The 71,435-nt window shown below is 34.7% G+C and overlaps 7 protein-coding genes and 1 pseudogene across 8 annotated transcripts in view; 2 read left to right on the forward strand and 6 right to left on the reverse strand.

Moving 5' to 3' along the window:
• The window catches only part of LOC142644705 (uncharacterized), a 3,829-nt gene extending 319 nt beyond the window's left edge, over positions 1-3,510 (reverse strand). Inside the window, exons 1-6 of the mRNA XM_075819280.1 lie at positions 2,693-3,510; positions 2,411-2,508; positions 1,550-1,574; positions 863-983; positions 636-770; positions 1-363 (exon numbers count right to left, since the gene is read on the reverse strand). The exon at positions 1-363 is cut by the window's left edge and continues 319 nt beyond it. Coding sequence (XP_075675395.1) covers positions 159-363; positions 636-770; positions 863-983; positions 1,550-1,574; positions 2,411-2,508; positions 2,693-3,236 — 1,128 coding nt within the window. The 5' untranslated portion in view covers positions 3,237-3,510 and the 3' untranslated portion in view covers positions 1-158. The remainder of the gene's footprint in view (positions 364-635; positions 771-862; positions 984-1,549; positions 1,575-2,410; positions 2,509-2,692) is intronic.
• Positions 3,511-7,186: 3,676 nt separating this feature from the next.
• LOC142643233 (uncharacterized) lies at positions 7,187-9,614 on the reverse strand. Its single transcript, XM_075817770.1, has 3 exons — positions 8,696-9,614; positions 7,948-8,496; positions 7,187-7,527 (listed from the first exon to the last, which is right to left on the reverse strand). The coding sequence occupies exons 1-3, from the start codon at positions 9,612-9,614 to the stop codon at positions 7,187-7,189; spliced, it is 1,809 nt and encodes a 602-aa protein (XP_075673885.1).
• Positions 9,615-17,207: 7,593 nt separating this feature from the next.
• Positions 17,208-20,518, reverse strand: LOC142643639 (glucan endo-1,3-beta-glucosidase 6-like). Its single transcript, XM_075818340.1, has 2 exons — positions 20,160-20,518; positions 17,208-18,530 (listed from the first exon to the last, which is right to left on the reverse strand). The coding sequence occupies exons 1-2, from the start codon at positions 20,498-20,500 to the stop codon at positions 17,402-17,404; spliced, it is 1,470 nt and encodes a 489-aa protein (XP_075674455.1). The 5' UTR covers positions 20,501-20,518; the 3' UTR covers positions 17,208-17,401.
• A 5,028-nt stretch (positions 20,519-25,546) lies between these two features.
• Positions 25,547-27,177, forward strand: LOC142643234 (uncharacterized; annotated as a pseudogene).
• A 4,390-nt stretch (positions 27,178-31,567) lies between these two features.
• On the forward strand, positions 31,568-38,689 carry LOC142643835 (ABC transporter C family member 10-like). Its single transcript, XM_075818553.1, has 11 exons — positions 31,568-33,655; positions 33,871-34,191; positions 34,281-34,367; positions 34,573-35,160; positions 35,240-35,404; positions 35,827-36,121; positions 36,746-36,960; positions 37,070-37,375; positions 37,865-37,928; positions 37,999-38,238; positions 38,324-38,689. Exons 1-11 carry the CDS (start codon positions 31,589-31,591, stop codon positions 38,434-38,436), a joined length of 4,461 nt encoding a protein of 1,486 aa, XP_075674668.1. The 5' UTR covers positions 31,568-31,588; the 3' UTR covers positions 38,437-38,689.
• Positions 38,690-42,815: 4,126 nt separating this feature from the next.
• LOC142644746 (telomerase reverse transcriptase-like) lies at positions 42,816-54,363 on the reverse strand. 2 transcript variants are annotated; one of them, XM_075819319.1, is made up of 13 exons: positions 54,044-54,363; positions 53,693-53,770; positions 53,409-53,474; positions 53,159-53,330; positions 51,914-52,362; positions 50,839-50,959; positions 50,469-50,574; positions 49,682-49,814; positions 48,111-49,331; positions 45,877-46,424; positions 44,932-45,204; positions 44,376-44,662; positions 42,816-43,356 (listed from the first exon to the last, which is right to left on the reverse strand). In XM_075819319.1, exons 1-12 carry the CDS (start codon positions 54,344-54,346, stop codon positions 44,386-44,388), a joined length of 3,747 nt encoding a protein of 1,248 aa, XP_075675434.1. In that variant the 5' UTR covers positions 54,347-54,363; the 3' UTR covers positions 42,816-43,356; positions 44,376-44,385. The 2 variants fall into 2 exon arrangements, with proteins under 2 accessions (XP_075675434.1, XP_075675435.1); XM_075819320.1 differs by lacking the exon at positions 48,111-49,331.
• A 2,028-nt stretch (positions 54,364-56,391) lies between these two features.
• Positions 56,392-57,352, reverse strand: LOC142642728 (RING-H2 finger protein ATL1-like). Its single transcript, XM_075817146.1, has one exon. It carries the CDS (start codon positions 57,147-57,149, stop codon positions 56,631-56,633), a length of 519 nt encoding a protein of 172 aa, XP_075673261.1. The 5' UTR covers positions 57,150-57,352; the 3' UTR covers positions 56,392-56,630.
• A 9,215-nt stretch (positions 57,353-66,567) lies between these two features.
• Positions 66,568-71,435, reverse strand: part of LOC142641976 (uncharacterized) — a 7,553-nt gene continuing 2,685 nt past the window's right edge. The window contains exons 4-10 of the mRNA XM_075816306.1: positions 70,247-70,454; positions 70,071-70,168; positions 67,861-67,936; positions 67,697-67,756; positions 67,583-67,633; positions 67,396-67,474; positions 66,568-66,829 (exon numbers count right to left, since the gene is read on the reverse strand). Of these exons, the coding sequence (XP_075672421.1) occupies positions 66,732-66,829; positions 67,396-67,474; positions 67,583-67,633; positions 67,697-67,756; positions 67,861-67,936; positions 70,071-70,168; positions 70,247-70,454 (670 nt within the window). The 3' untranslated portion in view covers positions 66,568-66,731. The remainder of the gene's footprint in view (positions 66,830-67,395; positions 67,475-67,582; positions 67,634-67,696; positions 67,757-67,860; positions 67,937-70,070; positions 70,169-70,246; positions 70,455-71,435) is intronic.

Raw genomic sequence — 71,435 nt, forward strand, 5'->3', positions numbered from 1 at the left:
TAACAGCTCAGATCCCCCAACCGTTTGTTTCATCTGCTTTCTGCTCCTCCACCAAAGACTGTAATGTTTCTGAGCTTATTTTTCTAGAATCCATCAATCAGTACCATATCTTTATGAGGGGAAGATGTTTTGTGAATTTCGGTGATAGGATTATAAAACTAGGACACAATCCAAGAGATTAGCTGTTGCTCCACTTGTTCCCAATTATAAACTTTTGTCACCAGAGGATGTTGATTGACAGACTCTATCTTGCACCAAGGATACGAGTTCTCATAATCAAAAAGTAGAACCTTGATTCCAGCTTCAGCACACTCAATAGCGTATTTTGGATTATCATCAATCAGAACCTTAGCTCCTAAGGACCTGCCAAATACAAGTCAAGACAAAATGTTTCTGCAGTAAGTCTCTAAAAATCAAGAGGCATGCATGGACTGACAAGTGATGATCCACAAAGGAGCTAACAACCTGCTAGTATAGCATCATTACGAGACATTACATTATACTTGAACAGACTATTGAAATTGAAGGTTTAAAGAACGAGTTAAAATTTTTTTGAGAATGCATAAGATGGTTGAAAATTACAAATTACAGGCATTGAGATACTATACAGTAGTTCAAGTAGTTCGTGGACATACCTGCATATTTCTGACTTAGGCCTAGACTCTCCATCCAAAGCAAAGTGGTTGCCAAATTGAATCTCCTGAAACAGTCCCGGAAAATGCTTCTCAATCCAATAAATTGTGTGGTCCTTGATTGCATTCTGCCGAGACCTGGTAATGCATATGTACATGCCCAAAATTCTAGTTAATCATCAGTTTAAATAATCATGCATGCTGAAAGAAATTTGACTAATAATACAGACGTCACAACTGATAGGTTGCAATATCTTGATAACTTATGAAGCGCCCTCTGAGCACCTGGAAGAGGTTGGATTCCCATCTTGAAGTATGATGTTTTGAAGAACTCATGGACACGAATATCAGCTGTCACCATAAGTAGATTTTTAGCACAATTTCAATGAGTATAGCACAGATTCTGAATTTCTGAAGCAGAAATATCTCATACTTATAACAAGATGAAGTCAGTAAGCTAGACAATTCATCTCAAACCATTTTTTAAACATTAGTCGAATAAATATCCTGCAAAGCACACTGTGGACATCAAACCATTTTAAAAAAAAAACCCTTCTCATTTTATCTAAGTGGTCCATGCATTCCCATTTATATTTCTCAGTATGTCCATATAGAAAACCATAAAGAATCAACCAACAGTTTCAAAAGGTCATTATTAAAACTGATTAAAAAGTTTATAAGAATCCTTCATCCAGGATAAACGTACGTCACCCAAAACACACAAAACACTTCATTAAATGAACTTGAAAAGAGTCAAAAGAGCAAGACCAGTTCAACCAAATAATTTCATCATATAAATTGCTTAGAAGAACTTCATACTCAAGTTGCATATTTTAAAAATTAAGAAAGGCCAATGAAAGTTAAAAAATAGTCATATGATGCAAATCAGTCAATCCAACAGTCATATTTTGCAGTACCTTCATCACGCGAACAATTCCATATCTGTAACAGAAATGAAGGATGCATCAGAATACATAAAGAAAAATGCACACATTTTTCCAACCATAGAACTGACTGAAAGCAGAGGGGGGGGGGGGGGTTAATGTAAAATTATATTTAAGTCACGTTGCAGGTAACAACTGTGGAACACAGACTTAAGTATTCAGCATTTATAAGTTGTAATGCCAACGGGCTCTAGCTCAAGACCCTTCATTCTCCCTTAAGCGAGCTGAAGTATAAAGTCTTGGGTTCAAGACCCACATGTACACTGATAACTTAATAAAAAATAAATTTTTTGATGCCAACATTACTACGAAATCCATGACAAGTTCTCTTGTACAATTTAAGGGCATAACTTATAATACATATCTAATCCGAGCACATCCAGAGCCAGAGGGGTTCAACTGTCACAAGTAGTCCAGAACAAAATAAGTCCAGTTATATTACATCAATGATGTAAGTAGTTGTAAGGCATGACACAATCAAATCAAGAAGGTTATAAGCATTTTTACTTAAAATAAGCAAAATAATTCACAATTTCAGGAACTCAAAGAGGTACTCAACTATTCATGACACAAAAGGAAGCAAGTTATAACTAACAAGTAACAACTAATGTGTATAGCCCACATAATAGTTTATAGCTTTGTGTCAAGGGCATTAATATTATTGATGATAAAAATATCAAGTAAAAATTATGCAGCTAACATGCAGGAAGTGGTCAAAATGTTGAAAAATATATTATGGAGAATTCTTTAGAGGACAAAGCCATAACAGGAAATATCATATATTATTGTATCAATATAGCAATTGGAATGAAGATGACAATCAAACAGTAATACCTTGAAGAACTCATAGACATGATACTCGGAAACAGAATGATTTGAAGAGTAACGATCCGCTATAAATCTGTTCAGAGCCGACACAAAGTTTCCCAAAACTGCTTATCAACAAAGCAACAGCAAATACACAATTATAAACAAGTCATAAAATGAGAGAGCAAAAATATGCTATTGTGTTGGTAACTTAGCACCCAGATAAATGGTCAGCCAATACATTACAAATTTAATAAACACGGTTGCAAAAAATACTTACACAAAGAATAAAGAAAAAAAAGAACATACCCTCATCAACATCAACAGCAACAACAACCTTATCAGGCTGAGGACGATCAGGGAACCCAAGAGGGGATCCGCGGCGCGACGAGGATTCTTGTGGTGTTTGAATTTGAGTTTGGCTTAATGGGGCAGTGGCAGTGTCCAAATCAAAGACACTAAGCAACTGCAATGGCTGCGGAGGAGGTGGAATTGGAAGAGGAGCCAATGCTGGGTTTCCAATTATTGCATTAGGATTTCCTTTCACTTTTCTGATTCCTAATCCTACACCCTTGTGAAAACCATGATCAATGCTGTTGTGATCATCATCATCATCAGCATCATCAAACCTCAAAGAACATCTGAGTTTGAGATTGAAACAACCACCCGACAAAACCTTCCTAGACAAGAACAAATTCATGGGTTCATTTCGAAATATACTAGAATAATTACTACATCTACTGCTACTGCTTGTGCAAGTAGCCATGTGTGATTGTTGAGCACAAAACAACAGCAACCAATGCGTCTGCCTTTGCCTCTGCTGCTTCTGCCCTTTTATGATCCACCTTAACATACCGAACAAAACCCACCTCAAAATAATAATAAAAATTTAATCTTTCTAATGCTACTACTATTATTGTTTAGAAACCAAAAATACCCAATTGTGTTTGATAATTTGTTTATATATGAGAGATTGGAATCGATGAGGAAACTAAAGATGCAGTGCAAACCCGAAAAAATAGGAAAGAAAAAGAAAAACTTGAAAAAAAAAAAAAAAAAGGAAAAAAAAAAAGCATGAAATGCAAGGACCCTCCACTCCAATTTGTCACTGTCTTTCACTTTAACCCAAAAAAAAAAAAATTTAATTATTTAATTATTTATTTAATGGTTTAGGCGAATATCCTGGCTTGATTTGCGATTTTACCCCTGTTTCATCTAACTCTTTTCCCTCACTTTTCGGTCACCACAAATTTTTATTTATTTTTTAATATATTTTATTCATTTATTTTACCGACGACGTTTGGAGTTTATTTGGTGAAAGTCATGGTTTGAACGAGATTATGCCTAAATACAATGTAATTTTTTTTTTTTTTTGGACTTACTCTCCATCATGATCCAATGAGAATGGATAAAAGTCTAGACGGAATTGACTACCACAATTAAAAGTTGAGATTTGTTTTTAGTTTCTTTAATTTAACTAATCAAGTTAATCGTGTATGCATTGCATGTAATATGATACATGTCATTTTTATTGATGATTGGAGCTTCTTTTTTTTTATTAATTTTTTCCTTTTATGGCCACTTGTTAAAAAAAAAAAAAATCACTTTCCCAAAATAAAATATAAGGGATTGTTGGGGATTTGGACGTGGAGATACTGTGATAAGGCAAGGAATTGTTTTTTTCAAAAATAAATAAATAAAAAAGAAAGATAGGGAATGCAATTGGGCTTTGAGACGTTGTCCATTTTGGAAGCTTGCCTGTTCCTTTATTCTCACCCCAAAAACACAATAATCTAGGGGCTCTTTGGATTGAGGGAGGAAGAGTGGAGGGAAGTAAAGTAAAGTTGGTTAAAAATAAGTAAATTTTGATTCAATTTTACTCTATTCTACTTTACTTCTCTTCTCTCCCCTTCAATCCAAATAGACCCTTAGTTATTACTGTATCCTCTCTACCGACCACTGAGCTTTTAGTTACAAAGGGACAAAATTCAGTTACAAAATTGGTTGTAGCATAAGATTACAACTTTACTTAATAAAATAAATATTACTGTATATTCTTTACATTTTTAATATACATGTCAAATTTTGTCTTAATTGGATATTATTTATTATACGATCTATTAGTTTATATTTTATGCATAATTTTAAATTACAAAAACTTGCAATTTAAACAATTTATTGATGACAGAGCTATTGATGTTTAATTTTCTATAAATTTTGCAAGCAGGGAGGATATAAGATGAAGATGTATTCAATGGTAGATTTGTCAAAGTTCACTTCTAATAAAAAGATATTAAAGTTATAACTTAAGACTACAACCAATTTTATAACTAAATTTTATCATTTTAGAAAAATATATATATTTTCTTCCTGTTAATGTTTCAACTATCAAGGTTCATTATAAATATTTGTCTTTCACTTTTTTGTCTTAAAAAATAAAAAAGTATTTCACTTTTAGGCTCATTTGAAAGATTCATCATTAATTTTTTTTAATAGAGGTTTAACTTATGATGTCCATTTTTTATAATTGCATTTTTAATCATCAGACTAACACACTAATCAGCTTTTAGTGTAAGCGAGGATTGAATCCTAAATATCCCATTCATCATTAATTATAATTATAAACTAGTTTTTTTTTTTTTTTTATAAAGTATAATATAAACTAGTTTGTAGTTAACTAGGATGAGAAATTTTATAGACTTTAAAAATTAAACATTCAAGTATCACATGAAACTATATAATTATTATGACTCTTCAACCTATCAATTGATCTTAGACAATTGAAGATATGTTTTTGATTGATTTCAAGGATAGCCGGGCCTCCACAAGAAAAGGGGTGAAGATTAGGAATGGTTAAGAGCAAAAGAAGTATTACATTTCACATAAATCTTTGCCTCACCTTACAATCTTCTCTTATACCCTTATGCCAATCTCTAACTGCCAAGTAACAGACTAACTGCCTAACTACCTACCGCCAATGCATCAGCACATGCTTCCTACAATCAGCACATGCTTATTACAATCAAGTACACTTACAATCAATCACATGTCCAAATACAATCTCAGCATGTGTCATGATCTAATCCAAAGTACTTATACACTACAACTCAGCTATACAACATGACGTAGACTTGATGCAGCTAGCTTCTTAACAACACCCCCTCCTTAAAACACCTTGCCCACAAGGTGAAGGAACTGCTTTGAAAGAGAATGCAGGGGTTCCCAAGTGGCATCTTCTACAGAACCTCCTTGCCACTGAACCAACAATTCTATGATGACCCTTGAGCATAGATTGTGCTCCCTGCTATCCAAAATAGCCACCGGTTTAGGATTGAGAACTCCCACATCATTCACAGTTGGTAAGATAGGAATTGGAAGGATATGTTGCCCTAATTGCTTCTTAAGACAAGAAACATGGAAAACTAGGTGAATTTTTTACTCAGGAGGTAATTGCAACTTGTAAGCAGTAGCTCTAATCCTCTGAAGAACCTGAAATGGTTCATAGAACCTTAGGGATAGCTTGTGAGAAGCCCTGTGAACAAGTGATTGCTGCTTAAATGGTTGCAACCTCAAGTAAACCCAGTCACCAACTTCAAAAACTCTATATGATCTATGCTTGTCTGCTTATAGTTTCATGGCATTCTGAGCTTGCACCAAATTATGCCTCAAAACAGCAATCAACTCTTGCCTAGAATGCAGCTGCCTATCCACAGCCTTAACCTTAGTGGTACTAGGAATATAATCAAGGAGTTTAGGGGGAGGAATACCATATAAAGCTTCAAAGGGAGTACATTTAGTTGAAACATGGAAGTTAGTATTGAACCAATATTCACACAAAGGCAACCACTCAACCCATTCAGCTGGTTGGTCAATAGTGAAGGACTTAAGGTACTGCTCAAGACTCTTATTCACCACCTTAGTTTGGCCATCAGTCTGAGGGTGAGAAGAGGAAGACATGGCCAATTGAACACCCTGCAACCTCATCAGCTCAGACCAAAAAAAGGGATGTAAAGGCAGGATCCCTATCACTAACAATTGAACTAGGCATCCCATGCAATTTGAATTCATGCTGAACAAATAAGGCAGCAACCTTGGAGGCTGAATAAGGATGAGATAATGCAATAAAGTGGACAAACTTAGTAAGCCTATCCACTACCACAAAGGCAACATCCATCTGATGAGATTTTGGAAAACCTTCCACAAAGTCCATGCTAATATCAGACTAAGGTTTAGAGGGAATGGGAAGTGGTTGCAACAACCCAACTGGCCTACAGGTTTCATGCTTCATTTGTTGACAAACCACACATTCCTTGATATAAGTCTTCAAGTCAGACTTCATACCCTACCACCAAAAGTCTTGCCTCAACCTATAAAAAGACTTCAAGTACCCAAAATGGCCACCAAGGGGACTGTCATGAACATGAGACAACACCTTAGGTTTTAAACAACAAGATGGCCCAAAAATATCCTTCCTTTATATAGAATCAACCCATTATGCAAAGTCTAATGCTTAGGAGCAGTGCCTAACTTGAGAGTAGTCAAAAGCTGTTGTGACACCTCATCATTGACATAGCTTTGCTGTAATTCCTCAATTCAAGTAATGCTTGGAAAAGAAATGAGAAATAGGTGTGCATTAGGGTCTGCCACCTCCTCAAAAGAACATCTCAGCCTGGACAAGGCATCAACAATCTTGTTGTCTTGACCCTTTTTATACTCCACCACAAAAGCATAACCTAAAAGCTTAGAAATCCATTTTTGCTGGGCTGGAGTGTCTATTTTATGCTCTAACAAGAATTTCAAGCTCTAGTGATCAGTTCTAATGATGAATGGCTTGCCAAGAGGATAAGGCCTCCATCTTTTGACAGTTGTAACCAAGGCCAAGAACTCCTTTTCATAAGTAGAAATGTGCACACTTCTGCCCTTCAAAGCTTTGTTGTGAAAAGCTATAGGCCTCTGCTCCTGCATCAGAACAACACCTATCCCCACTCCTGAAGCATCACACTCAATAATAAATGGTTTAGAGAAATCAGGTAAAGCCAAAACAAGAGGGTTCATGACAGCAGCCTTGAGGTGTTGAAAGGCAGAATCAGCTTCAGCAATCCAGTTAAAACCATCCTTTTTTAGCAAATTAGTCAAAGGGGCAGCTATTAGACCAAATTTCTAATAAACTTCCTGTAGTAACCTGTGAGCCCTAAAAAGCCCCTCAAAGCTTTCACACAAGTAGGAGTTGGCCATTGCTACATAGCCAAAACTTTCTTAGGATCAGTCTTGACACCCTCACGTGACACAATGTGCACCAAATACTCCACTTCAGAGTAGCCAAAGGAACACCTTCTCTTTTTAGCATAAAGCTAATTTTGAAGCAAAATACTAAGTACAGCCCTTAATTGAGTCAAGTGGTCTATTAATGACTGACTATAGACCAAGATATCATAAATAAAAAAATAAAAAAAATACCAGAACAAACTTTCTTAAAAATGGTTTAAAGATGTCATTCATAAGAGCTTAGAAAGTGGAAGGAGCATTTGTGAGACCAAAGGGCATAACTTGAAATTTATAGTGACCCTCATGAGTCCTAAATGCAGTTTTAGGCACATCCTCAGCTTTCATTCTAATCTGATAGTAACCAGACCTTAAGTCAAGCTTAGAAAAGATCATTGAACCACATAATTCATCAAGTAGTTCATCCACTACAAGAATAGGAAACTTATCTTTAATAGTAACTTGATTTAGAGCTCTATAATCTATACACATTCGCCAAGAATCATCAGCTTTCCTAACTAACAGCATAGGTGATGAAAATGGGCTTTGGCTTGGTCTAATAGAGCCAACTTCTAAAAGTTCTTTAACAATCTTTTCAATTTCAGTTTTTAGTAAATAGGGATACCTGTAAGGCCTTCCACACATTGCTTGAGTGCCCTCTTTGAGTGGAATGCTTTGCTCATGACCCCGAGAAGGAGGCAAGCCTTGAGGAACCTCAAACCCAGTTGCAAACTCTTCCAATAAGGACTCCAGTTCAGGTACAGGTAGGGTGGGTTCAACAATGAAAAGTTGGGTTGTGATCTGCAACAAAAGGCCCTTCCTTGTAGGTTTCTTGAAGAATTGGTTAGCATCTTAAAGGGAGGAATGAGATGGCCTCAATCCCTTTAGAACCACTGTCTTGCCAAGCCACTAAAATGCCATAGTAAGCAAATTGAAATCCCATTGTATTAACCCCAATGTTCTGAGCTACTGAGTGCCTAAAACTAAATCACACCCTCTCAAATGAAGCACATTAAGATCCATACAAAAGTAATGACCCTGCACTTGAACTTGCAAATCTTGACAAGCACCAAGTGTCTTCACTGTAGGCCAATGGAGCTATCTTCACATCAAAAGCCAGAGCTGGATCAATGGCCAACTTCAAGCTTGAACACAACCCAGCATCCAAAAAATTATGGGTACTGCCTGTGTCAATAAGAATCACCAAGCAATGCCCTTGAAGTTTCCCTTCAATTCTCATTGTGCCTGGAGAAGGGCTACCCACTAATGCATATAGTGTAATCTCAGGTGTATCTTGCAGCAACTCTTGACCTTTTGGCAACACCACAAACCTATTTGCCTCCAACTCTACAAGTTGTGGACCAGAGGAAGGTAATTCTTGAGAAAAGGAAACTCCTTCTAGAAGAAAAATCCTTGCTCCTTTACATTGATGTCCACTCTGCCACTTCTCATCACAATGATAGCATAAACCCTTCTTCCTCCCCTCCTCCATTTGAGCAGCTGTCAATCCTTGCAAAGGCACCTTGGTCCTGGATTCAAATGTAAAGATGCTGTGCTCAGGCTTAGGAAGTCCAAGAATGGATGGTCTTGAACCATCATGAGAAATCTTGCTAGACTTCCTACAACTCCAAAGATATTCCTCTTGCATCTTAGCAAGGCCAAAAGCTTTATTAAGGTTCTTGGGACCCAACATCCTCACTGGAAGTCTTACTTCATCCTTAAGCCCACTGAGAAAGCAACTCAATTTATGAAGCTCAGACAAGCTACGAACCCTATTAGAAATAGCCTCAAATTGCCCTTTATAAGCAATAACAAAAGAGGTTTGCTTTAATCTTGTGAGTGACTCCATTGGATCATCATAAGAAGTAGCACCAAATCTTTCATGCACTACCTTAACAAATGCTTCCCAATCACTGAAAAAACCAGAATTCTCAGCATCTTGAAACCAAATTAAAGCTTCCCCTTCCATGTGATAAGATGCCATCAAAACCTTTTGAGGCTCAGGGGTGTTGTAGTTTCAAAGAATTGATTAGACTTGTAAATCCACGAAGCTAAATCAACCCTGAGAAATGAGGGAACTCCAATCTCAAAAGCTTGGCACTTAATACAACAATGGAGTTTTCCACATTCTGAATCCCTCACTGATTTTCATCTTGAACCCGTACCTCTGTATTACTCAATCTTTGATCCCCCTTTTGCATGAACTAAGCAATTACACCCAATTGTTGCTTCATCTCCAACAAGGTAAGATCATGCCCTTTGAACTTGGCAGCTAAAGCTACAATTTTCTCACTATTGGTCGTAGCTCTTGTTTCTACCATGGATCAATTACTGCTCTGATACCAATTATTATGACTCTTCAATCTATCAATTAATCTTAGACAATTGAAGATATGCTTCTGGTTGATTTCAAGGACAACCGGGCCTCCACAAGAAAAGGGGTGAAGATTAGGAATGGTTAAGAGCAAAAGAAGTATTACATTTCACATAAATCTTTGCCTCACCTTACAATCTTCTCTTAAACCCTTGTGCCAATCTTTAACTGCCAAGTAACAGACGAACTGTCTAACTACCTACTGCCAATGCATCAACACATGCTTCCTTCAATCAGCACATGCTTATTACAATCAAGTACACTTACAATCAATCACATGTCTAAATACAATCTCAACATGTGTCATGATCTAATCCAATGTACCTATACACTACAACTCAGCTATACAACCTGATGCAGACCTGATGCAACTAGCTTCTTAACAATAATCCCAAAGGCATGAAAAAATTTTAATGTTTAGATTATTAAATTAATATTTAAATAGCAATTTCTTCAATCAAAATTTGAATAGTTGACCTCTAGTTACTTGTTGTTTGAAAAAACCCTCCACTTCAATTGGTGTTTTTTCATGAAAAGCAAAGATGATAACCAATTTAGTCTTTAGCTGTCCCTAATTCAAGTTAATTATGTTTAACCTCTTCCACCCAATCATGGAGAAGCTTAATCACATTTCTATTCTTAAAACCCTTTGAGAGAGCTCATAAGATAGCCTACCATAAAAGATATAAAACACTCCAAATAAAACTAAAGAGCATTATAAAACACTTAGATTTGCAAACAATTTACCGGCTATAATGAAATGCATTCATTTTATGCATTAAATTTGGTTGTTGTAGCCAATGACTACAAAACCCACCTAGTAAATATTACTTCAAAATCTTACCAACCATAATGAAGACATTTCTTTTTAGATAGATAAAACCCTTTGAGATTTGTAATAACACATAAATGATCATAGGTTTTACCAACCATAATGAAGCACATTTCTTTTAAATAGATAAAACCTTTTGAGATTTGTAATAACACATAAATGACCATAGGTGATATTTGCTACATAAATCAAAACCTCAAATAGGTGGAACTTCATTTATGAAAATTGGAGGCTAATTAAAGCCTAAAGGAGAAATTAGTGTTTTTTTTAGCTTCAACGATAGAGAGAAATTAGTGTTATTTACCCAAAGAAAAAATTAATAATTATTATGACATTGACAAGTCAACTAACCAAAGTCAACTTGTAAGTCTCTCAACATTCTGGATTCGGAGTATCTTGGTATATGTCCCTTTGTGGGTCTTGTGTTGTGGGCCCTAGATTACACTAAAAAAAATAAAAAGGATTTTGCATAACCAAAACGTTACAAGGGAGATTTGAACACTAAATTACACTAGATATTTCCATTGAAAACATTAAAAAATATCAATAAATTGAGTTATAAAATTCTTGGCGTAACTGTATAATTAATTTAGTTTGCCAAATCTTATGAATAGTACAAGGGATGTAAAATATTATGGATGGTTTATTTGTACACAATAATATAGAAATGTAAGATTACAAAGAGTTTTAAAGTATCAAATATTTTTGTAATTCGATTACCTCATGAGATGGTGGAAATATTATATTTTCAATCTACTCATGAAAATATGATAATTTTTTTGAAAAAGAATAAATTTTCAAGGAATATTTTGATCATTTTGGAGAGGTTTTAGTGTTCTTTTTGTCATTATGGGGCACTTATTAGTCATTTTGGTTGTTTCAAGTCTATATTGACCAAGTTCAAGGTTTCGAGGGTGTTTTTTGCCATTTTGGAGGTTTAAGAGATATTGTGGTTATTTTGATGTTTTAGAAGTACTTTGTTGATTTTATATGTCTGCTGGGTATTTTAGTTGGTTTGGAGGTTTCAGAGATAATTTGATAATTTTATGTATTTGAGATTTCGTTCATTTGCTTTCATAAGAAATTATGAATAAGATTTTATTGAAGGAAATTATGGTTTATAATTATTCAATTGTTCAACTTACTTTTGTATTTCACTTTATACCTTTAGCTTTTAGAGCATTCTCATCCAATGCTCTAAATCTTGTGTTTAGCTATTTTTCATTTTACTATAACACAAATCACTTTTTTTTTATAAAAAAAAAAAACTGATATTTGGTGCTCTTGCTCTAATATTACTGAGATTTTTTCTTGTTTTAATGGTAACATCTTATTTTTTAGATGTTATTGTAGCAACATTTATTGTAATACCCCACATACTTTTATTTGAGGTTATTATTATATTTTTTCTTTTAAATATAATTTATGAGTCATAGGTATTCTTTTTATTAGTAACTGCAGCCTGCTACCCTACTAAGCCCACATCTTTAATATGAACTACAGGGTAGAGGAAGAGATAATCAGAGTTATTTTTTAGATGTTATTGTAGCAACATTTATTGTAATACCCCACATACTTTTATTTGAGGTTGTTATTATATTTTTTCTTTTAAATATAATTGATGGGTCATATGTATTCTTTTTATTAGTAACTGCAGCCCGCTACCCTGCTAAGCTCACATCTTTAATACGAACTACAAGGTAGAGGAATAGATAATCAGGGTTATCATAGAAAAGGTTTTATCAAAGAGGCTGAGAGGTGTTTTTCCTTGGAGTTTAGAGCACATACAAGTGAAGAGGCAATCAGATTGTTCAAGGTATGATTTCTCACCGTTGAAAACGAAGAATTAAGGAGTTAGAATTTTATCATGAAAAACTTTAGTGATGTGTAGATTGTTGAATTGGTAATTTCTTAGATTACGATTTTACAGTGTTTCAATAATTCTAGAATTCTAGGTTGCCACTATTCGGACCCTAGAACAAAAGCCGAAATTGTCAAATCTATGTATAAGGCTAGCGCCACTTTAGTAGGTCTATAGGAAGTTTTGGCTGCTAATTCATATACCGTAACATTAATTCTAAATTGTTGGACAATTGTAGCTGACCCCACCCATGTGCCACTAGTTCTCTCTTACGTTTTGTCAAAGTCCAGGTTCCCTGATGGTGTATTGATAGCTTCAATAGTCATTGCCTAGGTGTTGACTATTTCCTACACAATGAACCATTTAAGGGTTCAAGTGACACAGCTACAATTTCTTTAAAAAGGATAAGGACAAATGTGATATTTTCATACCAAAATTCTCATATTAAATCCGTAAGGTCAATGAATGTAAATCCATGAACAATATCATATTGGTTTTGGCCCACTGTTTGCATTGAGGATTATATATTAAATCCTAAAGTGTTAGCTATTGCATTCCTCTTGGAAAAATGAGTTTCGATTAATGCAAGGATGTATTATTGATTAGAATACCATTGATTAGAAAAACGTTAATTTAGTGCTGAAAGTGTTATTAGTTCAGCAAAGTATAATACTAGTGAGTCCATTTGTATAGTTCTATAAGCTTTATATTTTGTAGAAGATATTAAGTATATTTCCATGATTGATTATAGGTCCTATTTAAGAGTATTTTGAGACTATTTGGAGGGTGTTTCAGCTGGACTTTCAGAGTGATTCAAGTGCTGTAAGTAATTATGCATAATATGCACAAGTTTTGTCCCTTAGGTTCTTAGAAGTTAAAAGTTTCAAAAGTTTTGTATTTCATACTTATATTTTCTAAGTTTGTCCAAAGTATTTTTGTTTCATTGAAAGAGAAATTTCGACTATTAAATAATATTTTAAAGAGATACTTTGAATTTTAAATAACGTTTAAAATGTCCAAATCTCATTTAAAAGATTATTTTTAAATTAAATTATTTTCCGAAAATAATTGAGTTTCAAAGTAAGTTCTCTAAAAAGGTCCTTGTTCTTTAATTTGTTAAAACCAAGTGATTTCAAAACCATATTCCTATTTTCCAAATAGTATTTAAAATGTTTCTTTTAGTAAATTGAAATTTCAGATTTACTCAAGAATTGTATTATATTTGTATAAATTCCTCAATTCCTATTTGTTTCCTAAGGGAGTCAAGCATCTTTTGATTTATGTATCAATTTAATATTGAGATATTCGATATGCCTTTATTGTTGGAATAATTGTTAATATTATGAAAATTATTCTGTGATGTATAAACTTTGTTTTTTGTGATATGTGACTCAAATTGAGTATTTTTAGAATTGATAAGATATATGTGTAAATCCGCTCAAAGGATTTTATGTGAGAATATGTGTTGATCCCTCACCAACAGGGGTTAGTTGTTGGTATCCGCTCATAAGATTGTATGTGAGAATATGTGATGTGTATATGTGATACTGTGCTCTGATCAATTATATGTATCTGATTTCAAATGATTTTAAGATGTGATTACATGTGTATTAAGTGATTCATTATATGTTTTGTAGAATAATTATTTTTGATATCATTGAATGAGTTTCTGAAAAATCAAAATACTCGTGTTTTGCTTGACTCTATTCCGTTGTGTATTCTATATAATTACTTACTAGATGTGTGGCTCACCCCATTAATTACTGTTTTCAGATTAAAGCGTAGTTGGAAATATAGAATCTTTGAATCGCTTTGGAAGTTGTAGGCAACTTCAGTATTACTTGAAAACTTATAGAATTTTAGTTACCTTTATTTTGTAATGCATGTTTTATATAGTGGAGATTAATTTCAATTTGTGGACTTTAGATTTTGTAAGAGGTTCTTAAGATTACTTGTTTCTTTGGAGTTTTAATTTATTTTGGGTCAATTATGGTTAATGAGTTATATAAGTTCAGTAGGTTAGTCATGCATCTAAATTCATGTTCCATGGATTTGGGTCGTGACAGTGTTTGATTGCCTCTTCACTTGTATATGCTCTAAACTCTAAGGAAATACACCTCTTAGCCTCTTTGATAAAACATTTTCTATGAAAACCCTAATTATCTTTTCCTCTACCCTGTAGTTTATATTAAAGATGTGGGCTTAGTGGGGTAGCGAGCTGCAGTTACTAATAAAAAGAATACCTATGGCCCATCAATTATATTTAAAATAAAAAATATAATAATAACCTCAAATAAAAGTATGTGGGGTATTACACTCAATCAATCAAATTGGGGCATCACATTTATATCTTAAATATTATTATTTTATTCAACCCCAATCATTTTAATCTCTCAAAAAGAATAGAGTACAAGAATATGTAGGATGTATTATTAAAATGATAATGTAAAATAGAATAAAAATATTTAAATAGAGTGATAAGGTAATAGAAGTATTGAATGTAGGGTGTATTGATAAAGTGGTAATGTAAAATGGATAAACTTCCCCCTTGTAATTATTGAATTATAAAGCCAAAAAAAAAAAACTAATTATATAGTTACAATGGAATTAAAACTAGATATATTCAAATCACGTTTATTACTCAGCCTTCCCCTTGTAATTATTGAATTATAAAGCCAAAAAGAAAACTAATTATATAGTTACAATGAAATTAAAACTAGATATATTCAAATTGAAGGAAAAATTCTGGTTTTGCATCTCATGCAAAACCCACAGCGGAAGCGACGAATTAGGATCTATTTCATTCATGATTGATAACGTGCACTATCTAAATTTCAGAATTTAAGAACAAGATGGCGTACCTTGGTGTGAGGAAATTCAAAACAAAGATTAGAAGCACTTGGGAACACTCTTAATCTTCACTCCAATTCCACTTTACGCCCAAGATGTGTGGTCTCTCAATCAGTTTTTCAAAGGGAGAATGAAAGTGTGTCTCACACTCTCTCACACACCCTTTCTTATTTTTCTTTTCTTTCTCTTTTAATAAAAATTCTGGTTGTTTCTCCCTTTATAACTAACTGATTATCTAATTGGGCTGGCCTATTGGGCCTTTCCAATTGGGCTTTAGTGTGTGGCTTGGAGTGGGACCAAAAGGGACCAATAAGACACTAGCTCCAATGGGCCTTGGGCTTTTCCGTCAACTCTTGACAAGTCCAAAGTTACCATTAATTATATTTAATACCACTATATAAATATAATTGCACTCTAGGCCTTATTAATAAATTATATCCCAAGACTTTATTAAACACGTAACCCCTTCATAAAATATTCGTAGTAACACAAAGTCATAAATATAAACTGCCACTTTGTAAATTACTACATCTTATCCTTGAGTACCCGGTTTAATTCTTTAAAGTTATTCATTATATATTTATGAAATCCAATTTCATAAATATATACTTTAGTAATTTCTTACTAAAGTGGTTAGGCCTAACTCTCTGAATAACTGAAACCATTAAACTTATCTCAAGGGAATATTTTATATCTTTATCAAGAGACTATGAATTCCATCTTGAGAATATATGTTCCATCAACACTAAATATGGCTGCCCAACATACTGAGGTTTTGACCGTTATTTCGATCTCACTCCGATATATCAAAGCAACCTACACTTCATGATCGTCCATTATTCTCTCGGGATTAAGAGTTCATGCAAATAGAAGTCGTGAGATTTATTATTCATTTGACAATCGTTAGAAGAATAATAAATCTCACAACGGCCCCTGTTCAATATGTTTTAACTCTTAAAACATATCAACATATCAACTAGAAGCTTCCACTTCCATGATCAAGACAAATCATCTTAGTTGACACGTTATAGTCTTCGCAGATGAAATGCCCAATTTCATCACCGACTACGAACTATTAATTCTGAGTTTACAAAGAACTTGTGATTTACATCTTCTGTGACTTTTCACATAAATCACATACAATGCATCTCATGGACTATATGATAATGTCCCATATTCACGTAACCACTATTTTAGATAATAATAAAATAACTTTATCAAATACAATATTAAGTCATACATCATGTCATACATAATGTCATACATAATATCATACATAGCATCATACAATAGGATTTAAGGGCACTAATCCTAACACAAATCACGTTTATTACTCAGCATGCTGAGTAATAAACGTGATTTGAATATATCTAGTTTGGTGGCTACAGCTCTGGCTGATATGTTTGTCAAGATGTAATGAGTTACGACTTCCATATAATGATTAGAAAGCTTAGTAACTTTTGTGGTGCATGAGAGAGTTGAGAGCACAATACAATCGGCTCCAACTTACGCAGGAAATGGCGTCACAAATCACAATGTGAAATGAAGCACATGCTAAGCTATTTTTAAGAGATTAGTTAATTAATATTTTTACAAGTTTTGAGACATGCATGATGAAAGTAACTCTAGGAATTGTCTTTTATTATTTGGACAAGAAACAAAGAATATTCATATAATGAATAGGAATGAATTTGAGTCGATTTCTTCTAGATACAAATACCATCTCGAGTAAAAATTAAAAAAAGACATAAAAAAAAATTGAAAAAATTGATATATATGGTTTAGAAATCGGATGTGATATGCGCATGAAAATTCATCCAGTTGTGAAATCAATCCAAGTTATACATATGTAACCAATGTGATGAGCCCAAGAAGCGCCAAGAGTAGTGAGTTTTTGTTGCTTCCAACAGCCAATGAAGAAGAACGAGATGGCGGAAGCTCGTGCGTCCCAAGGTCGATCATTATCTCAAATCGACATGTACCCTGAGATGGATCCAATTTTGCAATGGTTGATAGATTATTAAATTTACATGCATCTTTTCGCTGATCCAAGGTCTGGTAGTACATATTAAAAGCATAAGAAGCATTGCTTCTAGCATCCAATGTACCGCAACTTGATCCATATCCAAGAGAGGTGCAATCAGCATAAGTGCATGCGTAGTTTACACTGTTTGTCAAATTGGGGTCCAAAAGATTTGCCTCAGGTGACATTACACACCATTCCCTAGCCAAATACTTTACTCCTTTAGCCGCAACTAGACCTCGTCCATTGCCCAAATCCAAAGCATATTTAACAGTTCCATCATAATAGAATATACCCCAATGCCTTTCAAAGTTACCTGGATCTATGCTCTTAGCATCTTCATCAATAAGGCCAAACAAATAGATATCTGGTGGAGTACGCCTCTTGGGTGTGCCTTGACCTTTAATTATTCGATCAAATAAGCCTTGATTGAATCTTTTTGCATACTCTATGTTAGCATTGATGTCACCATCAGTTGGCCATCCAACTTCACCAATGATGACAGGCATTGATCCAAAACCATTCTTTTCAAGAGCTGCAATAAGGGTGTCATAGTTTGCATCAAACACATTGGTGTAAGTGGTAGAGCCATCAACAATTGGGGTAGAATTGCCATTGAAAAAGGCATAATCTTTTGGAAAATGGGGGTCTGCGTAGAGGCTGAGAAATGGGTAGATGTTGATGGCGAGAGCAGAACCACTGTCACTGAGAAACTTGATCATGGAAATCATGAGAGGACGAATATCTGACCGAAAGTCACCTCCAGAAGGAAGATCAGTGTCGGTCTGGTAGACATCTGCATTTAGCGGGACTGTCACCTTCACTTGTCGGCCTAAGCCGGCTTTTATGAGGGCTGCTTGAACATTTTTGAGAGCTGGAAATGTGGTTTGCAGGAATTGGTCTTTGTATGTCTGAAGAAAAGGTTCATTGCCCACTGCTACATAGCTGTGTGTATATGTACATAACATATGTTAAACATAGTATAATTAATGCAATCAATTGCTATTAATATTTCCCTTCTAAAAAAATTGTTATTAATACATGAGCAATAAGTAATAAGGAACCTAAATGTGTATATATTGTTGAATTCAAATTGTAGCACTCACTCATTTATATTGGATCAATATGTTGTCATTCTCCATTGTTGGATTACATTTCTCAACAATGATTTTCATGTGTATATTCTCAACATGCTTCTCAATTTTCACATCAATCTTATGTTAAACATGATAAGAAATAAATTCAATAAAACACGTATAGCATAAATCAAATTTCTAGTCCTTACATTGAAGATGAACAAGACATATATAGAAAGGCCTATAAAATGTAGGAATGACAATGGGTAAGGGTTTAGTACTTTTCAAACCCAAACTCTTTAAATATTTCTACATATCAAAGTCTATATAATTTCAGAAATTCCATCACAAATTCATTCTTTTTATATTTAAAAAATACAAGACCACCCATTCATTTAATTAAGTTGAGTTAAACAAGTTAGATCAGGACGAGTTAACCGAAAGTTGAATATCTAAAATATTGTTTATTTAAATTTAAGCATATTAGTAAGCACTCTTACACTAAATTAGATAATAAGTAACTTTTTAAAATAAAGTGAAACACACTTACTGCTTTTGATATACAAACCCTCATTGTTTATGTAAATAAAAATAATAATACAGGTAATTTAGTTATTTAAATACATAATCAGGATGGGTTCAATGCCTAATGCGCAATACTTAAACCGTAGCACGCTTAAAAATTTAAATCCAAACTCACACCAAACGCATTTAAAAATTTCAACGCCAATACTATTAGCATCGGGATTGGGTCGGAAAATATATTAAACCCAAGGCATTGCCATTCGTAGCAATTAGACCAAATAAAAAGTACTAATATACATGATGACATCTACAAAATTTTATTATTATTATTATTTTGAAAATCTATCAATTAACAATTGTAAGTTATTTAATTTTAAAGTATAAAAATAAATAAATTAATTAAAAAAACAACTGCAACTTAAAATTAAAATATTTGGATAAATGACACTTTATAATAAATAAGTTGTTCTCAAACAGACTCTAAATGTGTAATAAACTAGTCTATAATAAATTCATTACACATTTAATATAAAGTGTCATAAGTTGTTCCTAAACAGACTCTAAATGTGTAATAAATAACTAAAAACTAGTTTATTTCTAAATATTTTTTTAAAAAAAAACCTTAAAAATTGTTATTTGCAACAAAAAAAAGGAAATGAAGGTTACCATAACTTTTGAGTGGAGTTGTGATGTGCCTTTATGTTAAAACTTTTTCTCCTCTCCCTCCACACGTGTGTGTGTGTTTGTTTTTTCCAAAAAAAAAGAAAAAGAAGAAGAAGAAGAAGAAGAAGAGCTCTGTGCCTTTACCCAAACGAAAACGTACAGGGTGACTTCTTGAAAACTAGTAATCAGTGTTCATCTATTCAGAATAAGTTCATGCATTAGCCATGCAGATGCTTGTCTTAGAAATGAAAATATTGAATTTTGAGAATCGTCAGGCTTGAGAAAAAAAGAAAAAAGAAAAGGGGTTTACCTTATATTGGTCCCATATTTGGATACGTAGTTGGAGACATTTTTAGCTACCCAGTCCTCGGCAACTCGGACACTGCTTGCAAGCGGTGCTAAGAACTCATTGGGTATCCCAAGCATAACCTCAATACCAGATCTCCCAAGAGCTTGGAGTGCCCCAGGATCTGCTTCAAACAGCTTCACTTTATTAAATCCATTGTCTTTCAATAGCCTGACCACTATTTTTGGTGGGAGAGGATGTGTTAAACGAGTTCCCCAGTTAACACCAAGGCCAAAGACCCCCTTTACTTGTCCTTCTCCTAACATGCAAAACAACAAGAACCATAAGAAATAGCGGAAACCCATGTTTATTTTCTCCCAACTTTTTTGTTTTCTTAGGTTTCTTGCTCCAACACAAGTATTTATGAAGTAATATTTAATTGAACCAATGTTCAAAGGTATACATTAATCTTCTTTTCCTTTTATGAAAAGAAAGGTAAGGAATTACATAAAGATTCAATAAGGAACTGGATTCCAAGGGAAAACCCATTTGGCTGATCAATCACCTTATTTGAGGAAAATCTATCAAGAAAGTTAGGAATTGAGTTAACTTGTTATGTGCTGGTATTCTTCGGACCCAAAAGCAGAAAACCTATTGAGAAGGGATGCACATTTCTCAATTTGGATATCTTTCTCAACTAAATAAATTAGTTTTGCATGAAAAGTCCCTTTCTTATTCTTCTCCCACTTTATTTTAGCTTTTCCAAATCCGATTCATCCCTCATGGCTTAGGAATATTGCCAGTAAGCCGTAGCTCTCGCACAAAACTTCGTCAAAATACTTAGCTATACTACCAATTTGACGCACTAAAACTTTATTTGAAAAATCTTATTTAGACCCCAATTTTTTTATGCAACGAATTTATTTATTTATTTTTGGGGAACGAATTTATTAATTAAGTTTCAATTTAAAAGGAAATTACGATACAATAAACTACAAAAACAGCAAGTCATCAAAGTTATAAAGCAAGTTGTCTAATGATTCAAGTCTTTCATTTCTAGTTTTGTCAAGGGGCCTTGTGTCCATCTTGTTTTCTAGTTTTGTTTGGAACTTAAATCTATATTTACCTTGTCTAGGGGAATTAAGTCTTTTTCCCCCCCCCCCCCCCCTTCATCTAGGGGGTTTTAGGCTCGTCTAGTTCTTTGTTTGGCCCTTAGGCCCATTCTTTCTTATCTTGGGGTATTAGACCTATCTTGTTTTGTTATAGGGCCTTAAGCCTATCTTTGTTTTTTTTAGGGGATTGGAATTAAGCTTATCATTGTTCTCAAATTGGGCCTTAGGCCCATCCTTGTCCTTTTTAGGGAATATGGCCCATCTTGTTTTGCTTTAGGCTCGTCTTTGTTTGTCTAGGGGCCGGCCTTTAGGCCCACCTTGTTCTCTATTTGCGCCTTAGGTCCATCCTAGTTTGTCTTGAGGTTTAACTTCGTCATGTCCTTTGGGTCTTAAGCCCATACTTATTTTGTCTAGAAGTCTTAAAGCATTAGTATCTAGGAATGCAAAAAAGTGTGTATCATACATCTACTTTGGCTATTTTATCATTTCATTTTACAACTCACCCAATATCCCGATTTCTATTTTTACATACAACTCATTAAAATAATATAAACTATACTAACAAATAATACCAACTTGTTTTTCAAGAGAGCAAATAAGGTGTCAAAAATGAATTTATCACAATCTAATTTAAATCTCAAATTTATTATTTGTTGAATAATGTATGCATATGAAATTTTTTTTATTAAAAAAAAAAATGCAACCCAATCAAAATTTAGACTGAATTAATTTTAAATTAATTTTTTGTTGAAACCAATCAAAATTAAGTGTTTAGATTCAAGCGTAATCTGGGCCCATTCTGTAGGTGTGTCATAATCATTGAATATTGTTTTAATGATAACTTTTGATCTAGTGGTCCAATCAAGGCCCATGACATACCATTGTGATCGTTAGAGTGTCAAGATTTGTTTTGTATAACAAAATTGAAGATCTAAATGTTGAAATTATGATTATGCCCTTAATGAAAAATTACTATTTTGCCATCAATATCGATTAAATGTAAGTTGTGAAATCAGGTGTCTACACCATCCTTATTTGTCTTAGGGTGTTAGGTCCATCTTGTTTTGTCATAGGGCCTTAGGCCTATCTTTGTTTTTTTCTAGGGGAATTAGGCCTATCATTTTTCTCTGATTGGACCTTAGGCCCATCCTCGTCTTTTTTAAGGGTTGATGCAGGGCAATTTCAAGTAGCTATATCCTAATCCTTTTATAACTAATTAGTTAGTTAGTTAGATGATTTCTTAAGCATTAGCTGATAGGATTTAGACACTTGTCAACCATCTAGAGGGTGTCAATGCCAAACAACTAGTATAAGTAGTAGAATGTAAGCTCTTTGCAAATCAATTTTGGTAATTGAATGAATTGTTAGCCTTTGTGTACTATTTGGAACTATTTGTTCTTGTAGAGGTACTTGTCCACCTATCATTTTGTTCTAAGCAACCCAACCCTTTCGTTGTTTCTAAACCATACACAAACAACCCATCATATTCCCTGCACCAGTTTGGTAGAGCTTGAGATTCTTAGGATTTAAGTTCCTTTACATTTTTTTTCTTTTCTTTTATTCATCCCAGTTCCAAGAACTCATCAAAATTGAATCTTGATTGTTAATTCTAATCCTAAACAACTTCCTTTAGTCAACCACAACCTTCTATTGCATTAACAATTAGTTTGCAACAACAATAAGTCATGATGAGTGAGAAGGCAAGAAAGGATAAAGGAAAGAAGCCTGCTATTTCTACAGCAGATAGGGAAGAAGTTGCAGCTAACGAAATGGGGGATCAAAGGGGTCAACCTAATTTGGCAACTGAGGTAGCATTGTTGAGGAGGCAATTACAAGACTTCACTAAACAATTGAAAAGAGATAGGAAACAACAACACAATCAACACGATGTTGTTGGAAGTGAAACTTCAAATGGGGGGGAGGGGGATTATGAGTTGTTCTTTGTTCATAGTCCTAAGAAAAATCAAGAGTGGCATAACTTTGGATCATGAGGAGTTTGTGGATTGGCTTAATGAAGTTGAAGAGATCTTTGCTCGTTATGATATTCAAGAATCCAAGAAAGTTAAATTGGCAACAGCAAATTTGAGAGGCAAGGCAAGATCTTGGTGGGAGAAGATGAAGATTGAAAGATTGAGGAAACGAAAAACCAAGATTCATACTTGGAAGAAGATGAATCAGAAGCTTAAAGAGCAATTCTTGGCTTACAACTACAGCCACACCCTTTACAGCAAAGTGTAAATCCAAGATGTCCATTTCCTCCACAATGACTGGACTGTTTTAGAAGCTTTCAGTAGGGCATTGCCAATTGAGAATCAGCAAGTCAAGGGGGCACAATTAGCTCCTTTCACTTCTAGAATCAGTGCTCGAAGTCGTGATGCAACATTCAATTTCACTAAGAATGTTGAAAATGGATCAAATTTTGTTAAATCAAGTAAGGCTTCCAAGGTACCAGCCAAGAACCATCCTATTTTGTCAAAGGGTAAAAAAACCATGGTGGTTTGAAAAGACAAAAGATCAAGACTTTCTAATTCAAGAGTTAGAAGATCATGGCGTAGGGCAACCTATTTTTGATAATTGCATTGAAGAACAAATTGGTGACGAAGGGAAAGAAATGAGTGATAGCATGAAATATGTGGCTGAACCTATTTATGATCAGTCTATGGAAGAAGCGTATGTTATTGTTGAGGAAGAAAAGGATTTATCATTAGGAACAAAAGCCTTGCAAGTTCCAAAGCAAGAAATTGAGGAAGACAAAAAACATAAAGGTAAAATTTTTCCAATTAATTTCTGCATTGAAGGAAGAATTTGTGACTTGTTGATTGAGAAAAGTAGTTATGAGAATATGGAGTCACAAGAGATTTTGAACAAGTAAGAATTGAAACATCAACACAAATTGTCTTGCTTAAATAAAAGAGATGAAATTAGAGTTTCAAGAGGTTGTTATTCCATTCTTTGTGATGAAGTAGACATACAATCATGTAACTACAATATGCATGTTATGTGGTTAACAGTTATGGCAATTAATAGTAATGTTATACACACACACACACACACACACACACACACACACACACACACACATATATGTGTGTGTGTGTGGGGGGGGGGGGGGGCAAGGACCAAAGATAGGGAGCACCGTTATGGCTTTTAGTTGTTCATCTAGAAGTAGCATCCATGGCCCGAGGAGTGAGGCAGTTCGAGAATGGAATGGGAAGTAACGAAGCGTCCTTAGGGGATATAAGGGGTGCAGACGGGAATCTTAAGGGTTGAATGGGATCTTTGTAGGAAGTTTCTTTTAAAAGTCTCACCTGTTCCTCCAGATTAAATGGTTAGCAACAGTTTTATCAGCTGCATTAATGAGAAAGTGACTTGAACAGTGGATCCACAGCTTAACAACTCCTTCCACCGCCTTCATCAGAAGTCTAATGGGACAAGTGTTCTTAGGGGGTTTAGGGAAATTGAAGATGGAGGGCCAGGATGCAAAAGGTCATAAAGTATATAAAAGAAAGAGATTCTCAGATAGAGAGGAGGCAGTGAGAATTAAAAGAGAAAGGTAAAAGAGAAAATAGTAGCTGAGAGAGAGTGAAGAGTATTTGTAAAAACCAAGAACTTTGTCCTCGGGCAAGCTTGTAAAGGCCCATTCATATATTAAAACCTTAGGCTTTTGGTCTTTCTTTCCCTATCTGTGTCCTTAGGTGAAGCCCACACTTGTTCATCACACTCTCTATACAAATATCTATTGTTTTAGGCCGGGTTTAGGAACTTTAATATCACTATTTTTTGTGGGCTTGGGTTGCCTAACCTTATGTTCTTACAATTGGCGCCATCTGTGGGAAACAAGATTTTGTTATGGCTTTGTTCTGGTAAGTCATGGCCAACCTGAAGCATAACAGGGAAGAATCTGTGGCTTCAAAGAGGGTAAACTTGTTTATTAATTTGGAATAGAGAAGAGATAGGTATCGTACACCTAGTGTGGTGGTAGATTCATACCATATTGAGCGCACTGGGCGGAGTCATTCAAGGTCAGGGAGCCAGGCGTCCCACGATCATGAGACGCGAAAGTTGCAACATGAGATAGACCACCTGCGTGAGAAGCTGAGGCGCAAGGAATGTGACAGAAGGAGCCCATCACCCTCGTTTAGTAATGGGTCAAGGGAGAGTAGGGACCACTCGTATTATCATAGGTTAAGAACTCTGTCCAGCGAATCTTTCTCGACCTCTTCCCGCTAGGATAGGCTGGAAAAGAGTAAGTATAGGTGTAGGCAGGGGCCATCTCATCAGGGCATGGGGAATGAAGTGATGAGCAAGGCACTTCAGCAGATCTCTAAGTCACCCTTTGTTAGGAGAATCAACAAAGCCAAGCCTCCCCATCGGTTTTCACAGCCAATTTTCACCGTTCACAACGAGAGGATTGGCCTTGTGGAGCATGTGACCTACTTCACTCAGAAGATGGCAGTTCATTCTGGAAATGAGGCCCTAATGTGCAAGGTTTTTCCTTCTAGCCTCGGGCTAGTAGCCATACGCTGGTTTGATGCTTTGGAAGAGGGGTCAATAAGATCCTTTGAAGAACTGACAAGAACATTTGGCGCTAGATTTATAACATGTAGTAGAGTCTCAAGCCATTAGATTACCTTCTGTTCATGACAATGAGGGAGGGAGAGACTCTCAAGACTTACTCGGACAGATATTGGGAAACATATAACGAAATAGATGGAGACTTTGAGGACGTGGCAATGAGAACTTTCAAGATGGGGCTCTCGATGGAGCATGAGCTGAGGAAGTCATTAACAATGAAACCTGCCCTCAGTATATGCCAGCTTATGGATCACATTGACAAGTATAAACGAGTGGAGGAGAATCAGATACAAGGAAAGGGTAAAGCTAAGATATTCCCGGAGAAGAGGGATCCTCAGGGAGGAGGATATAATAATAATCGTCCCAAGAGGGATTTCCTTAATCAAACGCCATCTATGAGGGCTCAAGTGGTTAACTCAGTGGTTAACTTATTGTTTAAGGAACCAGTATATCAAATACTGGATAAGATAAAAATGAGCCCTATTTTAGGTGGCCCAATAAGATGGGTAGGGATCCATCTAGGAGGAACCAGAACCTTTATTGCAACTATCATCAGGATAAATGGCACACAATGGAGGACTGTAGAACTCTACAGGATCACTTGAATCAATTAGTGAAGGCTGGAAAACTTGGTCAGTTCTTGTATTAGCCTGCGGGTTAGTATGGGCACTCAGGAGCTGGGTTTCAAAAGGATGGAGCTCCTTGGCCGGCATTGGGCACTATTAATGTGATCTTTGCTAGGCCAAGAAGTGATCTTGGGGCCTGTTCGGGGGTTATGTCATTGGTCGGGTGCCTTGGTTCAGAGAACAAGAATCGGGCTCCTAAGAAAGTAAAGATGGTGACAATCCCTACCTTAGGTTTTTCTAAAGAGGATAAAATTGGGAACACTCCAATCGCATGATGATGCTTTAGTGGTCACTATTAAGATTGGTGGGTATGATGTAAAGCGGGTGCTAGTTGACTAGGGAAGCGGGGTAGAGATCCTGTACCCTGACTTGTACAGAGGATTAAATCTAAAGCCTAAGGATCTAGAAAAATATGACTCGCCCTTGATGGGCTTTGATGGGAGGATGGTAGTCCCTCGTGGGATGATAAGGTTACCCGTGCAGGCAGGAAACGAGGAGGTGCAGGTCAGTTTCATTGTAGTTGAAGCCTACTCCCCTTACACCGCTATTTTGGCCAGACCATGGCTTCATGCTATGGATGTGGTGTCATCAACTCTGCATTTGAAAGTCAAGTATCCTACACAAGGAAGAGTAGGGGAACTGGTTGGTAGCCAAACAATGGCAAGGCAGTGTTTGGTGTCAGTCATCACACAGCATCCTGTGGATCCTGTCCTAGTGGGAGAAGAGTGAATCACGTAGCAGTTAAGGGGTCCTAAAGGGGGAATTGTGACTGAGGCACCTGAAGTCTTGTCTGAAGAGTTGGAAAAGGCTGTGATTGGACAGGACATTGAAAGATATTTTCAGGTGGGGTCCCAACTGTCGTAGGTGGAAAAGGCAGCATTGGTGAAGTTTCTAGAAGGTAATGCTGATCTATTTGCCTGAAGTACTTATGACGTACTCGGGATAGATCCTTTTATATATATATATATATATATAAAAGGATTTTATTTGTGATCCATTTAAAGCATAGTGTTTAAAGGTAAAATTGTCCAATTGTACTTTTCAGCTTGTTGGAGAGCATTCAATAAAACAATAAACGATGATAAACATGACATGAAATCCGCTATAGCACATTGGCAATTCTTAAAAAAAAGAATCCAGGTTCAAATCCTGTGGAAACTTTTTTTCTTTTTTTCTTTTTTTAGTGATTTTATTGGGCCCACTTAAATTAAAAATAATTAAAAAAAATAGTAAAAAAAAGGTTAATTATACTCTCCACTTAATTATTTTTTCTTTTTTTTAGTGATTTAATTGGGCCCACTTAAATTAAAAATAATTGAATAAATAGTATATAAAAAAAAAGGGTTAATTATACTCTCCACTTAATTATTGAGTCATTTGCAATTCTCCCTTTGACAAGAGATGGTATTTTAATCAATTCAGTATGGAATATAAAGGAAATAATTTTTGATTTTATAATTTTGGGGGGACATTATAATGACCCAATAAATGGAGAAAATTGTAATTAACCCTATTTTTAGTGATTTTATTGGGCCACTTAAATTAAAAATAATTAAATAAATAGTAAAAAAAAAGGTTAATTATACTCCCCACTTAATTATTGTCATTTGCAATTCTCCCTTTGACAAGAGAGGGTATTATTTTATAATATATGCTTATTATTAAATTTATATATATATATATATATATATATATATATATATATATATATATATATATATGTGTGTGTGTGTATATAAAAGGATATTATTTGTGATCCATTTAAAGCATAGTGTTTAAAGGTAAAATTTTCTAATTGTACTTTCAGCTTGTTGGAGAGCATTCAATAAAATAATAAAAGATGATGGATATGACATGAAATCCGCTGTAGCACATTGGCAATTCTCAAAAAAAAGAATCTAGGTTCAAAACCTGGCAGCGGAAACTTTTTTCCTTTTTATAGTGATTTTACTAGGCTCGCTTAAATTAAAAATAATTAAATAAATAGTAAAAAAAAAGGTTAATTATCTCTCCACTTAATTATTTTTTCTTTTTTATTAGTGATTTTTTTGGGCCCACTTAAGTTAAAAATAATTGAATAAATAGTAAAAAAAAAAGGTTAATTATACTCTCCACTTAATTATTGAGTCATTTGCAATTCTCCCTTTGACAAAAGACGGTATTTTAATCAATTCAATATGGAATATAAAGGAAATAATGGGTGATTTTATAATTTTGGGGGACATTATGATGACCCAATAAATAGAGAAAATTATAATTAACCCTATTTTTAGTGATTTTATTGGGCCGCTTAAATTAAAAATAATTAAATAAATAGTAAAAAAAAAGGTTAATTATACTCCCCACTTAATTATTGTCATTTGCAATTCTCCCTTTGACAAGAGAGGGTATTTTATTCAACTCAGTATGGAATATAAAGGGAATAATGGTTGATTTTATAATTTTGGGGGGACATTATGATGACCCAATAAATGGAGAAAATTGTTCTTAACCCTATTTTTGTATATTCTTTACCCGCCCTCATTTTTTCTTCAATTTTCCATTCATCTTGGGAAGTTGAATTTTGTATGGGCACGATGAAAAATAATATCCACCTGTTTTTCTTTTCTGCCTCGTTTTCCACACTGCGAAACAATTGAGAATATTGTTTGCTTTAGAAAAGACAATTGTGATTTCTCTAATCCAAAGAGTCGACTATTTATTAGGAGTTCAAAGTTCTACCGAGGAATGAATCCCACGAGACCAAAAAAAAATATCCCACAAGACAACCATGTCTAATAATTTATAATTTTTCCTAAAGCATTCCAAAAAAAATTGTTGATCTCGTAGATTTTTAGGTTCTTAAGAAAAAGAAAGAGAAAAACACGGAATGGAAGTCACATGGATTCACATTTACCAACGTTTTCAGATTTACAGCTAACAGGCACTGATCATGATCCTCCATATGGATCATATTATATACTTAACTCAAGATACAATATACAACAACTACTAATAGCATTCTCATTCAGAATTTTAAATAAATGCTAAATTTTAACATTAAATTTGTAAAAAGCATACTCTATCATGAATTGTAAATCTTATTAATTTTGCATGTGGCTACAGTGGGCACTGTAGCAAGATTGTAAAAAAAATGATTTGTTTAATAGTAATTGCTGGATACAGAAAACATAGTATGAATGGTAATTATTTGAAAACATAAAGAAAGAATAAATAAAACATAAAGAAAAGTTGATTGTCTTCCTCGTGATTCATAAAAAATTTCACACTTAAATGTATAAATTTTTGTTGGGTTCAGCACGTCTCTGTTACATTTTCTAATCACTAAAAGTGGTTTTTATTTATATATAATTAAGATGACAGGAGCTAGCCATAACACTTGTGCATTGCAAAACAAATGTATCAGCTTGAGCAAAACAGGACTCAAGTTTCTTGCATGACAAGAACCTTGATTCGCTAAAGCCTGAAGGTAAAGTGAGTTTCTGGTTTTCTTGTAACACAAGTATTAATCACTGTCTTCTTAGAGTTCCGTACTTACAAATCAAATATTCTATAACTTATACAATTTGTTTGCCTTTTAATTTCTTTTTTCTTGTCCTGCTTGGATTGTAATGAAAAGCACATGTATTTAGAATAGAGTGGTTCATAATTATACATTCGAACTTATTTTAGTTATATGTTTAGCTTCATCTTTTGGTTTCTAGGTGCATATTTGTTTATTACATACATTATTGGTAATAAGTTTCAATTTGTCTTCGTCTGAAAATTTACTTCCCCCTTCCCAACCCCCCCCCACAACTCTTCTTTAGTGTCTGCAATGTAATTTTTGTAGTGCAAAAAATGAAACACTGCAAGTCAAATAGTGACGGAAATGCAGTAGAGACTTAAGAAAAGGTAAAGAGGAGGATATGTGCGAGAGAGAATGTTGGAGATTTATGTGTTTGGCCTAGAGACTCAAGTCAAACAAAAAATCCCAAATGGCAACATCTTTACATTTGGTTCTATGTGTAACAATGAGCCCATTGAAGAGCATACATAGTGGATTATCTGTAGGCTAATCTTAGGCTGTGTTTGGTTGGGAGGATGGAAAAATGAGATGGTAGAAAATGTAGAGAATATAGAAATATGGGAAGATAGAAAGTATTTTAGTTTTCCACTCAACCAAACAGACCATTAGGCTTTATACTAGTTGCACTAAAAGCAGGATTAGATTAGCTAGTAAAATGAACATGCACCAGGATAACACAATAAAATGTACTGAGTCTTGACTAGGATACAATAGGCTTTGGCTTTGATATTGATGGGATGTATATGGAGCCATAGCTGTACATTGTCTTGGGATATTCTAGTGGCACTTGAGGGCATGTGTTGGCTATTCTAGTGGTGGTTCTTGCATAGTCTTGTAGATCGGATTCCTAGGGATAGAATCATGTGGTTTGGTAACAAAAATAATGTTTTAGAAGGGGAACATCTAAAGTGAGCAATACCAAAGAAAGCTGATATTGCCAACAGAAGGAAGCTTTGCTAATGCTATAGACAAAGGACGCAGGAGTGAAGATACGGAATTAGGAATTTTAGACATAAACCCTTGCGGTTTACTTTTAGAGATCATCTACATTCATAGTGGAAAGCTTCAAACAACTACATCTTAAATATTAAACTTTGCCCCATTTGAAAAGTATATATAATAGACTAACCATTGGATTACAATACTTGTAGTACAAATAAGAGCAGGATTTCTAGAACAACAAAACTGAAACTAGGATAATATGAATGAATTGGCTTTCGCCAGGATAATACAAGGGCTATAGGAGTTGATATCTTTAACACATTAAACTCTTGAGGACGGTTTGAAAGTGCAATTCCAGAAAGCGGTTAACTAAACTACAAATTCCATATTTGAGTGTCAGCTGGGATAAAAACAAAGGCTTTATTTCACACGAAATAAAAATAGATTTGTAGGATTAATGTTGGTGAAATTTATGATGAAAACCTATTTGTAATATATTAATATATGGTTGTTAACATGTTTAAATTATTTACTTGTTTAATTGTTCTTTCCTGTTAGGCTCTATATATTGGATTGCTTCTCAACAACATAAGGCTTCTTGTTTGAAGTTTCAGCTCTGAAAGAATAGGAATGGCAAAGGGTTTCTGGACTGTATTCTGTGGGAATTCAGAGTGTTCAAGTGAAGTTGGAAAGAGATGCAGTTATGGTTTTCTATCCATAATCGATCCAAATACATGCATCAACAATTGTTTGGTCATTTCTGTTAATTTCCTATTTCTGCTCATGTTTGTATATTTGGTCCTTTTTAGATCATTCTTAAGGAAGAAAATAGAGCCATTACAGTCTAAACGCTTCTCTCCAATTCTGATTTTCTCAGCCATTTTCAATGGTGGTCTGGGTTTGGCTTACTTGGGATCCGGGTTTTGGATATGTTATAAGGAACTCAGTGCAACAGGAACCATCTTACCTTTGCATGGATGGCTAGTAATGCTATTCCAAGGGTTCACATGGTTGATGCTGGATTTTACAGTAATTATTGACAGCGTACACCTTCAGCACACCACAACTGCAAAGCTTTTTTCAATTGTAGCCCTCATGTATGCTGGATTCCTCTTCTTTTCATCTCTTTGGGTCATTATTGTGGAAAATATGGCAACTATGGAGATGATATTGGATATTTTGTCCCTTCCCGGAGCAATCTTGCTTCTCTTGTGTGTTTTTCGGGGACACAAGCTTGTGGAAACTGATCCATACTTTAGTTATGATACTTCCTATGCACCTTTGCAAAGTGAAGACGACAATGCCAAAGGTGAAAATTATTTTCATGAAAATGTTACTCCTTTTGCAAAAGCCAGATTTCTTAGTACTATGACATTTTGGTGGTTGAATCCATTAATGAAGCAGGGTAAAGAGAAAATTCTCGAGGAAAGTGGTATTCCACAGTTAAGGCAGGAAGACCAAGCTCAAACATGCTACTTAATGTTTAAGGAGCAACTACACAAGCAGAAACAGAAGGCAACATATGAATCTCCTTCAATGTTCTCTGTAATATTTTCCTGCCATAAAAGAGAAATTATAATTTCTGGATTTTTTGCATTGATCAAGGTCCTCACAGTGTCCACTGGTCCATTGTTTCTTAAAGCCTTCATTGAGATTGCAGATGGCAAAGAAGCTTTTAAATATGAAGGTTATGCACTAGCCGGAGGACTCTTCATGGCAAAGTGTTTAGAGTCATTCTCTGAGAGGCAATGGTTCTTCCGAACCAGATTGATTGGTCTCCAGGTAAGATCCTCCTTGTCTGCAGCTATTTATCAAAAGCAACTGCAACTCTCAAATGCTGCTAAGGTTACTCATTCTCCTGGCCAGATAATGAATTATGTCACAGTAGATGCCTATAGAATAGGTGAATTCCCATACTGGTTCCATCAGATATGGTCAACAATCATTCAACTATGTATTGCTTTATCTATTGTTTACTATGCTATGGGGCTGGCAACTGTTGGAGCTTTAATTGTAATCATACTAACTGTGATTGCAACTTCTCCATTAGCCAAATTGCAGCATAAGTATCAGACCAAGCTTATGGTGGCACAAGATAAGAGGCTAAAGGCCATTACAGAAGCTCTTGCAAATATGAAGGTCTTGAAGTTGTATGCCTGGGAGAAACATTTTAAGAAAGTCATAGAAGTGTTAAGGAAAGAAGAATCCAAGTGGATACTCCCAGTTTTATCACAAAAGGGGCATTATGTGTCTTTATTTTGGTCATCTCAGATTTTAGTATCAACTGCCACCTTTTGGTCATGCTACTTCCTTGGAATTCCACTCTCTACTAGTAATGTATTCATGTTCCTATCAAGTCTACGCATTGTTCAGGAGCCTATTAGGATGATCCCTGATGTTGCAGGAGTTTTCATCGAAGCAAAGGTTTCATTAACCCGAATTGTGAAGTTTCTTGAGGCACCTGAGTTGGAGAACAGAAATACAAGGCAAAAGTGCAATGGGAAAGAGCAAGAGCACTCCATATTTATGAGGGCCAGTGAAATATCTTGGGAGACTGATACAGAAAATTTCATACTAAGAAACATTAACTTGTTTGTGAAACCAGGAGAAAATGTAGCTATTTGTGGAGAGGTTGGATCAGGTAAATCTACCCTTCTAGCTGCAATTCTTGGAGAGGTGCCAAACATCAAGGGCATGGTAAGTAATCATTTATTCCTTATCCATGGAGTAGACTAAGCACTCAACTAGATAATTGTATATTTTGAAATTTTCATGAGACTTAGGATTTCCCCCCACAAAATTTCTAGAGCATACGATATTTTCCTGATTAATTATATGCATCAATTACATGTAGATTTCAAAATTCATAAATGATAAAAGCATTAATAAAGCTTCTGGATCTATATTTTCAGGTTACTGCCTATGGAAAGATAGCATATGTTTCTCAGACATCCTGGATCCAGACAGGGTCTATACAAGAAAACATTTTGTTTGGGTCCCCCATGGATATACTTAGATATCAAGAAGTGCTTAGAAGATGTTCCCTAATAAAAGACCTTGAAATGCTTCCATATGGTGATCTCACAGAAATAGGAGAAAGAGGAGTTACTCTGAGCGGGGGACAGAAGCAGCGTGTTCAACTTGCACGTGCGCTCTATCAGGATGCAGATGTATATCTCTTGGATGATCCATTCAGCGCTGTTGATGCACATACTTCCACCACACTATTTCATGTAATTATTATTTCCATCCATTAGGATTTTTCTAGGAGTACTCTTTCTTTCTTTCAAGGAAAGAAATATCTAATATGCCTTGTGTCCAGGAATATGTGATGGGAGCTCTATCTAGGAAGACAGTCTTGCTGGTGACTCACCAAGTTGACTTCCTTCCTGCATTTGATTCTGTTTTGGTTGGTATACCAATGAAATTGTGTTGTTTTCTCAGTGTCTTTCATTTATTTATTAGTTTTAGTTGGGGTTACTTTCATCATTATGGTTCTGATACCTTAAAAATAACTGATAGATTTCATTTTCCAATTTTACTAAACATTTTCAATTATCTGCTGAAGTGTTGTGAAAAACTCTAGGACTAAATAAACTTCAATTTTTTTGCAGTTTATGACTAAAGGGGATATACTAAGAGCGTATAAATATGATGAGTTGGCTGCTTCTAGTCAAGAATTTCAAAATCTTGTCAGTGCACACCATGACACTGGTGGTTTTGAGAAACAAACCAAGTATGCTTCTTTTAGAAAATTTGAACCCTCCAAAAGTGAAATCAAGAAGAATTATAACAAGAAGCAATTAATGTCATCTCCAGGAGATCAATTGATTAATCAAGAAGAAAGAGAAACTGGAGACACTGGTTTTAAGCCTTACTTACAGTATCTGAATATGAACAAGGGCTTTTTGTACTTCTCCTTGACAACCATATGCCACATCATATTCATAGTTGTTCAAATTATTCAAAGCTACTGGTTAGCTGCTCACATCCAGGATTCTCATGTAAATAGAGTAGAACTTATCACAGTTTACTCATTGATTGCATGTATCCTAGTACTTTTTTTGTTTCTTAGATCCTTTTACGTAGTTACTTTAAGTTTTGGGGCATCGCGTTTGATCTTTTCTACACTGATGACCTCTCTTTTCCGGGCGCCAATGTCATTTTATGACTCAACACCTCTGGGAAGGATTCTCAACCGGGTAAGAGTTCAAAACTAAAAGTTGTATGCTTTCCTTAAGAAAAACACAGTTGGACTTACACTAATGGTTGCTTTTATAGGTATCGTCTGATTTGACTGTCATCGACCTTGATGTGGCTTTCAAATTAAGTTTCGCTCTTGGGGCATCTATGATTATGTACACTAGCTATGCAGTATTAGCTCTTCTAACCTGGCCAATCTTGTTTCTCATAATTCCCATGGTTTATCTTACTATACTGTTACAGGTAATACATGCACCAACAACAATTAACAGAATGATTCTTTCAAAAAAAATTTATATTTATTGAAAGGGAACATTCCCTTGTCCATGCCTCTGGTAACTATTTTGACATATTACATGACTTATGTATTTACTTGGGGTGTGGCATCAGTGCATTCTCAATTTTCCAATTGGTGGTTTAGTACTTGGTTTTCCTATAGCTTGACATTTAAGATGTTAGTATTTTCTAATACACTGTTTGTCAATTGACATAAGTTAAAACTCTGGATTTTCTATGTTTCTGAATGTTTACCACATTCTTGATGTCATAATGAAATACTTACAAGATAGAAATCTCCAACGACATCCAGAGGTGTCTTCCTTTCCCTATTATCTGCAGCCTTCTTAACAAATAAATACTGAACTTGTTTCTGTTTGGAAATATAGAGATACTACTTTGCTTCTGCAAAAGAATTGATGCGAACAAATGGTACAACCAAGTCTTTAATCGCCAGCCATCTTGCTGAATCCATTGCTGGAGCCATGACAATTAGAGCTTTTGGAGAGGAGGATCGGTTCTTTGTAAAGAACTTGAACCTTATTGACAGAAACGCAAGTCCATGCTTTCATAATTTTTCAGCAAACGAATGGCTGATCCAACGCGTGGAAATTCTATGTGCAATTGTTCTCTCATTCTCAGCACTTTCCATGACTTTGCTTCATCTTGGAGCTTCTGCCTCTGGTTAGTAATATCAACTTAACCCAATTGAATTCAAATAATCTTATATGTTTCAGTTAAATTCTTGCGGTGCTACTACATATCATGATTATCAATTCTCTAAGCTTCAGACTCAACATATGCATTTCTTATAAGCAACATGTAGATCCAACCCCTCCAACTAGTAATGCAACCCATGCCTTTACACTCGGACCAATTACAACCTAGGCTGCCACTAAAAATACCATTATTCCATTTTCTCTCTCCCAATAATAGAAGTGGTCTGCTTCTTCTGTGAGTATGTACAAACCATCTTAACTGAAGCTCCTTCATCTTTTTTATTTTATCATTTGGGCATTCCTTAGGATTCCTTGCATGAATTAGTCACTCCAAAATTTGACTTTTTTATGGTTCTACCCTCGCATCCTTTAGCTTAGTCAACCGAAGGCATCTGTTGGTTTTGCGTCAGCAACATGCCCTGACATGCTACAAAATTTGGGATTTATAGAATCATAGATGGGTAGTACAAGATACAATTTATTTTGCTTCTAAAATATAATTGAGCAAGCTATATTACTGATATTGGAGGCTAGTTTATAAATCTATCTATACTGTATTTTCTGACCAACATTTACCATGTGATGGCAGGATATGTTGGCATGGCATTGTCATATGGTCTTTCATTAAATGTATATGTTGTTTTTTTTGTCCTAAACTGGAGCTTGCTAGAAACTTCAATTACATCTGTAGAAAGGCTAGAACAATACATGCATATTCCTAGTGAAGCTGCAGAAGAAATAGAAGGACACCAACCCATGCACAATTGGCCTGCCGTTGGACAAGTGAAAATATGTGATTTGAAGGTAAACCAAAGAAAAGAAATTGCAAAGAGTATTACTCTATACATCAACAAGTTCTTGAATTATGGAAATGTAATTATTATTATTATTATTATTATATGGCATCAATCAGGTGAGGTATCGGCCCAATGCTCCACTAGTTCTTCAGGGGATAAGTTGCGTTTTTGAAGGAGGGCACAAAATTGGGATCGTTGGCCGGACTGGTAGTGGAAAGACAACTCTTATTAGTGCTTTGTTTCGTCTGGTGGAGCCAACTGAGGGAATGATCATTATAGATGGAATTGACATTTCTACAATTGGGCTTCATGATCTAAGATCACGTCTAGGAATCATACCGCAAGATCCAACACTCTTTAGTGGGTCAGTTAGATACAATCTAGACCCCCTATCAAATCATACTGATCAGGAAATATGGGAGGTAAGGCTTTATAACCTGTTTTAATTATTAGGATGGATTGAGAAATGTGCATTGCAATTTACCTTGTTTAGATGCTCTTTTGTATTATTACACTCTTTTAATAATAGCTGGATTCAATATTTCATACGGTAGGTTCTAAAAAATGTTATTCAGGGTCTATTTGAGATCCGTTTATTTTACTAAAATTGAAAACTTTTTGGTAAAAGTATTGTAGATAAAAGTAAAAGTTATCTGAAATAATACAGTGGAACTCATGAATAATACAAAAAAGTACAGTAGAGTCTATGAATAGTAGCAAAAATAAGCTGAATAATAAAATAAGCTAGCTTTTTAATTGGTAGCCAAGCGCACACTCAATTTCGATGTTCTGTCAACTTGTAGTGGTTAAAGGAAACTAATTGCCATCATATCAACATCCAAGAACTAATAACAGTTTGTACTTTGCTTACTCTTTCAAATTAGCTCAAAGTATTTATTATTGTGTTACAGGTTCTAGGAAAATGTAAGCTTCGAGAGGCAATTTGTGGAAAAGAGGAGGGCCTGGATTCCTTAGGTAAAAATTTGTGTATGTAAGTTGTCATTTCCTTTGGTTAGAAAATCACAACTAATAATCTACATTGCAGTAATGGAAGATGGATCAAATTGGAGCCTTGGACAGCGACAATTATTTTGTTTGGGACGTGCGTTACTTAAGAGAAGTCAGATACTAGTGCTTGATGAAGCCACCGCATCAATTGACAATGCCACAGACTCTCTTATTCAGAAAACTATACGAACAGAATTCACAAACTGCACTGTAATAACAGTGGCCCATCGGATACCAACTGTCATGGACTGCACTAAGGTGCTTGCTATCAGCGACGGTGAGTGATGTACCCGAGTTCTTGTTAAAGAACCATACCATATTATCAACTATAGTGGATTTGATATATTATTTTGCATTAACAGGGAATGTAGCAGAGTATGATGAGCCATTAAAGTTGATGAACAAGGAGGGGTCACTTTTTGGTCAGCTTGTCAAGGAATATTGGTCTCAGAAGATTTCTAACGAAGCTTACTAGATGCAACAACTGAGTATAATAGTTTTCTCAATGTCCTAGCAAGACTGTGCATCATGTAATCGGAAATACAAAATTAAGCTGCTGCTAGGAAATGACCATGTGCAGTTTCTTCAAGCCTTGTTAGTAATTGGGTTGAAATATACCTTTGGTTGCTAAACCCATCACCCAAATGTGTCCTGTTATGCATCAAGTTAGTCCTTGTATTTTTCAAAATGAGTCGTTTTATCATTTGGAATGAGTGAAATTATTGATATGTCCGTTTTTTAGTGAAAAATATTGTTTTAAGGCCAGTGTTTAACCTTGCAACGATCTTATACCCAACAGATATATAATTATCTTAAACCAAATCAACAGTCAAAGACTGAAAGCAATAAAGATACTGACACAAGGATTGGTAACGATGTGGAAAACAAGTGAAAACATTTCCAATGGAAAAACCATTATAGGATGCAATTACTCTTATAGAAAATTCACAAAAAAAAATATATACCATCAGCAACTTTCAAAACCTTTGCTAGCCTTGACTCTATGCAACCTCTGCAAATGACCCACTTGCCTTCAACAGTCCTAGAACATGTGTAATCTTTCTATATAGTGATTTCCTTTGATTTGGCTATGTGGTTTCAATCTCACAAACATTCAAACTGGGTCTGGGATTGACATAAGTGGGCTAATACATATTGTTTTTTTATTGTATTTTTGGAGCCTATATCTCTAATTTCTAATGTCTATTTTGTTTATTTTTAGTCCAAAATGAAAGAGTTTGGCCCAAGTATAATTAAATTTCATACTTTTCAACCCAAAAATTAAGGGGAAAAATGAATTTTTGAGCCCAAAACTGAAAAAGGGAATCTTTGGTCCAGAAATGTCTAAACTAGACTAAATGGACCAATGTGGACCGAAATGAATCGAAGTGAACCAAATCAGATTGAAGTAGATAGAAAGGGCTAACATGGACCAATGTGGATTGAAATGCTAGTTGATGTGGCTCTAAACGAGCATAACTTTTAAATATTATCAAGTCGCAAACCCACACAATGCATTAAAAAATGTAATATATTTATTTTACCCCCAAACATTTTCAAAAGGGTCCCAATGTCTCCCATTGAAAAAAAAAATCCCAAAATTTTATAACAAGTCTCAAAAGTAATAATAATTCATTTTTAAATGAAAATATATAAGTGAGTTTCTCTCTCCCATCCTAGAAGAGGCCACCAAAATATTGGGCTAATAGAAATCCTTAAATTGTTCAATAAAAAAAAAATAAAGCCCATTGAGTGGAATATTTATTAGTAATAGTAAAAGAGATGTTTAATAAAACTTAAATACAAAATTCTAATTAGTAAGTTTGCATTTAAACACAAGAAGAATATTTTCTTTCTAAGTTACAAAATAAAAAGTTGAATTAAATACTTTTTATGGAATAAATAAATGTTATTTAAATAAATTCTACTTAAAATTACCGCATTCCGACACTACGTATGATGATTTAGAAAAAGAAAGCATTCAAAGAGAGAGAAGCGTAATAGGGTCTTATTTTTCTAGTGTTTTTCCGAATAGAATGCGGAATAGTAATAATAAACCGACTAGCAGTAAGGTTCAAAATTTAAATTTCCCTACTTCTCCTAATTGTTGAAGGATAATATCAATGAATTGGGTCTATATATAATAGATTTCTGAATTGGACCCACAAAAAAAACTTGGTCATTGTCTTTGGTTTCCAAATTACATTGTTACATATAGAGCAGAGAAAACAATGGAAGACAAAGGCAGCAGCAACAATGGCAACCCTACTACTTCCCCTTTGTTTACCAACAAAGAGCTTGAGGTCTGTGAAATCTTACTTCAACTTCCTTCGGTAATCTTGCAACCTAATAAGTTTAGCCGATACACATTCAAAGTCACCTGGGGTTGCACCAAACCAAGGTCCACATTACCTTCATCAGTGCCAGCATGCATTGACAAGACTTCAAGAACTGAAAGAGAAAGTGAAACCCCAGTTTCTTGCTTGCCCCACAAGAAGCCAAAGAATTTGAAAAGGAAAAGAGATGACTTCTTGTTTGATATTATCAACCAGTTCACTATACGTATAGAGTCGTTTAAGAAGGAGATAGCCAATGTGAAGAGTCAGAATAATGAGAAGTTGAGAGAACAAAAAAAACAAGAAGAAGAATTGATGAGTTCTTGCATGGCTCCACTTGGTATCCCTGATCTCAATGTCCCTCTTGATCTCAATGTGGACAGTACTACTCTTGATGAGGATTGTGTAATTGTGAAGTCTGCCCCAGCGTTTGATCTCAATGAAACTCCTCTTGATGATGATCTTGATGTGGCTAAGAAGCTTTTGAGTGTTGACCAATGCAAAGGCTGCTGAAGCTATAAAGATAAGGATATGAGGATCAATCAATGGATGATTTTGTTTTGTTTTGTTTTGTTTTTTTTGTGTTTCTGGTTGTTTATTTCATTTTATATATACATTTTTTTTTTCTCCCCTATCCAGTGTGTCTTGTTCTTTCTTTATTCACCTTGTATATTGGAATATGCACCTAAATTTTGAAACAAAGAATTTCAAGATGTCCATTTTATCTAATCGGATTTTGGATCAGTAATGACTGTAATGTTGGACTTCCAAAGATGGTTCATGAACAGATGGTCCTTTTTTTTTTCACCAACTTCTCGTTTGGGCATTGTTATAAAATAAATAATTAATAAAAATTAATAAAATCATTTCAGTCTCAGACTCTATTAGGGCAATAGTTTTTTTCTTTTTTATATGTTTTTTTTATAGTAAATATTGAATTATACTTTGTTTTTAATGGGTTGTTATTGTGAGGTCGGGCACTATGCTTTAATGTGAAAATTTTGATGTATCAATATTTAATTGGAGAATTTTACCCTTCATCTTTATCAAATTAGCACTTTGTTTTTTTAATTCCCTCATCTTCCACACTGCTAAACAATGCAAATACTTTTTACTCTCTTTCCTCTCTTAGAGCAATCACATCAGCTCGTGTAAAAATTTCATCTATTTTACACAAAACACCTCCTTTTAAAATTTTACACATTCATTTTTACAAATAACCCACATCAGTTCATCTATTCTACAACATCTATTAATTAAATAATAATTTCCTCACCTTTTTTTTTATTTTTATTTCTCCCCCCAACCACCTGTACTCGCGCCACTCTTTCATTTATTTCTCTCCTTCTCTCTCTCTTTCCTTCTCTTCATTTCTGATTCATTTCTCTCTCTCTCTCTCCTTCTCTACCCATTTCTGTGTTTGCTCTCTTTCTCTATACCCACACTCTCTGAATCAACTCTCCCTCTCCCTGAAAAACTCTTCCTCCGAAACAACTCTCCCTCTCCCCTGAAAAACTCCATAGCTCCGAGCTCCCTCTTCCTTGAAAAACTCCATAGCTCCGAGCTCCGATCGGCACCGTTCCACAACCTTCAAGCTCCGATCCGTCCGTTCCACAACGTTCAAGCTCCGATCCGCTCCATCCCACAACCTCCACGCTCCAATCCAAGCTCCGTTCCACAACCTCCACGCTCCGATCCAAGCTCCGAGCTCCGATCCGCACCGTTCCACAACCTTCAAGCTTCGATCCGTCCGTTCCACAACCTTCAAGCTCCGATCCACTCCGTTCCACAACCTCCACGCTCCGATCCGCTCCGTTCCACAACCTCCACGCTCCGATCCAAGCTCCGAGCTCCAATCCGCTCCGTTCCACAAACCTCTAAGCTCCGATCCAAGCTCCGAGCTCCAATCCAAGCACCGAGCTCCAATCCAAGCACCGATCTTGTTTGTGTATCTCTGTTTTTTTTTGTTTTTTTAGCAAGTGTATCTCTGTGTTGTGTTGATTTGTCTGTGTGGATGGGTTTGTGTGGGGGTGTGTTTGTGTGTATCTGAGGAAAAAGAAGAAGATGAGTAGTTAACTGTTTTTGAGCACAGAGAAGAGAGAGAAAAAAACGAGCAAACGAAAATTAATAAAATAATCTATAAACGAGCTACAGTGACCGTGTAAATATACACGGTACTGTAGCTCGGGTTAGGTTTGCACAATTTTGCATGTTTTTACATTAACTGATGTATGCTCAAAATGTGTAAAATTGGTAATTTTTTGTGTTTTAGATGATTTTAACTGGACTGATGTGATTGCTCTTACCAATCAAAGCCCTTGAATCATTTGCTTTAGAATATATATATATATATATATATTAATTAAGAGAAACCAAATCACGCTTCTCAAAAAAAAAAAAAAAAAAGAGAGAGAGAAATCAAATCTTGCGATTTGTGTAATCCCAACGTAGTTTCTGTCCATAAGAACGTGTATAAGAGTCTGATAAATTAGTAGTCCAATAACTTTCTTCTACCGAGGAATGAATCCCCAAAAGACGTTTACCAAAAAGAAAAAAAGAGTCCCACTTCACAACCATGTCAAATAATTTATAATTTTTCCTAAAGCAAGGTAAAAATAAATAATGTATATGGATAACATGTGGAGATGCCAATTTCCATTTATTCTTCTTCTTTTTCCCCCTAACTTGGTTTTTTTTTTTTTTTTGGCACAAAAGGGAAATATAGATAAAACCATCACTTATATACAGAGCAAACCATCACAAACAGCAGAAAGGGATGACAGCCTTACAACCATACTACTACCATATACAGACTAGTATATTACAGACCACAAAACACAGCTAAATTACAAAACAGCATCTTCATTAGCAAAATACGGGCTGTGTCGAATCCCATCAAGTCCAAAAAAAGACAGGTTAGCAAATATGTAGGGCAGGTATCATAAAAGATCTCTCTATCCCTTTGAGAAGCTCCTTGTTTTGCCAATCTGTCTGCACAAAAATTTGCTTCTCGCCAGATGCGTCTTACATTCACTTGCCATGTTCTAGTTAGGAGAGACCTGCAATCCAAAATAACACTAGGTACTCAATGAAGATGCAAAGAGTTTACTTTTGAAAAAAAAAAAGATGCAAAGACATTCCTACATTTCCTATAATAGGAAAATATACATTGGATCTCTTTTTTCTTGTTCCTTTTTTGGGTAAGAAAGAATTGAAGTTCCATTTGTATGCCTCCTCCTCTCACATAAATGAGTTCTAAGTGGAGGATCATCATGTGGAGTCCATCTTTATGTGAAAAGAAGGTATAACAGAAAACAATGAGTCTTCAAAAACAGAAACATGTTTCAGACTTTACCAAGATATAGAATACGTTTGGATCCAGCGTTTTAGCTGCGTCCACGTTTTTTTTTTTTTTTTTTTTTTCAACGCGTGTTTGTTACTGTTCATTGGCCATGAACAGTGATTTTATGCCAATGAACAGTAACTTTTGGAATGAACAGTGTCTTTTACCCCTTTAAAAATTATTTTGCTACAGTGTTTTCAGTTTTCAGTTTTCAGCAATAAGTTCTATCCAAACGGACCCATATATGCATCTATTGATTCTATTCAGATTGAAGATGGGATTAAGTGATTAGAAGAATTTAAAAATTTTAGATCAGTACGTTATTGACAATTTAACATATGGTACTTAGTCGACAATATGTCATAAATAAGTAAATAACTTAAAAAATATTCAATAACAAATTGTTGGGTGAATGCAAATTATCGTTGAACAGATTTATAAGCAGAATTTTCCAAAAAATAAAAACAAATATTTCCCTTATATTTCTATGTCTGTTGCAACAAATGTGGTTATGACTACTACATTGGACTGTCTATGCATCCTAGCTTTATTCTATGCAAATAAACGTAACATTCTTTTTCTTTTCTCTGGTAAGTCTCTAGCATGACTTTCTACTTTTTACGAAGCATTAGGAAAAAGAATAACCAAATAAGCTTGAATACAGTCCCCAAAGTTGTTGACAGCTAACGTGAAAAATGAAAAGAAAAAAGTTCCATCTTTATACTAGTCACATACCTTCAAGAATTTAATACTTAATTTTCCAAATTAAGGAGGAATGTGAGGCATCAACTGCATACTTTAGTTGAGAAGGCAGTGGCTCACTCGTATGTATTTTATGTGCCAACTCACACCTTAATGAAGATAGCAACTGTTTATGCCGTGATTCTTTTCTCTTCAGTACTTGGATATATGCATATAATCCAAGCCATCCAACTTCTTCTTCCTCCAACTGAAGTATAGGCCGGATATCAGAATAGCAGTATGCAGAACGCATCCTTTTCTTTATGAGCTTGTGCATATACCTAACAAGACAATCAACAAAACCAATGAACTGAAAAAAATAGTAGAAAAGGAGTATCATTAAATGTTGAAAATTAAATTTTATAGTTGTTAAATTAAAAAATTATGTATCAAAGCATAGACAGCCATTCAATTACTTTACATGGCCATTGCACATGGGGCTTCACAAATGCTAAAATATCAACTAAAATCAGCACAGGAAAACTGTATCTCAATAAACCAAGTTTGACAACCACATACACTGTAAGATAAACAAGGATTACATCCATACCTCACAGATTTTTGAATCATTTTTAGATAGAATCCCTTGCGAAGTTTGCATATGTACGATAAGTCACGAACATAGCAATGAAATTTCATTGCACAGACCAGAAAAGCCTGATATATATTTAATCTGACAACATCTGCAGAATTAATATTTGAACAGAAGAATATAGGATGGCATTTAGGTCTCATAAAGCCACATAGCTTTGTCTTCAGATGGTGACCTGGTTTACCTTGCCAGCTGACAGTAAGAGTCGAACTTAAATGGTTATTCAGATACCTGTTTAGTATAGGGAACAAGTTACTTGGGGAAGAAATTGAACTTTCATAAAACTGAGATTCAAAGTTTACATTAGATAAACCAAAAAGCAAATCTAACTGCGACATGTAGAGCTTCAATAACAAGACAATGAAATATCAATATTTTTTTTTTTAAAATGAGCCCAAAACTGTGAGGCAAACAATTAGACCTAGCTTCATTCTAAGATCCCAACCACAGACTTATCTTAAATGAATCCTCTTAAACAAAAATCACAAAAGTACTTCAAAGAGGACTGGACACTACTTGACTACTGCTTGCAATTTAAACATTTTAACTCACACAACATATTGAAGAAGTTGCTAAGGATGTGATATTGATAATTTGAGGCTGGAAATTTGATAAGAATTAGGTCCAATAATGATAAATAAAAAGAAATCAAGCAAAAGGAAACTCTCAAGCATAATTGTTTGGAAGAAAGAGATATAAAACCAAATAAGAATGCTACGTAACAATTTCGAGAGTATCAAATGTACGCTTAATGAGTAGCATGCCAATGATATGGAATGATTTCAAAGGTTCAAATAATTGGATCCTAATCTTGACATCTGAAGCTAAAATCCAAAACAGAACATTATAAGATGCATCTAGCAAGTAGAATGACAAGAAGTAAAATTATATACGAAAATTAACTTTGAGTAGTCTGCCTGAACTTCTAGAGTGAAACAATTGATAAGCAATCCACTCCATCGAAGAAATGAAATGCCATCTTCACCCACATAAACCCTGCTTGATGGAATCCCTGATAAGTCTCCAATATCAAAATTGATAGAAAATTTTTCATCATTCATGTAGCAGTTGTACGCATGAAATCCTCTTCGCAACCTGGAAACGAAGCTAGCAGCCAGCTTCTTTGAGGTTGAAACGAGAAGGAAGTCATCAATAAATCTAAGAAGTATATATCCATCCCCACTACTTTCCTCTGCAGAAACATTATTAGAAATAGGTCTTCTAGATATATCTTTAGCAGCAGCTTCACTAGCTTTCTCAAGATATGGAATGATCAAATTTCTTTCCAGATGTCCATAGTAAAATGAGCAAAGCAGAGGTGACACAATACTTCCTTGAGGAATACCTACACCTAGAACGAAAAACTTTTTATCCAATTGCAGTACGTTGTACTTAACATGTTCCTTTAAATTGAAAAATAACTCTTCTTTTTTCACATGCCTGCTCCAATCCTGTAAGAATAAAAAATATTAAACAAAACTTAGCTTCCTCAAGAGAAATTATTTATTTACAAGTACAAACAATTCAGAAAAGAGTTTTTTTACTTCAAATGTCTCCTACCTAAGTGTGATTGCCTAATATTTTATCTTCTTTTTTTTTATACAAAAAATATAACTTCATTGAAAAAAGAAAACAATACAGGAAACCAAAGCACACAGGCAGTGTACTACAGAATAATAATAAAAAAAACCAGCAAAATTGCCTAATATTTTATCTTTCTTTATTTCATGCTCTTTTCATTGTTTTAATACCAAACAGCCGTCAACTATTCAAGATCTCATCAAGAATACCAATTAGTGATCCTACGTCAGTTAGAACGAAAACTTGATGATGGGAGTAACAAGGAAGAGAAAAGAGTCAAACCTATTCATCACAGCATTGACGCATTGATCATCCAAATATCTTATTACACCACACAGATACTCCACATGAGGCAGAAAATACTTTATTCTTCATCCCATGCAATGTACATCAATAAATAGCTTGACATAGGCTGCATATGCTTGGTGAATGAGCACAGTAAGGGACCAAGGAGAATCTAAGACTAAATCTCAATGACCCAAATACATTTTTTAAAGACCAAAGTACACTTTTGGGATTGTTTTCATTTTGGCCCTTTATGTTTCAAAATTTTCATTTTGACCCTTCATGTTTAATTTTGTTTTCATATTGACCCTGTTGTCCATTTCCATTGGTAATGAGACCATCCATAATATGTTTTTCTGCCTAAAAAATAAAATTTCTGAATACTACAACATTTAAGAGCTAGTATTTGATGCAATAGTTAAAAATAAACGACACTTAACAATCATATTACTAAAGAAATGGATGGCAGGGCCAATATGAAAACTGAATTAGACATGTAGGGCAAAGATGAAAACATCCCCAAACTTTAAGAGCCAAAAGTATACTTTAGTCTCTTTTTTTCTTTTTTCAATTATTGCTAAGCAACATATGCACCCCATAGATCTTGAACCCACGACCTCACCCTCCACACCTTACAGTCACAAAGAAAGAGATGTCATTTGAGCTAGAGCTCATTGGCTAATTAAATACACTTATCTGAGTAGACTACTAAACAGAGTCCCTACCAACTAACCAGTTCCCAGGCCATAACAAAAATGACTAGAATACCCTTGTCATTTGGTCCTAAAACCATATGAGCGCCCACCAATCTTACCAAAATTACCCAATGGGTAGCACACTCAGCTGGGAACCGCATAAAGATATCTCTGTGAGTACCAAATCTATTTTCTTTTAGTAGAGCTTCATTTGAACATCAAAACTTCTAGTACCCCAAACTAAAGCCATGATTGATCAAGAAAAAAAGGTAAACATTTCCACTGATTTGCAAAACCAGTCACACAAAAAGGATATAAAAAATAAAGATCCAACTCAAAAAATTGCTTATGGTGCTTACAGGATTCTATAGACTATTTGTATCTTGCAGGTAACATATGACATACACAAGCATTATGCATGAAGGTAGTAGTTAGACAGGTAGTGAAACCTGATACTAAGTGACTAAGCTCATAAAAAAGAAAAGCAGTAATCATTAGAATATTCAATGGAAATAGGAGAGATCTATAAGAATAAATATCAACAACTTTCCTTGAAGAGTGACTTGAAATAGCTACCTGGTTAACAAAGACAGTATGCAGTGAACAAAAGTGAACAGAGGATGTGACTTTTGCAGTGCTCATTTTTTGATCCATCAATACAAGGTTCTTATGAACCCACAAAGATTTCTCTGTGCAGACTACTTGATGGCACTTTTTAAGAAGATATTCATCTTTCTGTATGACATCTTTCATTACACTAAGAAGCTTATCCTGATCAATAGAATCAAATGCTTTCAGTACATCAGAAACAACAACAAACGCACCAGGCACAGTTACCAACCTATTTTTCAGACCAATTAGAAATGGACATAACTTTCTGTAGACATCATTGTAATCAAAAACTGATGCTCCCAGCTTCTCAGGTTCTTCCAACTGTATACCTTTTAAAACAGCATGTGTATCACGAAGAACAAGATTTACAGACTTGAAATAATTAAATTCAACTTTCTTGGAACAAAATTTTCCTTTTCCATGCATTCCACAAGATTTATCTTCCAAAGAGGATTTTTGTGATGGCATTCTTGATGATGCTTTTAGATTTGATAGCATCCTCATTCCATCTTCTTTTGGACGAAATCTTAGCTTCGAGAAACCAAATAATCTTTTTTTTATAATATGTCTAACAGTTGCAGCATCCAAGTCATTAAAGCCCTGATCTTTCAAGCAGGTGACGGACTTATTTATCAACTTCTCCCAAACTGATTTCCTATAATAATATAGATCTTGATTCCCACGCTCAATTTCAGTGACATAGAAGTTTGCTTGCACCAGTGGCACCACTAGAGATGAAAAGAGCCAAAAGATCCAGCTCTCCAGAAGTTTATGTCTGAAAACATGTGTGGCGTCGTCCAATATTCTGGATCCCTTATGCATGTCTATACTCTCCCCCGTTGTACATTTTAGCACTTGATTACTCAAGCAACATGAAAATTGTTCAGTTGATAGAAACGGGAAACTTGATGCTTTTAATTTATGCATGCATTGCTTTAATGAGAACTTCTCAAATCTTCGAAGTTTAATAAACCTGGCAATATTCCTCCTAAACATTCTCCAGTTATGACAGGAACCTAGCAATTCTGTGGGAACTACACTCCTAATAACTGCCCATATAAATGACTCTACCTGACTTCTCAAGCAAAAAGACTTATTTGCTTCAAACTGAGGTTCAATATCCACGTAATATGAAGTATTAGATCCATGAGAGTTCTCAGGAACATTTTTCTCTGATCCATTCCCCTAAAATAACAATTTCACAAGAATTATATTTTTCTTAGAGGAAGCAAGAAGTGCTTAAATTAGTGAGATAGCTTAAGGGATGTACATTACACAGTGCAATTCTATAATGAGCTCTCCCATTTAACAAATCCCCCCTTCCCACCCCCCCACAAAAAAATAAAAATAAAAATAAAAACCACCCACCACTCAAAAAAAAAAAACAAAAAAAATCATGTACATAATTTCAATTTGCACAACTATCAAGGTGTGCATATTATGCACCAATGCATTCAAAACGCATATGAAACTGAGCGAGGTGTAACCTCAGAATGTGAAATTGTGAATCCTAAATATGCCTTCACATTATTTACCTCAAAGTTAGTGCCTGATTTTACAGTAGCATCCAATGTTGGAACAGCACAATGCTTATCCAATAATCTCAGACGTTGGCAATGCTGTGCCTTGCGTATGAGCTTCTTAAGCAACTTAACGAGTGAGCGGTACCTTCAGAACCAAAAACAAGCAGTTACAGCAGTGCCATCCAAATTAAATTAAAAACCTGATGTATTGGCTATAACTGCAATTATTTATTGCCCTAATATTCTCATAAACATGTCCCACATTTATACTTCAGAAAAAATTTTCATGTATCTGTGCTCTAAGACACAGTACGGCTTCCATCCAAAGAAACTCATTGTAATGGTAATCATCATAGATTCCAGACCCTACTCAAAAGAGCGAATTAGTTGACATTGACTGTAAGATTTTAGCACAACGAGACTTCACTGTGCCATCAGTGTCCCTTTTAACCTTAATCCATTCAAGAGCTTTTAAATTGCAATCCTGATACTGATTAAGGAACTCGTTTTCATTATTTCATAACTTGAAGTTTGGAACTACATCATGCATAAATTTCCTGTTATATCCAGCAAAGGAGCTTTTCATGATTCCTTATGTAAAAGATTATAAGAACTATGGGATCAATATTCCACAGTAAGAAAAAATTTGGATTCTAGAAATCAAACTGAAATCAACATGCATGCCACATAAAAATAAAAATAAAACAATAATTTTGCCATGACAAATCAGGAAAGCCCTGTAAGGGTATCGTACAATTAAAAAGGTTTCTGCAATCACAGGATTTGAATTTGCACTTACAGGCATGCTGATTTGCACAGCATTTCCTGAGTTGCATTTAAGCCAAAGATATCGCCAATAAGAAAATTTGCACCAGAAAAATTGGGCTTCAGAGAATTTAGTATATCTGAATATTATTAAGGTACCGTGTTCTTTTACACCGAAGAAAAGGCATGACAGAAGCTCTTAACATCACAAATTTAAGCTCAAACTGTGTTTCTTTTCCAAAAATAAGAAAGCATAATTGCACAACATAAAAAGATAACATATTATCCGTTTGTCACTGATCATTCATTCTATAAAATCGGGTGAAAAAATTGGAAATACAAGCAATTTTATAACGAAGAGACAAATTAAGTACATGTACGTTTAAAATTAAACGGCAGGATACGTTTTGCTGGAAAAACTGATGAAGAACATTCCCTGTTATAAAACATGAATTTCCTGTTAATATGTGCCCTTTTGGCAACTACCAGGGGCTTGGGAGCTTGTGATACTGAAAAACGAGGCATCTGCAGAATAGATCATATTCAAAAGGAAAAGGTTAAAAGTTAAATAATAATAATAATAAACTGTAATAGCAGGGAGAAATGTCTTTTCATTTTCATTGCATTGGGAGAATCCAAATGTTCACTAGGAGGTGGCATTAAGTCATTCAATCTTCTTGATATGGGTATATATCAACCAAACATTAATCTTTCTAACCCTTTTGAGATTCAGGGTTCTTTTGTAATTGACAATCTTATCTATCTTAGAATCTCCATGCCAACAAACACTGTTCTAGCCATGTATGTGTTAATATTAATTAGGGTAATGATATCTCCTAATTGGTGTCTTACTTCCAACTTCTTTCACTTTCTTGGAGATTCTCATCTACCAGAAGAGTAAGCTACTAAGCTGTGACATACTGCATCTTGTTCTCATGCTCAAGCAGGCACCATGAGTACAAAGCCACAACTACCTGCTAAGATTGTTTGGCTGTATGTCTTCTGTTCACTTGGAGATTACTATTTCTGCATCTAACCCCTTTATTCTGATAATAGGAAGGCAAACCACATCACTATTAGTCCAGATGTTATGTCACTCACGCTCCAATAATCTTTAATTACAATAATAACAAAAGTTTGATGTTTAAAAGTATTCCATAATGTGTTGAAATAAAGGTACGAATTACTTATCAATTTATGTGGGGATAAATTAAATAAAACTGTATCTATGCTAAGGGTGGCACTGGCACACAGCATATATCTTAAAGCCTTCTAGGTTAGGCAACAAATAGTAATTAGGTTTCATGTACTAAAAAACTTCTTCTTTTTTATTCTATTGGTGAGTTACACACGCATTTAGTGAGTCTTGAACCCACAAACTCACCCTTCATCCCATTATTTTGGGAAAAATTGAAACCCTCCAATATATCAAACCAACGTTGAACTTGACTGAAGGATCTTTCATAGGAAATCAATCACCTTTTCAGAACTATTTAAGCTAGAATCTGCATCATGCTGGAGCCTCCCAGATTCACCATCTTTATCCATATGAATTGTTGCAAAAGGGCTGGTTTCTTCAAAATTTAAACGCCTTCTATTTCTGCAACGCTGCCAACTAAATGGCCTTGAACGCTTTCCAAACTTTGCAGCTGTGTGATTTGAGCTTTCTTGAAGTTTCTCATTTAAATCCCCTTCAGTATTATTGGTGACAGTTCCAGAAATTGGTATAGCTACTTCCGATGAACTCGCTTGAGAACACTTGTTTCCATGAAGCCGACTAAATGTTCTTGGACCTGAAGAACTCCTAACATTGGAGCCAACATAATCTAATGAAGTTGATGGATCATCAACACTAGAAAAATTACTGCATTTCTGTATCTCTAGCACTGGGTTAACATTGTCAACTAAAGCCCTCTTCTTTTTGGATCCTGAGAAAAGTTTGGACTAAATCATCATCTGGACTCCTCTTAATCTTTAAGAAATGATATGTTATATATGACTGAACAATCTAATGCAAACACAATAGCCACAAAGCAAAAGGAATTAAGGACAACAAGAAAAGGGAAAGATCTATTAAAAAAGAACATCCACGAATAGATGGGAACAAGTCAGGTAAGAAAAGACCAAGAAAGAAACGGCCTAAAGTCAGGAAGAGACTACGGCAATTATGTTTTATCCCAAAAAACAGAGGTTGTTAAATATTAAAAAGAAAGGCAATATGTACCATCAGATTCTATTTATAATTTATTCAAATTGTAAAATTGATGTGGCTGTGTATAGTGATCTAATAGTATTAAAGTTTTAATGTCAAAATGGTTGCATTAATATATTATTTAAATCTAAAATAATTTTTATTCACCAATCATTCGTTCTGAATAGAAAATTTCATTGAACTTAATTTTACGCATAAGGCTAAAATATTAACAATGAATTTTGCAAATTTATGGCCCTAATGCTGATTTGCGTGACTGTGTCTGCATGTGTGCACATTTACATACATACATACATACATATATATATATATATATATATATAAGCTAATGCTGATATGTGTGCCTGTGTCTACATTTGGACACATTTACATATAGACATACATACAAAAAATAAAATAAATATTTATGTAACATTATTTTTCCTAGGTACCGCAAAAGGGGATTTTGATTCAACTGACAATGTTGACAGAACAACTACAAGTGTTTAGAAAGTCTTCATTAGTCTCATTACCACATTTATCAAGTGAAGTATGTTGATACTGAGACTCCAATGTTCGCTTTTTTGACTGCTCGAGGCATAAATCACTTATAGGAGGACCTGTTACTTGGTGGTGCTTCTTAGAAGAAACTGGCAAAAATATTGATGTATACTTTAAAAGATAAACCATGACATCATCCCCAACCTGCATAAATGCAATTTTGACCTTAATTTTGGTGATGTAGTTCAAGAAACAAACAGAGAAGAAGTTAGCAAACCATACCCTTTGTGAAAGAAGACACCAAGCTGAAGAAGATAGAAGTTCTACAATGGGACTTGCACGATTAATCTGTTACATATTGATGAATATTTTCAAACAGGAAATAAGGCAAACATGAAATGTTAACAAACTACTCCTAGAAAAAATAAATAAATGAGGATACCCAAAAAAACAAAACACTGCCAACCCCATTTCCAGAATGAAATGGACGATATTGACAATGTTGATAGCAGCATTGAACATTGTATATGAAGTTTGCAACAATAAATAAACAAACGAATGCTTGCCTTATCATAAGCCTTGCAAATTACATTGATAGAGTTGAATTGCTCATGCATCATGATTTCTATGGTCCTTTGCACAATCTGAAAACATAATGAGCAGTAGTTTACATATTAGATGTGCAATGTGATTCCCTTCTCAAGACTTAGTTTAATCAAATGAGTGATCAACATTACACGTATTTTCACAAACTTTTTTCCCATTTCAAAATACACCAGTACATCATTGCCAAACACCCCCTTAGAGCTTTTGATATTTTAACTACTCAGGCACCAAATAGGCTCAGTTCTTAAACTTTAGGGACCAAAAGCTCTCGTTTTTTAACTTCAAACACACACACACACAAATAAATGTACCTGAGATTGGGGCCAGCGAGAAGGAGATTGGAAAGGAGAGAGAGGAGGAGCGTTTTCAGAGACAACAACGAAGCACTTGTTCAACAGCTTCACGTACTCTTGAGGATCCCCGTTTCTCAGCAAAAACGACATCGCTTCGGAGCCACTACAGCTGAGGCACTGTGAACCTGTGCGCGAGCACGAGCACGAGCACGAGGACGGCGGAGGAGGAGGAACGAGCGACACGATTGTGGAAGCCAGCGTCCGCGCGCGGTGGCGGAATAGTCGCCATAGTACCTCCGGAACCCGCCTTTTCTTCGGCATTTTTCTCGGGAAAGTGAGAAGTGACCAAAGAGAAGATTTTTATTTTTCCTTTTTATTTTATTTTAATTTGATTTGGCGCCTGCAAATGTTTTTTTTTTTTTGGGGTAAGAATATATTGTAACTTATAAAAACTACCCCCACTAGAGGAGAGGAGTGAGGAAAGTGAGAGAGACCGGGAAGCAAGTGGTATTTTTTTTGATTGTGTGGTTGTGGAGTTTTTAAAATTTTCTTTTTATAGTTAAACCGACACAATTGTTGTAATAATTGTACAGATTGGGAAAGGAATGAGTAGTTTTCTTTTTATGAAGAAAAATAAATAAATAAATAAGTGGACAGGTGGTTTTTTTTTTTTTTAATAGTTAAACATATTTAATTGTTGGGAAAATTGTACGGATTGGGGGCATAGTTGTCAAATCATGAATCGACTTTTTATTTTTAATTTTTTGTACTGTATATCGTATCAAATCGTGAATTGTAAGATACACAAACACCTAATAATACTATAAAATAATTATAGATATACATATATAAAAGGTTATGTCCAAAACAATTTCACGACAAATTTTAAGTAGTAGGTTGTTATTGGTTGTTACTAATGGACAAAAAAGTAATTTAAGTAATGGGTTTTATGAGAGGATGAGAATCCAAGAACAGGGACAAGTGACAAGAGGCCAATGTCAAAAGAGTAGACCTTGGAAAGTATTGATAGCGAACCCTCAGGATGAATATAATAACTCACCATAAGCACAAGGAGACTATAATACCTGAGGGACCTGAGGATGCCAACATGTCCTTGGGAGGACCGAGGCCCAGTTCTGAAGACTATCGAGCACAAACCAAGGAAGAGAATGAAGATTTGTCGTCAAGTAAGAAAAGAAGGAATACAGATAAAGCATCTATCACTTCTGTATTCAATACTCTGAACCCACTTAGCTAGCCGTATTAATGTAGAAATGACACTTGAACAGTATCATCACAACTCATAACTTGGTGCAGAAACCTTTTAGTAAGGCCCTAATGGGACAAGTATGGGAATGAACACTAACCCTCCAAATGGAAGGCTAAGATATAATTTGGGTGACTATATAAGGCAAAGAGGCCTCTGTGAAGAAGAAAAAAAAAATCGGAAAGAAAGGAACATCATTGTAATCTAAGAACAAGTGTAAAATTTGTACCTTAGACTGAGACCGAGGAATATAATACAAGCAATCTAAGACTATTGTTAATCAATTTCCTTGTCTCATTCTCATTCTTAGCACTTATCCTTTCATTTCAAGCTTAACACACTTTTTTTTTTTTTTTTTATATACAAGATAGAATTCTACTTTAATTTAATCTAAGTGTATATGTGTACGAAACTCCCTCTTGGAGACTTGAACTCTGACTCTTATTTCCCACACTCCACAAGTACTTATACTTATGGAGTGACCATCGCACTAAGGGTGTACGGTAGTAAGCTTAACACACTTAAATAAGGGCAACAAAGGTTGATTGACATCTCATCTCTATAAATTAATTGTGTGAGATAAAAAGTTCACTTGGCTAAACTTTGCCCGCCACAAGTTCAAATTAGAACCAATAACAATTTACCACCTATGATTTATTGTGAAAATATTGTAAATGGAACAATTCTCAGTTGAAATTTTTATTTTATTTTATACAAGATAAAAATTATACTCTAGCATAATCTAAGTGTATATATATGTTTTTTATTTTATACAAGATAAAAATTACACTATAGTCTAATTTAAATGTATATATGTGCAAAACTCTATTTGAAGACTTAAACCTTATCTCTTATCTTCCACGTCACACGAACTTTATAATTGTAGAATGACCATCATGCTAAGAGTATACTAGGGTCAATTTGAAATTTTCTTAACTGGCCAGTAATGTAATTAAAAATTGAGTTAAATGCAAAGGGGACCTCATAAATGCCTTGATGCAAAAGTAAATCTTTTTTTTTTTTTAATGTTTCTTAAAAGACATATATCTTGGTTCATGTTTCAACTTAAAAAAGAAAAAAAAGAAAAAAAGCTTGAAAATCAGAGAAGACAAATTGGTTTTATTTTTTCTTTATCAGAATATACAAAATAGGTATTGACTGTAAAAAGTACATGTATATACAGAAATCCCAAGCATTGTTGGACTACAATGAATTTCCCTATCTTTTTTTTTTTTCCCCCTTTTCTATCAACACAGTAAAATAAAAACTCTTCTCTGCATCAACTCATCAAGGGCCTTTCTGTTTGGGCTGAGCTCTTATACAAATCAAGTTAAAACTTTAGAGCAGATCGTCCCCAAAGAGGTATAGAATTCTTTCAACTGCCCAGCTGGGCTGCTGAGCTCTGCAGGATCCCCAACTATTTAAACTGTTCTGGAATTGTGAAGAAGTCAGCAAAGGGGCTCTACAAAGTGGACAAGTTGTCTGGTTCTGATGATCATGATCTACCCATCTATCAATGCATTCCCTGTGGAAGACATGGCAACAGTTCCTGAGCTCTCTTACCTCATCTTGTACTCTTAGCTTGTTCAAGCACACAGCACAGGTGTCACAACTGTTACTCTCCTCTGCCAATCTCTCTGTGAAATCACCAAAGGTGGTCAGTATGAGATTGTCTTTTATCATCTGAGAAGAAGCCTCTGCCTCTGCATCTGCCTCAGCCTCATCAGAAGACCTACTTCTGACTCTGAAAGCCCAACAGTACAAGAAGACCCATCTCACCACTGCAATTACAAGAGCTGCCTTGTATAGCAGATGAGTTACTAGCAAACCCGAGGACTCTTCCAAAAAGGAACCCATTTGAAACAGAGATTAACCAAGTAAAAAAAAAAAAAAAAAAATGCCAAAACAGGATTAATGTCAAGGAGGAGAAGAGAGAAGAGAGAAGAAAGAAGAGGGGGGGAGTTCACAAATGGCTTAAAGCTTCTTTATAAAGACGTCTAAAGTTGATAGATCAGATAGGTATTGGTGTGGAGTGGAGTCATTTGCTTGCTTTTACTACTTTAGTTTTCTTCTCTTTTTCGTTTTCTATCTGCAAGAAACAAAGAATAAAGCGAAAGTTTCGCCGCCTAGTCATTGAGTCACTTCCGCGTGTATGCAACTATGCATTAGGTGTAATCCACAAGGGCGGTGGGTCTATCATGGAAACTTTTTTGACGAATCGTAGCGACACTGGCCTGAATTTAAGTGGATCCTGGCAATCATGGAATTATCTTTATCATATATATATATATATATATATATATATATATATATATATTTTTTTTTTTTTTTTCTTGAATCTTTATGATAAATTATAGTTTAGGCTAAAGCTAAAGCAACTTGAGGGGCATATATACATACTTTTGTTGTTCTCTAGTTGGTGGGATTCTCACTTTTCAGACATAAGACGTAAGATTATACACCTTATAATTCCTGGAGATAATTCTCCAAGAGGAAGGATATAGGGAGGGAGTCTGTCGAAGAATCTTTTCTAGGATTGTTATTGAAAAACTCAAATTATTCACAATTTAATAAAAGTAAAACTTAAATATACTAACATTAGTTTCTACGATGTTCGTTGCACGTACTTAAAGGCTTTTTAATTTATTATTATTATTTTCAGAATAAAACTTTTTACCAAAATTCTAAGGGAGTGACGAATGTTTAAAAAGTAAATAAAAAAATATTTTCCTAAAAAAGAAGATGGTGTAAAGTAAGATCAAATTAGAGTGATTTTTGTTTCCGAAATATTGTGAGAGAGGAAGAGGGATTTCTCTATGGGTTTATTTGGATTGCCACGTTGATAGAGAGAGAGTGTGAGAGAAGAGAGGTGTTAATATTAAGATTAAGGTTAAGTGGGTTAACAACGGTTTTCTTTAAGCACAAGCTCTAGACAGGTGTTTATATTAGGTATTGACATGTGTGTATTTTGTAGGAATTGTTGCAACTTAATTTGCAACAAATCCTTGTCCTATTGTAAAACCCCGGCCCACTTGAAATATATATATATATATATATATATATATATATATATATTTCCACACCTACCTCACTCCTCGTAATCTTACAATAAAAAATGCTATGTCTACAATATTTTCCAAATAAATACTAAGTTAAAAGAAAAAAAAAATTTAGTGCTAGATTCAAATTAGAACCAATAACAACTTATCACCTATGATTTGTTGTAAAAGTGTTATGAAAACGTTGTTGACATATCACTTCCCATATTAAAATGTCTCTCCCTCTCTCTATTGGCCGGCCATAAGGCTTTTTCTTTTCTTTTTCATTCTCACACAACGGAAACACACACACACACTCCTCCATACTCTCTCTCACTCTCCCACCAATGCACCACTCCATCATCACCTTCACCATCATTATTTTGGCAAGTTTTATTGGAAAACTCCATGGGAACCTCTAAAGCTTCTTTATCTCTTTTATTTAAGGTAAAAACTCTTATTATATTGGTGGGTTTTCATATTGTGCTAAAGGTTCTTCTAATCTAAGCTTTTGAAGTGATACTCTTGTGATTAAGTATATGGGTTTTGATTTGATGGACTTGTGTGATAAGTGGTTTATGGTTTTTACAAATGGAAGCCATTGGAGATTTACTTATGGTGAAAATTTATGGTTTTGGATTTCTAACATTAAATGATTGGTAAATCTAAAATTTATTTCTATTGAGTTTATTTGGAGCTAGTGAAGAGTTTAGATTGGCTTTATTTTGGTGGATATTGTGATATATCTTATGTCTTGGGTCTCTCTTGAATATGTTGTCTATGGGAGCTACTTATAAGGTGTTGGGACTTTATTTTAATGAGTTTATAGGACGGTATCTCAAATTTTTAAACATATAGGCTTGCCTAAAATAGTTGCTTAATTAGCACTTTCAATTTAATAGCTAGACACAATTTTAAACTTGATACTTAACATGATAGATTTGCTTGACATTATTTAAGTTTTAGTTGACCCCCTTTGGATCTTTGGAAGCTACGCTTTTTGTGGATTGCAGGGTAAATTGCTATTTAATAGGATTTTTGAAAATAGTCATATTGCATAAAACATTGTTTTTGGTTTAAATACATTTTGAGAAATTTTTTAAGAAAACAATATTTTCCTAAAAAGTGTTGTGTTGTAATCTTAATATATATGATTATTTATAAAAAGTGCATCATGTTTTTTATTGCATATGGGGAAGTGCATGAATTGTTGGCATAGGAAATATAAGCATTGCTGATTTAATCCTTTGATAATGGATTTCATGAAATTATTGTATTGTTGCAATTTCTAAAGATGTTTTTAACTTGACTAGTGACATTTGGGACATCGACAAAAATCCTTATTGACAAGTAAAGATTTTGAAAACCTTAAGAACTTTGTAAAAATTTGGTTATTGAAGGTTTTTCTAAATCTACATGGAATTGTGTTATGAAATTGAATATATTGACCTATGAGTTCTTTATGTTGGTTTTACTCTTGTGCTGTGATATGTGTGATTACCTAGTCAAATGTCATTGTCTTTGTGACATTGGTATCTTTGCACCCTAGACAGTAATCTAGTAAACCAAACCAAACTAAATTACATCAATTTGGTTTATATATATATTCTAAAGTAAATATTCATAAAGATGTCTGAGCTAAAGTGAAACACTGAACACCAAGTGTTCTTCCCCTTTATTTAATGATATCATATGTCAGTTTTTACCTATTTTCTTTTTACATATAAAATGGCAAAGATTTTGTGATTTAACATTTTATATATAAGGGGGAAAAAGAGAAACATTATTTTATTATCCCAATCACTCATCGAATAAAGAAATAAAGATATTTCAAAACATACCTAGCAAAAAAACAAAGGTGAACAGATTTCAAAAAAAGGATACATAATTTCCAGAAATGAAAATTTATGTATATCTTTAAATTTTGGATGAAGTAGTAAGGTATTTATTAAAAGAAACAGGCCATATAGCAAAACAGACAGGCCAAAACAGGGCCAAATTACAGAACAGGATAAAAGGAACCCAAAGTGGTCAATCAAACTAGACAAGCCATGAAACAGAATCCTACAAAATTGAAAATTCAGGTCATGAAACAGAGAGAAACAGAGCACTGCTTGGTTAACATCCTGATTCAATAATAGACTTAAGGATTGAACTGTTAAACCTTAAATGAAATATCAAATGCAGATCTTGTAGCATTTTAAAATCTCAATTACTAAAATGTTATCGTTCAAAATACTTATTGAGATGAATCAAAAACCAGGATTTACAATCTGTAAAAATCTTCAGCAAAGAACAAATATTGTTCATTAAGTTCAAAATCATAATTGCTGCAGGACTTGTTGGGAAGTAGAGAGGACCAATCACCATTTTATTTCATTTTTTTGGGATCAATTACATCAAAAGTACACAACAGACCAAACACAGGAACAACAGGTAAAGAATCCAAACTAAACAGCAGAGCTATTCAGCCCTGACACAGCAAAACAACTCCTGTACAGCCAAGCTTACTGATTGAAACAAAAAAGACAAAATGCCAATGACAGAGGCCATTACATCACTACAGAGCACCAACTGTAAACTAGAGCATTAGATGCGGGAGTCTTCTGGTCATCAATTACAGCAAACAATAGCACTCTACACTCCACTCTGAGGACCATTCACCTTCTCTTTTGCAAACTTCCAAACAGTATTCTTTAGCCAATGTAACTAGATATGGTGAAACGGTTTAGAAGCCATGTTTCACAAACTGATGACTATGTAAATGGGTAATCATTAAAACTAAAAAACTTTGGTTCGTGCTAAACATTCAAAGAGCCACTAAGTTGCTACTTGCTAGTAATCATTCATATGGCTTATTGGCTTATCGTCATCTGAAAGCATCTGACACTTATTTTGGACAATATCAACTTTCTCTGTTTTCGTATCAACATTTGTCATGGACTCAGTTCTACCATTTCATTAGCATGAGATTTGGAACATGCCTTTTGAGTACGATTCTTCCTTGGTATTCCCTCCTTTCTCTTATAAAGCTTACACAAAATCCATTTATCAATCTGGAAGAGCAAAAGATCAATAATAATTAGATCTACAACAGATGACAACAATGATGTTTGGGGAAAAAAATATAGAAATTCGAATAAGATTATAAAAAAAATAAAAGCTAAAACAAAAGGATAAATTCACTTACCCTCTTGCCATTTTTAATTCTTGGATTTCTTTCTATAGGAGGATGAGTAATTCTATATTCTTTCATGATCCAATTTGTCTTGTCACCGCTTAGAGGATTTCCTCTATGGAAAACAAATTTCTTCTTATACCCAACTACAATTTCTTTGGATTTGATTTCCTTGTCATCTCCCATGGCCTTCCAATATCCATTACCAGAGGCTAGAATTGGACGTTTTCCTTTTCGATACTGTTGTGTCCTTCGAGTAAAAAAGTACCATGCAGTTTCTCCATAATTGCTGTTGTTTTCTGTTAGATCATCCAGAATGTTAGATTTTACTTAGTTTTTAATATATGTGAAAAAAAAAGTTAGAAAAGCAAGCTTAAGAAATTGCTCATGAAACTTGTATGAAAAATCTTTTTTATACGCGATTTTAAGAGAAATTTAAAATTAAGATGGTATACACAGAAAATTAAAGGAGGTTCCAACTTCCAAGCACGTATATAAATTAGTAAGTACATAATGTGGCAAGCCCTTGATTCTTTCGTTCAGATTAATAAATAATTTAACAAAAGTTACTTTAACGTCACGTAAAAATATCAAACTGATCCATTCCACTGAAAACAATCAAAGATAAATGAAAAGAAACCCAGTAAAACATCAAGGATGCATGGACATGGACACGGGTACAGATACCACACAAGTAATTTTTGAAAAATTATAACATAAAACGAGAGGTACAACACAGGTGGTACCCTAACTGAAGTGTCCGTGCATCCTAGTAAAACATTCATGCAAGTAAACTGGCTACTACATGAAATGTCTTGTCATTGATTCTTTCTTTCTTTCAGAGTAATTACAATTAGCAAAAGAAGCTAAAAAAAATCAAAGACAGTTAAACAACAAACCCAATAAAGCATGCATGTATGTAAACTAAACTATATATCGTGACTACATAATATGGCTAAGAAGAAGAAGAAGAAGAACCTGCAATCCTTTCGGGGGGGCAGCGATAGAGTAGTTCATCTTCATCATCCACAACCCGATTACAAGGCAAGGGTTGATTCAAGATTTTATTGATCAAATAATGCACGATGAGGTCGTAGTCAGTGGGGCGAAACTTATACCCGAAGTTGCAGTTCGGCTGCTTCTGTGCTGGTTCCTCATCATCGTCATCCTCATCATCTTGCAGCTCCATCAGCAAATCATCGAGGAACTCTGCTAAATAATGTTGCTCTTCCAGATCTTCTTCTTCTTCTTCTTCTCGCTCTTCTTGGTCTGCTTCTTTGTCCTCATCTTGATAAAATGAACTTGATGCGTACTCTTCTTGGTCTGGTTCTTTTTCCTCATCATGATAAAATGAATTTGATGCGTACCCTTCTTGGTCTGCAGGTTCTTTTTCCTCATCATGATCATCATGATAAAATGAACTTGTTGCGTACGGAGGTGGCAGTGGTGGTGGTGGTGGTGGTGAATTATCAAAACCACCACTATTCTCGGGAGAAGAAAACATTGCCACAAAACTTAACTTTGAAACTCGATTATCAAAATGAGCAATCTGTGTACAGAACAATATAAGAAGAGAAAGATGAGTCTTTTCCTTTTATATACAAACAGAGTAAAGGAAACTCCAAAGAGGCGGGAAAACTCTTAACTAACTAATTCTGTTAATCTAATCTAAAGTAAAGGTGTCGGTGGTGCGTCTTGGATAAAGTCTGAAACGGCCTCGTTCTCTAGTTGAGCGAGCATTAACACCCACGCGGGCATGTGTCTCTCTCTAAGTTGATGTGACGTCGTTTTGGGGCTTGTATAAAATATTGTTCAGGCAAACGACATCGTTTTGAGCATTTTGTTATTGACCATTGCTATTCTCTCTCGCTCTTAAGATTTAAGGGTGTGCAATGAACCCTTCAAAACTGACCTGACCCAACCCAACCCATTAGGTTGGGTTGGCTTTTAGGGGTTGGTAGGTTGGGTTGGGTCATGATTTTTTTTTTTATAGTGGGTTGAGTTAGGTTTGGGTCATAAGATTTACAAATTCGCCTAAATTAATTTGACCTACTTATATTTAATATATTTTTAAATTTGAATATATATCAAAAAATATAATATATAATTTTGTTATTTATTTTTTCCACTCTTCCTAGATAAAACCCAAACCTTAAGTTTTTCTCGTAAATTTTTTTTATCCAGCCCATGGATCCAACTCAACCCAACTAGATCCACGTGAATTGGGTTGAAAAAACTTCTCAATCAAACCCAACCCAACCAATACACACCCCTACTTGCTCTCTCTCTCTTTTTATCTCACTAGACTAGAATAAAGGGTACGCAAGTAAGACTTAAAATGGGATCTAAATAAAAATCTCATTATATTGTGACACCAATCATATAAAAGAAAGTTAGATATATCTATTACTTATGTTATTGAATTAGTCCCAATTATGTTTATTGCCACATCAATTTATAAGTATTTTGTAGTAAAATTATTGATAGTAACTAATTAGAGCATTTTCCCTTTAAAAAAAAAAACTCATGATTAGCATATACTAAACAAAAAAGAATAATCTAAAAAAAATACACATTTTCTATAATTGAATGTATGATAATGAGTTAAACATTTCTCATATTACTATTGTACAATAATATTTTTACTTGACTCAATGTCATTATATATAAGAATAAAATTATCAAAATCTACATAGTTAATTGTTGATTTTTACGATTGTGAGTGATTGACCAGAATTGGTGGGTCCGTGCAAATAGAAGTGGATAGAAAGTATCCATTAATAGTAGCACATAAGAATGCATAATTGGATGTGAGAATGAGCTTGTCCCTGTAATTATTCTACATAATAAGCTAGGGAAAATAAAAGTATAGTTGTTTCTTTTTCTAAAAATAGGAACAAGATCTAGAAAAAAAAAAATTAATGCCCCTTTTTGGCTTTTTAACAATTTAATATTGAAACATGTTGCCTATGATATTGTTAACAAATATGTTAACAATATATATATATATATATATTTTGATGAATGAAAAAAAGGGAAAGTTTTTAGTGTGAACTCATTGATCCCACTCTTATGATGATAAAGGTCCATGTGAACCATTGAGGCCTTGATGAGACTATTGTTGTGGGCACAAGACATTTGTTGAAGTGCCACTGCTTAACTCATGCCAAGCATCATGTGAAGTAATAAGAGAACTCTTACCCATAATTATAAAAATTATAAAAACCACCAGTTAAACTATGAAAACCATGAACCAAAAAATTATCCGGAATAGTTTGGTGTAAAATACCAAATATGCAATAACCCATTATCAAATCGGGTGAACTGATAGATTGCACGAATTAATCTTTTTAACCTGCAAATAAAACTAAAAATAAATACAGTGTGTATTTATTAAACCACTGAAGATTGAAAAGATAATCCAATAAAAACATAAAGTGATAAAGATTAAAGACTAAAGGACTAAAGAGATAAAGTAAGAGTTGAGTCATGAGATGAGATAAAGTAAGAGTTAAGTCATGGGATGAGAGTTGAGATTAAAGAGATTAAGAGATAGTGATGAGACCAAAAGAGATAAAGAGATAGTGATAAAATTATAGATGTAGGTGATAAAGTGATGAACTTAAAAAGAACAAAAATGGAAGAACTTCTGCACTAACAAAGTCAAAATTTGTCATACTAGAAAGTTAGAAAGCAATCCTACAACCTACTTCAATATCTCACAAATATATAATCTCTAGGGTTTAATGATTAAACTAAAAATTTATTTTGAATTTTTGAGATGTGTTGTTTTAATACTTTGGGACTATATAACTTGGTTATTGGATGATTTATGTGAATAATGTGTTTTTTTTTTCTAACTTTATGTCATATGATGTAATTATTATTATTATCATTGTTATTTATTAATTTACCTAAATTAAGTGTTTTTATTTTATTTTAGTTGCTTTTTATAATTATAAAATATGTTATTTAATTAATTAATAAACCTACAATTTAACCAATGAACCAGTGAACCAATTCTTCAACCGGGTCAACTTCCAGTACGATTTTTATAACTATACTCTTACCACCAAGACACTCCCCACAGTGGTATGCTAATTAAAATAATGTAAAAGTGGTGATGAATTAGTGATAGCATATTGGTGGGCCAAAAATGTTACATGCATTTGGTAGAAGCAAACAACTTAACCAACAAGAAACATTAAAGGAACCTTGAAGGAAATGCTCGACAGAAACCATACATGTCCAAAATCCCAACAATCCGTTTTGTTTCATAATCCCATTGCTATGCATTGGATCCACTTAACACAAATAAATAAATAAAAACGACAATGTGTGATCCTGTCTAACCCTGTGAATGGATATGGCTCATAAGTCAGAAGTCATAACCATCTATGGCTTTCTACACAGCACAAGATCCAGGTTTTGAGAATCATCACTGGAGCTTCCTCCTACTTGTTGGTTTTTCTGAATCCTCGCTCTAATCTACAACCATGATCAACCCAAGAAGGCTCTTCGAAACGGCAAAGAAGTGGTGAGGAATGGCTGACTAATAAGCTTAAGAGGGTTTCATGTCCAAGAAATGATGTGGTCTTGCAATCTTCTGTGGCGAACAAAGGCAATTTTGTTGTATACACCAGAGATAATAAACGGTCTAGTACACAACACATTAGTGGTTAATAAATTGAAAAATCTTTTGAATAAACAGTGTCCAGAGGCCCCTTTCTTTTCTTCTTTCGTTACCAATCTTTTGAGACGTAATTTGATGCTTGGACCTCAACAACTGTGGAATGGGTCAACCTCTTCTTTTCTGTGCATCCATCAAAAAAAAAAAAAAAAGGGCCCTTGCAAACAGTAGCTGAATTTATAGTTTGGCTTAACAGAACTAGCAGGTAACTACGCTGCTCCCATGTTATTCCTTAATCCACGCTAAAATGTATTGCATGATCAGAAACAAGATGCATAACATGGGTCAACCTCTTCTTAGTTCCATCTTATCTGTGCATCCAAGCAGGCCTTTGCAAACAGGAAGCTACAGTTTGAACTCTAACCCATATACATCAAACACCACGGAAAGGAAATCTTATTAACATACTAGAATTGTAGCCTTGATTGCCACCATTCATACAGTATATTTAGTACAAAACCATCGAGTAGTTTATCAAATGTTTTCTTGAGTTACAGACAACTTGAACACAGCTTAAAGATAAAATGAATATATTACTCTGGAATGTGCTCATGCATAGCCTCGCCTTCTTCCAGCTTCTTTCGCATCTTGTGTTGCAAAGTAGCAGGAGCACAATCCAATGGTGTTTCTCCTGAAGAAGAAGCAGGCAGTTAGAATCGAAAACTAAGATTGGCTGCTAACAAGAATTTGTACGTAGCAGTATTCTTGGCTACATAATCATAAACATGATAATATCCACCCACACATGGTGAAAAAAAAACAAAGCAAAGGAGAGCATTTTACACCAGATATGCACCTCATTCTGAAATGGGTGCACAAGGGACAAACACCAATATGCAAGGTGTGCATGTAGGGTACAAGGTATATTTTTCTTGATATCTGAAACTATCCACTGACCCTTTTCTCTCTTCTTCCTCATTTTGGCAAATGTTTAGGAGAGGGTTTTATTGAAATGTACCAAACAAATTCAACAACACTGCCCTCCCAGATTGTTTTGACCCAGACAAACCCAAACACGCTCAGAACTTTCAACACCTTTAAAATCTAATCTGACAATTCTATAATTAGCTTCATTTCACAGATGTACAGAAACTGTTTCATCTGAACAACCCAGGTAATGCCTTCAATATCTTTAGTAAGCACTTCCACTAGTCAGTAAGTCAAACAAATTTTGTAAGTTGACCAAGGATTAATTACCCTGTGCATTCTTGTAATCCATGCTTGCTCCAGATTCCATGAGGATGAAGACTATATCAGTTCGATTAAAGAGTGCTGCCTGCACTCAATAAATCCTGATGTTAGGATCAAACATCTAAAACAATGGTAATTTACTTATTTTATGTGTTTGTGTGAGAGAGAGAGAGAGAGAGAGAGAGATCAGTACCAAATGTAGCAAAGATAATCCTTGCTTATCGTGGTAATTTGCATCCACACCCTGCAAATGTGACAAAGCTTAAATCCATTTCAAATTTTAGCTCTGCATTAAAATGTTGAATACCTCACTCAGAAGTTTCTTGACCGCAGCAGTGTCACCGTTCTTTATAGCTTCTCTTAAACCCTAACAACAGCTCATGCTGAATAAGTAAGTAATCCACAGCAACAAAAAAAAAAAAAAATCCTTCTGCATAGTTGGACTTTAAATAGATGATCCAGAATATATACCTCCCCATTGGGTTCATAATCCATCTGAGGCTTATTCAAAGTATCGCTGGTTGCTTGACCAAGATTAAAAACAGAACTGCAAAACAACTACCAATTAATAACATAAAATTTAGGAGAGAACAATGGCATTGTGTTAAAAAATCACCAGTTTATCATCTACATATAATGAGAAACTGAGAAACATGATGGCTTCCTCAAAAGCATTTAGAAGTATCTAATATATAGATAAGAGAATAACAACTAAGTCTTAGTCCCATAAATATAAATAAGAGAAACAAGTAATAAATACCTAACGGAGATGTGGTAAGTAGTTCTTGTACAATGGAACAGGCAATAGCAATATAGGAGAAGAATCAAAACATCCTCAATGCATATTGACATTTTTTCCCCTTATTTTAATTGTGATATCCAATTAGTCTTTCCAGCTCTAGCCAACTAGAAAGACATGCATGTTCCCACTAGAAGTTCACATTTTAATAAATTTGTATTAATTGAGGGTTGTAAAAATTCGGGAGAACTGAAGAGACAAGCTAAATAAGGTTGTAAAGAGAAGATCCATTGATTGACAAAAAAGAAGAAAAACCATCATTCAGCACTTAAATTTAAACAAAATACATTTTGCAGAAAAAATATATATAATTCATCATGTGACTATATTAAAGAAAACAAGTCACTTGAAACTAGAAAGGCATACGCTATATCAAAGAGCTTTACATGTACAGACATTGAGTTCCTAAAACTAGATTGAATAAATTGGACTTCCACTAGTGTCAAAGTCAAAACAGACATGTAGCAGGAATGGTTTTTATACCCTACAGAGATGGAAACCTTTTTCTTTTTCTTTTTTTTTAAAAATTTTTAAATAAGTTACACGAGTATGATTTTGGCATGAAAAATGGCATTGAAACCATTCTTTAAAGGGTTTGTATCCTGACCTGTATGCATGCTCAGTTGACAAAGAATCCTCAGTTCACACAGTCTTGAATAGCCATTTAAATGGGGAGGAACAAAGTTGGAATGCAAGGTTTCATAGATGCTTTGATGATTGGGAATTATAATTAGTGAATTCCTTTCTGGATCTCCTATACCTAAACATCCTTAGGGAGGGGGGGGGGGGGGGGGGTGGTGAAGAAGATGAGATGGAGATTGAATGGGAGTGGTATCTTTGACATTCGCTCTTACTATGAGGTTATCCGAGATACCAGCGTTAATTGCTTCCCTTGGAAGAGTGTCTGGACAGCTACTTGGGGGAAGATTCTTACCTATGATAATCTTATCAAGAGAGGTTTCTCTTAGTTGATTGTTGTTGTATGTGCCAGTGGATCATTTGTTGTCCACTATGATGTGGTATTTGTATTGTGGAAGGTAGTCTTTAGAGTGTTAGGGATTCAATGGATGTTGCCAAGGAGGGTAGCGGCTCTCTTGTATAAGTGGAGGAATTGGTTAGGGAAGCACTCATGAGATATTTTGGAACCTCATTCCGTCGTGTTTGATGTGGATATTGTAGAGGGAATGGAGCAGTTGCACTTATGGAGATACTGAAAGATTAAAGGCTCAGTTGGAATCTTTGTTGATTCTAACTATGTTTGATTGGTATCATGCATGGGGACTTACAAATAACAGTTCCGTGTTAGATTTCAAATAATCACTTAATTTTTTTGCATAATTCTTTGTAATTGTTTTAGTTACTTTGTGTTTATCATTGTGACCATGAAAAAAATCTACTCTTAATAAAAACCATTACTTATCAGAAAAAGTTACACATCCACACCGTTAGCTTTGAACCCTCACCATCCCATTATAACGGGAGGAGGAAGTGTCAGTTGAGCTATAGCTCATTGGTGCTTTAGAATTGAGACCTGAGTATCCAGAGCAAACTAAACACTATCCAGCTGAGAGAACAATTAATATAAGAGTAATATTTCTCTTCTGGTGCTACATGGAACCTCACCAAGGCAGTCCATTGGACCCACCCCCTGGGGTAAACCACGGATAAGTTTCCTGAACTGAAATTAGGTTTTAAACAACTCGCACCCGAATACTATAGTAGCAATTAGAAAAGTTCAAGTCCAAACTATGAACTGCAGAGGACAACTGCTACTTCATATCTTAAACTATTTACAGAGAGCTCATGCATAAAACCAAAGTTCAAAAGCATCCACTGTGTAAGGAAGAACAGAGATTGGATACTTAAACGTTAAGGCACATACCTCAACTTGTTATTAGATGTGGCGCCTTTATTTCTTGGAACAGAGTCCTGCTTCTTTGGTTTTGGATTTGTCTGAGTGAAGGTTGAAGTAATTTCTCTCTGCCACAAAAAGGAATCAAATTTGTGAGGTGCAAGGACAACATAGGAGATTGCATTTGAAGATTAAAGAATTTATACCTGAAGAGGAAGTGCATCAGTGGAAGGGGCTGCTTCACAAATACATAGAGGCATTCCACACTTGCACTCTGGAATGACTGACACAGATTGATGCTCTGCAGTTGGTCCATCCTTCAAATCTACATCTGCATCTATGTCTAATTTAGAAACTTTATCTGTTACACGTCCAATCCCATTTAAAGAAGCTTGTGGATCATCTTTCCCAGACCTGTGCCAAAATGAATGCCAAACTTAATTACATGCCTCTAGAAAATAAAACATAGAAGCTTTATGAGCTGTTATGCTGAGGCATGTTCATAGTATTAATACCCTACATAAGCAAAAGACATAGGGAGCATGAAGACAATTTTATTTTGATTTAAGTTTAGAAGGCAATTGTATATTTACTATTACTTTTTCAGATTTCATTGCACGTCATATTAGCTAATTATGTTACTTGTAGTGTATTTAATTTCCTAGAGTCAATGTTATTTTTTGTAATTCAATAATTGTACTTTGACTGAAGTTAATTATTGAAAAAATAAATAATAGTACAGAAAAAAAACATTACCCTGGTACACAGGAAGTGTACAAGGGAAACAAAAAACTACCCAGAACTACATAAATCTAGAAAATCCAGCTAAGAAGGTATGGCAAGACCACTCAAAGCAGTCATCCAATCAAAAAAGGACAGAATGAAAATGTGCTTCAACTCAAAGATAGAATACTCTTTCCCTTCAAAACTTCAGTTGTTCTGCTTCCTCCACTCCACACAATCCACTGTGGAATGGAACCCCAAACAGAAGCTGCTCTGTCGCCCAACACCTCCATGCCAACAAGCTAACAACCAAAGCACTTTTTCAGGCATAACCCAAGAAATACCAAACAAACTAAACAAAAATGACCACTAGTTAGAGGCATAAGAACATTGGAGGAGTAGGTGGTCCACTGATTCCCAATCATTCTTACACATGTAACCTGTTAACAACACAAATATTCTTCTTCCTCAAATTATCCAATGTGAGAATCTTCCCCTTCGCAGTTGTCCAAGTGAAAAAAAGCTACCTTAGAAGAAGCTTTCACCTTCCAAATGCCTTTCCAAGTGAAGGAATGACTACCCCTACTCAACAGAGTTGTATAATGCAACTTAACTTCAAAAGAACCACTCTGGGCAACTAACCACAGCACCTTATCTTCCTCATTACACCCA

The sequence above is a fragment of the Castanea sativa genome, chromosome 7, assembly GCF_040712315.1.
Source record: "Castanea sativa cultivar Marrone di Chiusa Pesio chromosome 7, ASM4071231v1".
NCBI lineage: Eukaryota > Viridiplantae > Streptophyta > Magnoliopsida > Fagales > Fagaceae > Castanea > Castanea sativa.

Coding starts and splice junctions, on each gene's coding strand:
- LOC142643233 (XM_075817770.1), bottom strand. CDS start 9,614: ATGGAAGGGGAAGCTTTAATTTGGTTTCAAGATGCTGAGAATTCTGGT. Junction 8,497..8,695: donor GTGCTTGTCAAGATTTGCAA/GTTCAAGTGCAG, acceptor CCTCCCTTTAAG/ATGCTAACCAATTCTTCAAG. Junction 7,528..7,947: donor TGCATTTAGGACTCATGAGG/GTCACTATAAAT, acceptor TTGGTCTAATAG/CTGCCCCTTTGACTAATTTG.
- LOC142643639 (XM_075818340.1), bottom strand. CDS start 20,500: ATGGGTTTCCGCTATTTCTTATGGTTCTTGTTGTTTTGCATGTTAGGA. Junction 18,531..20,159: donor AAATATGGGACCAATATAAG/GTAAACCCCTTT, acceptor ATATACACACAG/CTATGTAGCAGTGGGCAATG.
- LOC142643835 (XM_075818553.1), top strand. CDS start 31,589: ATGGCAAAGGGTTTCTGGACTGTATTCTGTGGGAATTCAGAGTGTTCA. Junction 34,368..34,572: donor CTGCATTTGATTCTGTTTTG/GTTGGTATACCA, acceptor ATTTTTTTGCAG/TTTATGACTAAAGGGGATAT. Junction 35,161..35,239: donor TGGGAAGGATTCTCAACCGG/GTAAGAGTTCAA, acceptor TTGCTTTTATAG/GTATCGTCTGATTTGACTGT.
- LOC142644746 (XM_075819319.1), bottom strand. CDS start 54,346: ATGCCGAAGAAAAGGCGGGTTCCGGAGGTACTATGGCGACTATTCCGC. Junction 53,475..53,692: donor TTTGCAAGGCTTATGATAAG/GCAAGCATTCGT, acceptor AATATGTAACAG/ATTAATCGTGCAAGTCCCAT. Junction 45,205..45,876: donor GTTCAGGCAGACTACTCAAA/GTTAATTTTCGT, acceptor TATACTAAACAG/GTATCTGAATAACCATTTAA.
- LOC142642728 (XM_075817146.1), bottom strand. CDS start 57,149: ATGGGTTCCTTTTTGGAAGAGTCCTCGGGTTTGCTAGTAACTCATCTG.